The sequence below is a fragment of the Arachis stenosperma genome, chromosome 3 (assembly GCF_014773155.1).
Source record: "Arachis stenosperma cultivar V10309 chromosome 3, arast.V10309.gnm1.PFL2, whole genome shotgun sequence".
Classification (NCBI taxonomy): domain Eukaryota; kingdom Viridiplantae; phylum Streptophyta; class Magnoliopsida; order Fabales; family Fabaceae; genus Arachis; species Arachis stenosperma.
In genome coordinates this window covers 7,044,086-7,105,033 of record NC_080379.1, presented here as the reverse complement: position 1 = coordinate 7,105,033, position 60,948 = coordinate 7,044,086, and the positions used below count along the sequence as shown (strand labels likewise).

The window sequence follows — 60,948 nt, the reverse complement described above, 5'->3', positions numbered from 1 at the left end:
ATTCTAAACTTTCTAAATAATTCATAACTAAGAGATTAGGATAAAGGCGTACCTTTCTGGAGAAAAACTTCTTTTATTTAGAATATTTTACATAAGATGTTTTTTATCTCCAGAGGGGAGATTGTAGATACTAACTCCAGAGGGGAGTTTAGAATTGGTTTTTCCTAAGGGAATTCTTCTTCAAACTATAGAATCGCCTCGGCAGCTTCCTCCTTGCTCTCCTAGCATATGAGTACTCTTAGCCTCCTGCTTTCTATGGTTTGATGATCTCTACAATTGCCTAAGCAACCTATTTATAATGGTTGGGTCTGATGGACAATTCCCATCCTTACCCTTCTTATGACGTCATTGTTTATTATCTTGCACCAGCTACATTGTTGGTGCTCTATGACCTAAGCGCTTACGTCATTATGCAATAATGTTGAGAGATGCTTCAGATGTGCTGTCCTCCTCTTTCATTTTGTGGCCTTCAGATGCGTTGTCTCCTTCCTTTATCGTGTGGGTTGATTCCGTTTCCTTATTGCTTTCTTCAGATAACTCTGAGACACATAGCTGGCACTTGTGGTCTTCTCTGTCTTTTATCAAATAGCAGAGATTCCTCTTTATCCCTTCGGGAAGATTTTCTAAGAGCCCAGATAAGTTGTAGAATGCTGATTCAAATTCCACTAAGAGTCTCATCTCTCTTTCTTCAATTTCATTCCTTTTACTGGATACAACCAAAGTATTTCTGCTTTTATAATTGATTCTTGTGTGAGATTCCCTTGTTATCCTTTGAGTTCTTTCGAAGACCCTTGCTAGTGTGCTGGCTAGTCTTCCTTCATGACTGTAGATTGTTAAATCTTGAACTTGATCAATTGGTTGAAAATTTTCTGGGAAGACGGACATGAAGATTACTTGATGTGCTGGAACCAATCATTCTTCTTCTTCATTAAAAATAGGTTGACTATTCGTAAATTTTAGGGATATATCCCTTGGATTTACGTTGTCAATCATATTTTTAAATCTCTTTACTGCATCAACGAATCCTGCAGGAAACTCACTAATAATTTTTAAATCATTAAAAATTAAAATTGTATCAATTAATCCATACTGGAAAAACTGATAGGTGTCAGATGGAGAAGCATCTGGAAATATAACCAGCTTTGTTAGCTGTTCTTTGGCAATAGGATAATATCCCAAGATTGCCCTTTTTTCTTCAGTCCAATTTAGGACTATGTTAAGGGTTTCTCTGAGATTTGATCTACAGACCCTTTTCTTTTCCTTGATTTCAACCCTTGTAGGAATGTTTCTTATTATCCCTGTTCTCTGGGTTTGAATTGGAGCTTTATCTACTCTTTTTAGGGTTTACTCTGGATGAAGAGCTTCATATTCCCTGAAGGATTCTTTTGCTTCTTCCAGTGTTAAAAACCCTCCTTTATGAATTATCCTTGATTGATGTGTAAATGGTGCTGCTTTTTCCCAGGCATCATATACTCCTTTCATGGGGCCATTATAAATTACATAATATTTTTTATCTTGGGTGGATTTTTTGATAATTTCAGCAATTGTTTTGTTTTCTGGAATTTTTTCTTCACCTGATTTGTCCACCACGCTTAGCTGGCTGAACTCTGATGGTTTTGGTTGTTGTGTTGATTTCATTGCTTCGATGGCCTTCTTGAGGGATTGGATCTGTATCCTTATTTGCTGACAATGCTTGCATTTTTCGAGTTCTTGTTCGTATTTTTGAATTTCTTGATCTAATGCGTTGTAGACGAACTCCATTCTCTTGTTAATGTATCTGCAATAACATTTTTGTCACCCTTAATATATTCAATTTTTATTGGATATTTTAACAAAAATAATTGCCATCTTACCAATCGTCCATGATTATAATCAACTTTTAAATTATATCGTATAAAACCTGTTAGGTAACTTGAATCTGTCCTTAATGTAAATTCTTTGGGTAGTAAATCGATTTTCCATTTCTTAAGAGATTTAATTGCTGCCAGAGTTTCCTTTTCATGAGTGGTATATCTCTGTTCTGTTGGAGTAAAAGTTCCTGAAATATACCTGCAAAGTAATTCCTTTGGGGGATATTTAGAATCTAGTGATTCTTTTTCTTGTTCTAAGCTTTTATAGCTTTCTTAGCTTTTAGACATCCTGACCAGGTTATGTCTGAGGTATCTGTTTCTACTATTAAGTAGTCATTTTCTTCTGGAATATAAAGTTCTGGAAGTTTTTCACATAATTCTTTAATTCTTTGAATTTGCATACTATCTTTTTCATCCCATTTCCATTCTTTTTTAGTACTTATTTTTGGAAATAAGCTTTTAGTGTATTCTGTTATATTCTTTAAAAATCCTTGATCAGAAATATAATTTATACACCCTAAAAATCTTTGTAATTGTTTTCTATCTTCTATTTTATTAGGAAATAAATTTACTTTTTCTAGAACATTTGGTTGTAGTTTTAGCTTTCCTTCAGTGGATAGAATTAATCCAAGAAACTCTATTTCTTGTTTTGCTATTCTTGCTTTCTTTTTGCTAAGAACTAATCCTTTTTCTTTACATCTTTCTAAAACTATTAATAATTTTTGAAGATGATCTTCTTTATCCTGTTTTGTAAAAATTAGTATATCATCAATGTACACTAAAACAAATTCATTTAACTCCTTTAGATTTTCTTCCATAAATCTTTGATAAATACCTGGGGCTTGTTTTAATCCGAATGGTAATACATTCCATTCATAGAGCAACACACTTGTTGATTCTTTTGTTGGGCAAGTAAAAGCAGTTAATTTCTTTATTTCTTCGTCTAAATGAAGTTGCCAATATCCTGATTTTGCATCAAGAGATGAAAACCAAGTTGCTCCTTTGATTTTTTCTAAAATAGAATCTTTTCTTGGAAGTTTATGAGCATCACCAATAGTTGCTTCATTCATTTTCTTATAGTTTATTACCATTCTTCGTTTTCCCCTTTTAATTTCATTATTGTTTTCAACGTAAAAAGCTGGAGCCGCATGAGGACTTTTACTTAATCTTATAATTCCTTTTTCCAAAAGATCTTTACATTCTAGTGAGAACTCTTCTCTATCTCTTGCGGAATAAGGAATTTTATTTGGAACATTTATCTCTTTTGTGGGATCTTTTAATTTAATGCTTACTAATTCGTTATTTGTATTTTTAATATCTAAAGGATTTTCAGCACAAATTTCATTCAAAAGTTCTTCTATCTTTATTTCAAGATTATTTTTTGGAATATTTATCTGAAAGTATAGATTTAAATAACATGTTTCTAATATGGAAAATATTTTAAATTTTAAGATCTTATCTATAGTAGTAGTTGGTATTTTTATACGTTTTGATTTTTGATTTATTGAAGAATCGTGTGGAGCTTTTAAACTATATATGTTAATTCTTGAATGAATGGATGATATAGCTTTAAAAAGTTATTTCCCATGATAAAATCCATTCCAGAATCTAACATATATATAGATGGAACAATGAATCTATAATTTTGAATAAAAATTTCAACCATCTCTGCTTTTTGGTCAATTTTATGTATTGATTTGTCAGCTATTCTAACTCTTAATGGTTTCTTTAATTTTTTCCAATCAAGTTTTATATTTGAACTAGCAAAGCATTGTGTTGCTCCAGAATCTATGAAAGCATTTATAAATTTTTCTGTTATTTTTATAGTAATAAATGTAGCATTATTACTCAGTCTCTGAGTCTGTTTCTGAGACATATTCAAAAATATAGTCTAAGTTATCATCAGATTCTTCTAATGGTTCCATGAAACAAGACTTAGCAATTTCTATTTGTTTAGTAAGATCCTTTTTATCCTTCTTTTTGGGCATTCATTTGCGTAGTGTCCTTCTTCTTGGCAATACCAACATTTACAATTTTCTTTTTTATTCGGGCAATAGTTATTTCTTTGTCTTTTATTTTTATTGTTATTTTCTTTCCTAAAATATCTCTTTTTTCTCCAGTTTGGATAGTATTTTCTTCTTCTAAATTGATATTTTATTTTTCTTTGAAAATTTTTATTAAGACCATATTTTTGAGGTATCTCTTCATTATCCTGACAGCAAATTCTAATTATATTTGCAAATCTTTTTTGAGTTGCTTCTTGCATACAACGTTCTTTTATTTCCTCTCTTATTGCAGAGGTTGCTCCACCAAAATTATTTTCAATTGTTCTTCTATTTATTTCTCTTATAAATCTTCCCATTATAAATTCATTAGCAGGATATGGAAGTTTTGTTATATACATACTGAGATAATAATTTTTATCTTCTTCTTTTAATTTGTAATAATGTATTCTATATTCACATATATAAGACTCCACATTACATAAATCATATATCTGAATATTAGCTAAATGGTTTTTTGCTTCTTGATATTCTTTATTATAGACTTCTTGTCTATGATCTATAATATTTTTTCCAAAAAATTCTTTATATAGAATCATCATTATATATAATATCTTATCATAAGCTGTTGTTTTTGTTTCTAGTTCTTCTATTATTTGGTTTTCTATTGATGTCATATAATCTCTTATAGTTCCTTTAGTATGAAATCCTATGTAATTCCAAATGTCTCTTCGAGACAATTCACTAAGTTTTGGATTAGTAAAGGCTTATAATAAGAAGAAATTCAACTAGTTTTCGAAAATTTCTTTTTCGTTCTTTTTGCAGTCTAAATTGAGCATTCTTTCTCCTTTCATTTCCTGGATTTTAGGAACGTATTTTGATGGTATTTTTGTATATTTTGAATCTTTATTTATAAATCCTTTTTTAAAAGCATAATTATCAAAACCTGTTTCCCATTTAAATTGAGAGTGATTATCCTTAGATGTTCCAGCTTCATTTTTTACTTGTATTGGAATTGCTGGTTCTTCGTCACTTGAATAGTCTAGAATGTGTTTTTCATTTTCTATATTTTCATCATTTACTAATTCTTCTTCTATTTGAAAACCATGTTCCATAATATTATTTTCTTGAGCCATTTTTAATTATTTAAAAAGCATTGTAACTTCTTCTAATTTTTCTTCAATATTCATAATCTCAATGGTGGTTTTACTTTTAAGTCTGTTATGTTGATTATATTTTGAAATTTTTCTTCTTTGGGATTCTCTTTTTTCTTATTTCTTTGAAATTTTATAGATACTAATATTTCTTCAAGCATATCTACTATAGAATTTAATTGTGGGTTAAAAGTATGATGAAGATGTGGGGAATCATTTCCATGGTAGCATTTTTTAGAAATTTCATGTGAAAAATAAGTTTTTTCAGGTTTTTGAAGTCCCTCAATAAAACTTATAGTAAAATAAAGATTTTGAGAAAAATCATTTTGTATTGATTTTAAGAATTCAGTGTCATTACAATTAACATTGGTTAAAATCATTAATTTTTGATCTATTAGTTTTGATAATTTAATTATTTCTTCTCTTAAATCTTCTAATTTACTTTTTTCCATTAGGTGACGCTTTTCTTTGTGAAGGATTACGGTTTTAAGTTAAAAGTGTGGTTTTAGAATGTGTAGTTTAAATTTTGCCACATAAGCACATCTTTAAAACAACATCTTTACCATATATTTCACCTCACAAAAAATCAAGTAATCTTTTCTCCTGTCCCTAAAATATTTGGTTATTGACTAATGGTTTTTTTAGGTGTATTGTTATTAACTAATGGTTGTTTACAATGCTTAATCATGAAGTGACCATTACTTGCAACCTATCAACACATAAATTTATTATCACATTTTTTATTGTTGTTTATATCATAAAATTTGTTTATAACAAAAAAAATGAGAAAAATTAACGAAAAATTAATAATACTTTCTTTACTTTTAATAATATTATATTTTATATAAATTTTTATTATATATTATAAATTTATAAAAAAGTAAAATTATCAAAATAAAAATAATATTATTATTTCTCAAATTAATAATCTTGATTCTTGAGGAATGTCATGATGCATCTTTCCGTGTTTATTTTGGGCCCTATTCACAATGTAAGTGCTTAGCAAGAAATAGGAATGATGTGAGACTCTCATTGAGTTGTTTTGTGTCACTTCAATTGAGTAAATAGCTTCTGTCAGAAAGAAAATCAAAAGGAGAGATTTCGTACTTAAAAGTTAAAACTGATTCTTTTTCGGCACTTTTGGAACCATTCATAGGCTAAAAAAGTTTTTTTTTTTTTATGATTAGGCTAAAAAAAAATCAGAATTAATTTATAAATGGATAAAAAAATGGTGAAACAATGAAAAATAGATGCCTAACGTATTATGCATAAATGTGAAGCTGCTATGATCAGAAATCACAAAATGTAACCTACATTTTGGGTGGGATGAAAACCAAGAAAGTGAAGCATGGTGCAAAACGCAGCATGCAATAGGGCAAGGCAACCAAGTTTCAAAACGTATTCCGTTGTCCTCTGCATGTAGACATGAACAGTTGTTGATCAGTATTGAGTTCGCCAAAACACAGGTTGTGTTTGTCAGGGTTGCAGGGTAAGTCGTAGGTTGTGATTGACAGCCTTCCTAGCTGCATGCGCGATACATATTGTGGAGGGTAGTAAAGCCGGTTTATAAAAGCCAAAACGCAAGTAGAAAGAAGCATGAGTGAAAACAAGTAGAGTGAGGAAGCAAGAGTGAAAACCGTTAATGAAAAAACAAGAGTGAAGAAGCAAGTGTGGGAGAAGAAGAAGTAGACGATGGATTAGGGTTTGAGGGAGGAAAAAAAATGGTTCTTGATTTTATTAAATCGGAAGAACACATTATTGAATATCTGGATCATTTTCAATGGGTAAGTAATTTTTTTTTTAATTTTATGATTAATAAATAAATATATTTATTTGTATTTTATGTATTTGTGTTTTAACTAGTAATTTTATTGTTATTATTATTATTATTATTAGTGACATTGTTATTGTTATTAGTATTAAGATTAAGTCTCGAAAAAAAATATTATGATAATTAGTATATTGTTAATTTTGTAAAATAGTGTAGAGTTCTAGAGGACAATAATAATAAATTATTAGTTTTATTTTCTAATAATAAATAATACTCTTTAATAATTTTTGTATTATTTTTTAATAATTTATCATTAATTTTATGATAATAATAGTATTGTGTAATAAATTATAATAAATAATATTGTATAAATTTTTTTTATTATTTTTTAATAATTTATTATTAATTTTTATGTGATTAACAATTTTGTGTAATAAATTAAAATAAGGAATACTGTTTAACAATTTTTTATTAGTTCTTAATAATTTATTATTAACTGTTATGATAATAACAATACTGTATAGTGTATAGGTAATTAAAATAAAGAAGAGTGTTTAATAATTTTTTATTATTATTATTATTGTTATTAGGCTCATCCTTAAATGCTCCTTGCTAAGTATGGAGTACTGCACACCTTGTGAATTCGTTAAATCTAAACTCTTCATTTATTATATTTTATTTGAATGGTCTGAATTTAAAAAGGTAACCTGTTAATTAGGTTAATTATTTTTTTTACAAATTTTAAATTTTTTTGGCAAGTCTCAGATATTGGGATGAAGTTCAAAATAAAAAATTAGTATATAAATATTAAAAACAATATGTCTGTAGAAAAAAAAGTTATTGGATTTTAGAATTAAAATAAATAATACATAAAAAATAAGTTAAAAATTCATGTACTAAATCCAAAAAAAGATATATTAGAATCTTAAAAAAAATAATATTAAATATATATTATGTATATAATATTAAAATTTAAATAAATTTTGTTTTGTGTGAAATAAAATATAATATTAAATATAAACATAATGATAAAAAAAATTTGTGTTATATATATAATATTAAAATTTAAATAAATTTTGTTTTATGTGAAATAAAATTATAATATTAAATATAAATACAATGATAAAAAATTTTGTATTATATATATATATATATATATATATATATATATATATATATATACACAATTTTATTTTGTGTGAAACAAAATTAAAACATTAAACATGAACAGAATGATAAAAGATTTAGTATTATATAAATTTAATTAAAAAAATATTTATACAACGTAAAAAGCAAACAAATATATAATAATTTTACTTTGTGCGAAACAAAAATTCATGTAAAAAAAATATTTATATAAGTTTTTATTAACAATTTTTTTATTGAAATATGTTATTTTACTATATTTATAATATATTATTTGGAATAATTATATTATTTTAGTTAATATATATTATTTAAAAAATATTTAAAATTTATTATTTTGCATTAAGAATATTATTAAAAGTATATTATTATTTTTTCTTAAAATAACATTTTCTTTTTTTTCGTTCAAATACTATGACAATAAAATATTTTGTGTAATTGCTTCTATTCAATAAATATTATATTCATTTATTTTTATATCGCATGTAAAATAAATAATTAATGTTTAAAAAAGTTAATAAAGGAAAGAAGTATTTTTTTTTACCAATTCTTAGGTGAATATAAAGAGATTATGTCATTTGAACTATAATTCGTTGGCAAAAAAAGAAATACTCTTAATTATATATTAAATAGAATAATTATTTATTAGGCTCATTTTTATACAAATAAAATTTTTCTTAGTTTTATATCTGTAATATTTTATACAAATTAGCTTCAGAATTTAATTATTTTTTGAATAAATTAATAAAAAAATAATACAAATAATTGTTTAAATATAATTGTATTTTAATTTTTCATTCTATTACGTACACGTTGAGGTTAATTTGAAATAAAAGATAATGGACTTGTTGTAACTGCCATGTATTTTGTGCTTTGACTGCGTCGTCATCTGAGAATCATGCGCCTTCATCGAAACCGGAGTTCTTCTACAGAATCCGTTTTGCGTTTGGAGTTAGCTAACCAGCAGTGGCGACAGACATGCATCTTCCTTTTCTATGGCAGCAATTTTTCGGACTTTGATGGTCATTTATGGTAGAAGTGGAATAGGGTGGGTTCAAGAACGTCAAAATCTATAGCTAGCTAAAACGATAGTGGAAGCATCTGCCAGCAAACAAAACAGTGAAAATATTTGAAGACATCACATCGACAATAACAGAGTAACAGAGGAATTAGTTTTTTTGTTAGTGCTGGTTTGTTTGTTCAACCCATGATAAAAAGAATAATAACAATAATAAATAAATTAAAGTTACTTGATAACTTTTGATAGTAGGTTAATTTTTAAGGAGTGCTGCACTCCCTACTTTATCTGAAGTGCACTAGCTTTCGCCTTGTTATTATCATGAGTAATGTTATTGTTATTGTTGTTGTTGTTGTTGACTTCTTGTTGTTGTTGTTATTGTTAGTAACCTTATTATTATTTGTAGGCTATCAGGAATTTATTATCCAGAAAATTAGATCCGCCAGAGATTTTTAACGAGATAGTTGCAGTGTGAATAGTACTTACTTGGTTTCAACACGTTTCGCGAGTAGACAAAATGAGAGGCCATTCTGCACTCCTGAGTGCCTTGGTGGAACGATAGAAGCCGGAAACCCACACATTTCAATATTTCATCTTCCAGTCGGTGAAGTGACGGTAACGCTAGAAGATGTAACATATATTCTTGGCCTCCTGGTTAATATAGGGAGCTTGTTACGGGTAGATCAGACAGCAGTCACCAGTTTTTGGTGGAGAACTGTATCGCGTGTTTCGGTCGGGAGCCCGGTCCGCAAGATCACGTCTTGGGTAAGGTTAATCTTACATGGGTCCGACGGTGCAGATACATCGAGTCGTGTGACACGCAGGAGTTTGTTGAACGGTACGTACGGGCTCACATTTTCTACATGCTCGAAACAGTTGTGTTTCCGGATAAGTCGACCACTTCACTGAACTCGAAGTTTCTGCCTCTATTTCGGGATTTTCACCGGATTTCAGTATATAGTTAGGGGACAGCCATTCTGGCACATTTATACAGATCGTTGTGTTGTACATCACGATTCAACTGTAAAGAGATAGATGGGCCACTTATACTACTTTTTGTTTGGGCGTGGGAGCGTATGACGTTCATTAGCTCGTCGATGTTGGGGTTCCACTTGCGCAACGATATTCTTTTTAATTGTTATTATCATTATTATTATTATTGTTATTGTTATTGTTATTAATATTTTTACTGTTCTAATTTTGTTTAGGTGGTCCCAACAAGCTTTTTTTCAAATCAAGTTAGCTTGGATAAGCCAATCGCACCCAGCACCATAATCCTTGCATTTCGCATAAAATGTTTACGACTCAGACTCATACACAGTGTAATCAACTCCTCTAGAAATAGTTTAGCTTTTGACTGCAGATATCTCTGACTTTTTAGAGCCAAATTCCATTCCGACACTAAATTCACCATCTTCCGCCGCAACGTTACCTTCACCTACGACATGCGCACCACCATCAGTCAAACAAGGCAAATAAAATACACACTAGTGGTTGCTTGAATTAATAATCATAACATACCCATATTCGCATACTCAACAAATTCCGGGGCATGCATGACTTCGAGATCCAGAGTCCGCATAAAAGACAGAACACCATAAGGGTGCCGGCTTACAATCGCATCCGCTTCATTTTGCACTGCCGGATTGCCTGCCAAGTCTCCGTCATCGTTTTCGTCATCAACTTCATAGTTAGCTTCGAACTCCCTTTCACTATCGTTGTTATCTTCTTCCCAATCTATATCCCCGAACTCGTCAACATTGACCTATTTGCCAACTACGTCCAACCCAGAATGCTGTTCGATCTCAACGTACAAATCTACCATTGGCACGTGAAATTGGGATTGTTGATAAATACAAAACATCTGCTGTATACTTGCGTCGTCAATGATGGACATTATTTGAAACTGTATCAGCCCACCAAATACTTGTACAAGATTTCTATATAAAATTTTGCTCACCCTTTTCGAAATGTGACTCTGTATGTTATCATAAAGACCATTTTGCAACTCTATAAAACTCATGGTGCATGGAATAGCAAATGACAACGGACATTCACAAACAAAAGTCACTCCTTCGTGTGTGTTTGATATAATCTCACCGTTATAATACACTCGCAAGTTGGTAATACCTTCCATAATTTCAACTTCACCTAACTCAACTTTTTTTGACACAACTAACTGCAAAAAAAAAAAAAAAAAATAGAACTATGACATACGTGCAAGAAACAAGAATAGGAGAAGTAAAAATGGAGTGAGGCATTCGAATGAATCCTGCTTCGTATTTATAGGTAAGACCCTTAATTAAAATATTTTTTTAAACAAAACGCAACCTGCGTTTTCAGCTTTCAAAAAAAATCTAACATTTTAAAAACGCAACCTGCATTTTGTTTATTCAAAAAAAAAAGTTGGCACAAAACCAAAAACACAAGCTGCATTTTATTATTTTACAAAAATTAAAATATTTCTCTTCACTAAACGTAGGCTGCGTCTGGGCTAAAACGAAATAAAAAAATAAAAAACTTTAAAAGACTAAAACGCAGGTTGCGTTTATATAATTTGTCCATAAAAAAAAAAAAAAGTAAAACACAAGTTACGTTTTGAGCTGATACTATAGTAATAAAAAATTTTTTGTTTATGTCCATTTCACTGCACTATACTAACTTTTTTTCATAAAAAAAAATGAGCCTAAAAAAGTTTAATAGATAAAAATATGTGTGTTTTTAATATCAAAAGATTTTTGTTAGTGTGATACAGTGTAATTGAAATACTAGAAAGGATTAATTATATTTATTTTTACTTTATTTATTAATTTTAATAATTACAACATAAAATAAATTAATAATATTAAAACAGAAAAAAATAATTACACAAAATTCAAATTTTTTATTCTTAATATTTATATTATTTATTAGTTTTAATAGTTACAAATTAAAATAAAATAAAAATAATATTAACACTAAAACAAAAATATAATTATATATTATTCGATAGCAAATTACATTTTTATAATACAAGTAATTATTAATTTTAATAAATACCAAAAAGAATAAATTAATAACATGCTGCAATAGAAAATAAAATAAATAATAATTACATAAAATTTGAATTTTTTATTATTCATATTTATATTATTTATTAGTTTTAGTAAGTACATGATTTTAATAATTACAAGATAAAATAAAATAAAAATAATATTAAAACAGGAAATAAAATATAATTATATATTATTTAATAACAAAGTATATTTTTATAATTATATTGATTATTAATTTTAATAAATACCAATTAGAATAAAATAATAATATTGTAACAAAAAATAAAATAAATAATAATTATAAAAAATTCGAATTTTTAATTATTCATATTTATATTATTTAATAATTAAATTAAATAACATAATAATATTATAACAAAAAATAAAAAAATAATATTATATTATAACAAAAATATAAAATATCATATTATAATAATTAACAGAAATATCATATGTATATTATTTATTAATTTTAATAATTAATAAAAATATAAAATATTATATTATAATAAAAAATAAAAAATAAAATAATACTATTTTCAGAAAATAAATAAATATTATTAATTATATTATTTATTTATATTAACAGAAATAACAATACAACTAAACTATATAAATCAAATAAATAATAACAAATTACTAAACTCATATTAACTAAATAAATACTAACAAATTAACTAAAAATAATAAACTTACATAATTAGTATTCTCCAAATAATTGATAATATAATATTTGTAATGTATAATTACGTACCAGTTTGAACATAATAATCTCACTCACAATTAAAACTAATTTACTCATTTTTAACTAAACTATAAATCCTATCTTCTTCATATATAGAATGAAGCCACAATGAACAAAATGAAGCACCCTTACCTCTCCTTTTATGCACCTGATGCCATTAATAAAGTCACTTTTTGAAGTAAACCTTGTCTCCTGTATAGAGACATTGACCAAAAGTGGTCAACATATAAAATACGTGTTGTTCGGGTGATGCCATGTGGCATTTTCGTACTTGAAAATAGTGATCAAGGCATCTTAAAAATGTGCACCGAATATCTGCAAAAGGTAATACACAGGATGTGTGTTGTCCTAGAGCTGTCACGTGCTGAATTTCTGTTAGAAATTTATGATAAAGTTGCTTCAAAATTCTGCCAGGAATTCCTGCTAAAGTAACCCGCGAGGTGTTTGTAGTTCTGGAGCTACCACAGTGAATTTTTATTGAGAATCTTTGATAATGTTGTCTCGAAACTCTGCAAAGAATCCTTGCTAAAGTAACACGTAGGGTGCGTGTTGTCCTGCAACTGTTACATGGCGAATCTTTGCTGAAAATTTCTGATAAAGTTGCCTCAAAATTCTGCGAGAAATTCTTGATAAAGTAACATGCAGGGTGCGTGTTGTATCAGAAGATGATACATGATGAATATCTGATAAAGTTGCCTCGAAATTATGTAAAAAATAACATGCACCATGTGTGTTGTGTTAGTATTTTTTGAATATCTATATTTCTGCAAAATACTCAAAACATTCATATTCAACAAGAATACTGTTTTTTTTTTATATATAAAATAATTTCTATCATTTATATAACTTTTTTTTATTAGTTTCAGACATTAAAAAGGAGAAATCTATTAAAAAAATTAACAATAAAAACCACTGATAAAAGATAATTAAAAAGAGATACTAAGTATGTTAAAATTATTAATAAAGACCATAATAAATTTTAGAAAAAATATAGGAAGTCAATGACCTAAACTTATAATGTGTACAATATGAGAGGATATTAAATAACAACAAACTAACAAATAATAATTTTGATTTTTTTTTGAATTTTAATACTACTTTTTACCAAATATAATAGTAATATAAAAAATGCATGGGTACGTTTTCGAATAGAATCTATTTTTTATATATTGATTAATATAAAATATTTATATAATTATTTAATTTTTTAAATAATTATTTATATAATTAATATAAAAATATTTTTTTATATTCACGATGTATTAAAATTAAACTTTTTAAGTAAATAAAAAGATTGTAATATTGTATTGTTAGTTTGTTACCTACTGTTGTGGGGTCAGATATTAGTATTCAACTTTATTAAAATTAAAATGAGTTACTTTAATTTTATGGGAGTTTATATACAAAAATAAGTTGATATATAAAATTATAAATCACCATTAACCGCTGTTATTTACCGTTCTCCGGCCAAAACCGTCACCTTTACCCAGTTCCGCCGCCGAAACATCCTGCCACATGTTCGCAGCCACCCCGTTCAACGCCACATCCGCAGCGCATAAATCTCTATCGTTTTCTTCTCGAAGGTATTTAAGTGTATGAAGGTGAGGAAATAGCTTGTCCTGCTCAATTTCCATGGAGTTGAACCCTCATTGAAAGTTAAAGTTTAATCTCTTGGAGTTTATTATTTTGATGAGATGAATTCTCGGTATTCGTCAAAATGAAATCTTGCACTCACCAACTTATCGGGTCTCTGTTAAATTAGATGCTTAGCTAAGTTAGTTATTTAGTTATTTTTCTGTTATGATTATTGGTTGTGTAGTTCGTGTCCTTGTGTGCATGGAAGTGTGAATTGGAATAATAGGAAATTATTCCAAAATTCAATGATTCGAGACACAAACTAAACATGTGATGAATTGAAGTACTGTTGATATAATTTTTAAGGGTTTTTTTTTGTGACGGAAATAAATTAAACAAAGAAAAACAAAACAAACAAAACAAGGAACTGCTTAAATAGAGGGCAGTCCCGTTTAAGATTACTCTGAAACTCTTTCCCAAGATGAAAGAAGCTCCACATGCGAAAGTTGTAACTTTATCGCCATCTTTGCCATAGTATCTGCCACCGTGTTTGCATCTCTCATAATCAAACGAAAGTCAACACGCCAATTCTAATGCATGGTATCTCTTATTTTGAGACCAATGGATCAATAAACCCAAAACCATCTTGAGTAACAAGATTAAATGCTTCCACACAATCCGTCTCACAAATAACATCTTGTTGACCCACATCCCAAGCTAAGAGATATCCTCTCCAAATAGCAAACAATTCTCCTTGAAGAATACTATTACTCTCAATCATTCCCAAACACTCCCTTTGCCAACTCCCATTAAAATCTCTAATAACACAAGCAAAACCAACACTATCATCCGAACCAAAATAACTAGCATCACAATTAATCTTAAAAGTACCAATGGATGGGGTTAATTGCAATAGCTTCTAACATACAAAAGAGTGCAGGTAACATTTTATAATATCTAAGAGGTTTATAGCAGGGAGGTAAATTGTTTTACATCTGTTATCTCTTATCTGTGTAAGCAAAGAATAATGGCCACGGTTTAAAACAGGAAGAAAGAGGTTGCTTTTAGTGATTAGATGCTTTAAACGGGGCATTAAACCTTCCTTGTGATACTAATCAAGAATTGGTGCTAAACCAAAGGACACAGACTTCTATGTTATTTTAACATTCATGATTAATGAGAGCTTCTTAATCCTACGAAAAACATTATTAATCACTAGCTAGCTAATTAATCCGCACATGCATGAGTAGATATAGAGTGCATATATTGCTGTGAGAAAAAGAGAGAATCAAAGGGGGAAATGGCTGAGAGTGAGAGAGAATCAATAAAAGAACAAATCTCTATGTTTGATGAGAAAATGATAAGTGCTCAAAGGGCTGCTAGGAGGGAAAACTGGAGGGAATTCAAGAAATTTTTTGAAGAAGATAGGATGCGATTACTTGAACCGCTTGACTTATTTGGGAACACTGCCATCCACATTGCGACTCACTCCAATAGTCCAAATCTCTTGAAGGAACTTCTGGAGATGCTTCCTCGACAAGAAAGGTGGCGCGCGATGAGGATGGGGAATTGCGTCAATAACACCCTTCTGCATGAGATTATCTTTTGCACAATGGTCGAAATGGCTGGTGTTGTGTTCAAGTTGGAGAAGGAGCTGCAGCAAGAAGAACCATATGAGCCCCTTGTAGAGGTAAGAAATGATTCTGGTGAATCCCCTCTGTTCAGGGCTGCCAAGCTTGGAAAGCTGAAGATGCTCAAGTATATGGCAAAACATGTGGTTGGTGACATAAGAAGTCATTTTGTAAGATTTGATAGATGTTCCATTCTTCATGCTTGCATTCTTGGTCAATTCTTTGGTAGGTCTCTCCCTAATTTCATAGTTGTCATTGAATAGTATGCTTATGGTAATAAGTATGATATATAGTATAGTAATTTGTCCATTCCATAATATCTATCACTCTATAAGTTTGGCATATTCATAACTTAATGTATCTCTATACTATAATAAAACGAAGAGTGTCACTTTATGGTGCAGATGTTGCTATTTGGTTATTGAAATTGGATGGAAATTTGGCTCAACACAAGGATATGGATGGGTTGACATGTCTTCAACTTCTTGCCAACATGCCTCTTGTTTTTCGGAGCCAAACCCCCTCAATTGGAGCAGTGAAGAACCTTATGTATTATTGTACATTCCTATTTCCCATTTCTACATTCAATTTTCCAACATTGGCATAATTGTTTACCTTTATTATAATTTGGTTGACGCAGTGCTTCCAGACGAAGGATATGAAATTGATGATGATTATGATGAGAAGGGAGAGGAGGAGGAAGAGAGTGTTGTGTTCAGACAGAAAACAGATCTAGAAAGTGGTCCACTGGATGAGGCAAAGCAACCCGGTACTCCCCCGGACAGCAGCATTCTTTTGTTTTTTTGTTTACATTACTAAGCACATGGATTTCCTAACGAAATTGTTTTCCGGCCCTTTTCATGTGAGTAAAGTTCATCAATTTGCTGCTTTTTCAAGGATCAGCTATTCTATATGGAAAATTCTGGCTAAAGGTATATACCATACAAGTTAAAATATAAACAAAGCTTTCTTAGCAACAGATTATCTTTTATCTTCAGGCATCTGATTTAATGTTAGTAACTCTATGTTATCCTTAGAAAATAGTTGAATTACTAATTGAACTAACTAGATTTTGTTGTAGGATTGCTTTCTTTTTGATCAATTTTATGGTTGATCATGTGCAGAGTTCAATGGGATTGGACATATTTGGCAAAAGAAGAAACAACACAAGTTAGCAGAGTGTCTGGCTGAGTTGTTAGTGCAGAAGGACTTCTCATGGCAGATTTCTTTTCATTCAAATTTTCAACCATTGATTGTGTTGCCAATTCTTTCCTCCAAACTAGACAGAATTAAAGAAATTCAGCTGATGAAGGAGAAACGCCAGTTAGTTGAAATAGCTCATTCTAGAATCAGCAAACCTTTGCTCAAGGAATCCATTTCCGAAGCATCCCATTTTAAAAACTACACACCTCTTCTCATGGCAGCCGGCTCAGGAATCATAGAAATTGTTGAAAAAATCATTGACATGAATCCTGAGGCTATTAGTCATGTTAGTCAGGATGAACACAATGTTCTACACATGGCTGTGAAGCACCGGCAGCTTAAAATCTTCAATCTGATAAAGAGAAATTCTGCATTCAAATCATTGATACACAGGATAACCGGGGAAGGTCGCACTCTCTTGCACCAAGTTGCTAGAATGGAGTTTTACAAGGAGCAACGGCTCCCTGGCGTGGCGTTCCAACTGCAAGACGAGTTGCGTTGGTACGAAGTAAGCAGCTCTATGACCCTTTCTGAATTGTGATTTGCTTTTGTCCTATATTCAAATTGATTAAAATTAACTGGTTCATTACAAATTATTGGTACAGAGAGTGAGAAGGATTGTTCCTCCTCACTACTTAATGCATTGTGACAAAGATGGCCTAACTGCGAAAGATGTTTTGGAAATGGAGCATCAGGATATGCACAAAGAGGCAAAGTCCTGGATAAAGGAGACAGCTCAATCATGCTCCACCGTAGCAGTTCTTGTTGCCACAGTTGTCTTTGCGGCGGCCTACACAATCCCAGGTGGGAGCCAAAATGGCACGCCAGTGTTCTTCGGCTCACGAGTGTTCCTCTTCTTCACTATCACTGATGTTGTGGCCCTTGTGAGCTCACTTGCCTCAGTGGTGATGTTCCTTTCAATCCTGACATCACCGTTCGAGCTATGGGATTTCTACAAGTCCCTCCCAAGAAAGCTCAGCCTGGGATTTGCATTGCTGTTCTTCTCATTGGTGTGCACAATGCTGGCATTCAGCGCAACCGTTTTGCTGACGATTCGGTTGGATAACAAGGAATGGACTTCTATTTTGTTCTATTGTGCTGGATTCCTTCTTGTGGCTATATTTGCATGGATGCAATTCCCACTCTATAAGACTCTTCAAAAGTTAGTTAGGAGGCTTTGCAACGGTGTTAAGCAGTTGGTGCCAACTACATTGATCAACTGTTTCAAAAGACACAAAAGATATTAATTAATTCACCAATGGCTAGATGATGGCGTTTTTCCTGATATAAACTAACATTACTTGTAAGGTGTAAATACTGTGACAGCATATATATACATTTGGGGGATCTTTCTGTAAGCTTCTTGATCACTGAAACACACACACTTTTCATGTATTTAAATGAGTCAAAAAGAATATTTCAAGCCTTTTATTAGACTTTAGGAAAGCTGAGATTTTAGAGTATATTGTTATGAACTTCACAATTACCATATCATAAGATCCTACCTTCCTACGCTTATTTTATAGTTTTTTTCATTCTTATTCTTAATACCTTTTAATGTGTCTTCTGTATTACTTTTATTTACTTTACTTTTAGAAATAAATAATTTTGTGTCCTTTTAACTTATGATTTATTTATTTATCCTTACAAATATTTCCTAAATATAATGTTAGTTTCTATAATATTACAACTTAACATTAAATTCAAATGATAGAGACAAAAGACTTAGGGCCATTTGAGAAGATTTAAAAGTAATTTTTTTTAAACTTTTGACTTATGAAAAGTAATAGTATTAATGTCTAGTGTAATTTTCAAAACCAAATTGCAGCTTTTTAAAAAGCTATTCAGGAGTTTATAGAAAAGTTAAAAAAATAACTTCTCTCATAATACTACTACTTTTTATCACATTTTTATAAAATAAGCACTTTTAAAACTAAAAATTCAAACACAAATTAACTTTTAAACTACTTTTAATATAGTCATTTATTATTTAAGCTATTTTTTCAAAAGTAGATTAATTAAGCTATTTTTTTAAACCGGGCTTAATAATAAAAACTCTCTTGCCCCCGAGTCATGGTAGCGTTTCAATTTTTTGGGAACCCTTTAGAATAGGGCCTACTTTTTCATATGGGCCCAACGCTATAAGCCCAATGACGAATAGCCGATATTACCCTATGTTCTACCCTCTTACACTCCGAATCCAATGCCTACTTCCGGGTCTGAGTAGCGCTTAGCTGCTTGCCTACTTCGCTACTTAGCTTCCTAATTTCTACAAACAAAAAATGCAAGCGTTTCGAAGAATCGCAACCTCTATCTCACTATCAAAACCCAAGCAATTAAACGCACCGTCCTTCACCGTTGCCGCCAAACCCTATCTCAAAATTTCCGACGAACTTCCCGCGGCGAGGTTCTGGTCGTCGGGGCGCCATTCCGGCAACGGCGAAGATGAATGGAACGAGGCGTGGGAGTCAGCGTGGCTTCCGGAGGATCTCACGCCCAAGTCTCGGGCGCCATGGGAGACCGACGTTAACTTTGGTTCCCCCTCCACGTCCTTGCGGCAGTCTTCCTCCACCGCCATTTCCGCCGGCGTTGCGGTGGCGGAAACCGAAGCTCATGCTGACGCGGAGACGAAGGCGTTCGTGGAGGAGATGAACGAGAATTGGGAGGTTAGGAGAAAGAAGGGATCGAAGGAGAAAGAGAAGGTGCAAAATGGTGCCGTTTATAGCGTGGAGAATATGAAGAAGGATTACCGGTTGAGGAAGCAAAGGGTGCACGCTGGGCTGTGGGTTAAGGAGATTGAGAAGCTCGAGGAGGCTAAGTTGGGGGATTCCAATGGCAGCAGCGGCGGCGATGACATTCAGAGATTGCTTGATAGCTGCTCGGAGTATGCCTCTCTCTCTTGTAATTTCGGTGTTGAAAATTGGAACTGCATTTCTATTTTTACTTTTATTTTATTATTTTCAAATAAGAATAAAGGGACAATTAGGTCCCGAAGATTTTGACTTCGGACTATTTAGTCCTAAAGAAAAAAAAAAAAAGAAAAAAAAAGTATCAATTTGGTTCTTCAGATATCAAATGGTGGATACATTATGTCCTCCTATTAATTTATCAACTAAAATTTAATAGTGATATCTATATGTATTGGTAATTATCTGAAGTATCCATTTATGACAGTTAGGCATATAGATAACAACTTTTGAAGTGAAATTTAACTTGTTTGTTTTGATAGGATTTGTGATAAATAAAGATATAAAGAATATATAAAAACTCAAAAGATAATAATGTTTCATTATTCAAAACTATATCGTTTTTATGTTTATGTGATGTGATAGTAACGAGACATGTACTACCATAAATAACGAAATACATGGACAATTTTGTTTTGTTTCGCACTATTCATTGATAGAAGGAAATACATTTCCACCGTTTGCTATCTCGGAGAACTTAATTAGTATATTTTTTTCTTCAAGGACTAATTAATCCAAGTTTAACATCTTCAAAGATCTAATTGTTACTTTTCTCTTCAAATAATGAAGGTTTTGTAATATTAATGCATGGTGTGGATGGTCCCTTAATTGGATTGAGTAAGTATTCAGAGTTGGTCAGTTGAAGTTGCCTCATACTGATGAGTGAGGAGAATTTTAGATGTGATTGGACCACGTTAGTGAAGTTTAGGGTTCCTAGTTTTATGAGATAAACATAAATTTTATGTTGCAGGGAAGAGCTGTCTTAGTGTAGAGCTTTGAGATCAATGAGGTACTTACTATAATTTACATTTTGAGAAATGTGAGAGGCCAACACTTTTTATCAATATTAGGTAACACTTTATTTTTATACTATTAAGATTTAGGGTGTAGGGTTTTGAATTTAGTATAAAAATATTTTTATTGGCCAAGTGTTGGTAAAATATGATAAATTTGTTGGTCATATAGTATTGCTCTTACATTTTTATAATAATCCATAAATGAGAAATCTCAAGAATTGAACTCAAGTCGGCTTTGTGAGGCACTGAGGCCTTAATGTCTTTATGTTATTGGTGACTGCACACCATCTTATGAGGCATTATAGCTATTTTAATAGAGTAGGGCATGTCAAATTTGTGTTGAATGTGGTCTCGTCAATGGGAATGTTAATGTATATGTTGCTTTGACAAGTTGCCATTCAACATGGTTGTCTATCTAAAACAAAATTAATAAATTATAAAACGATAGTTTCTCATGTTAAATATAAACATGGCACCATGTATAATTTTTGAAAACTCTTAGCAAGGATTCAGGAGTGTTTGATAATATCTCATTTTATCAATTAATCCTAGTTTATTCCATTTTCTAGTGTTAATAATGACCAGCTCTCCTGATAACTTAATCTTTTTGCTAATGCCCGTGATTCATTTCTAATTATTCTATGACACACCCCATGTTATAAATAGATAATTAGGCTTGAAGTTTGGACAAAGTATAGCTCAGTGTAGTGCTTTTCTATGTGATGAAATTCCATTTTTTATTTAGCTAAATGGTGTTGTAATCCTCCTCCTTTCCTAATTTATGTTTGCTACAGCAACTTCAATAATTTCAATTACATATACAATAGTGCTATACTATTTCTGTGTGTTGCACTTAATGCTCTAAACACTTGTAGCATCTTCGACTCCGGCAACAATGATCTGAACAACACGGAAGTTCCAACTTCTGAGTTCAAAAACATGCCTGATGGATGGGAAACAATATCTAAATCTCAAGATGGAAACATATGGGAGATGTCCCAGAGAGAAGAGGATATACTTCTCCAGGAATTTGAGCGTCGAATTGCTTATAGCAAGTTTCAGGTTTGTCTACAAATATATTCAAATTATGCATTTCGAGTGCCAAAACAAGGCACTAACACCATTTTCACAAACAATGAAGTTCATGGATACATTCTGGTTTTCTATAATGTCAGTCAGTTATATCTTCAAATTTCTTCCGCAGTCCTTATTTGCAGCACTTATTATTCACAATCTTGTGAATCTGGAATGCAGATCGCTAGTTTTATCAAGACTCATATATTTAGTCGGAGGAGACCAATCGATGGGTGGAAATATATGATAGAGGTGGTGGGACCAAATGCTAAGAAAGGGAAGGGTAGTGTCTCTAGGGTTCCCAGTCTAGCTGATCCCTCTACTCAACCGTTCAAGGAGAAGACCCTTGTTAACAAGAGTTACATTCCCCTTGAGAGAAGGTAGTATCATGTATTCTCTTTCACTTTCTATAGGTATTATCATTTAAATTTTGGCAGATAAGAGGACAGTTATAGCAACTTATCTATGCTGACAACAGATATGCTTCATGAGTACATGGTTAAATGCTCAAAACCCTTCATGAAGTTATGCATTTTCGGTGTAAGTTACCCTACTCTGCGGATTATTTGTAATGCATCCAATCTATTGCATGTTTGTCTGGCAATGTTTGCGTCCTATCCTTGTGTTGGTAAAGTTAGCTTATTATCCGTCAGTAGATAAATGTTTAATATAATAAGTTAATAAACTTGCAAGGAAAAAGTTTGTTTGTTTTAGAAAATGGTTTGCAGATTAAGGTATTTGAATTGAATAAGATATTTATAAACTACCAAATGGGATTTATGGAGTGATATTCATGAGAAATGGCATATTACTGCTGTTTTTTGAGATGGGAATCGACAAAAGAAAGGGTTTTCAAGTAAGTAGTTGTAGATATGCTTTGTGAGAATCATTGATACTAGTAAAAACGATAAAAAGTATATGGGTAACAGAGAAGTGAAAAAAGAAGGAAAGGAATAGTGATTAGAGAACTGCACTTACAAGCAGTTAAAATTTTTAAAGTGACACGATTTACAGACGAATTTACGTAGCAATCACCATTTAAGCAAAAGTGAGTAATCATCCATATTGAAACCTTGAATGCATATAAAATAATAATTCCAATTTACTAGACATTTATCTTTTAGTGATGAACTTGACATGGGTATCTGACTGCTTTATCTACATTTTCCGTTTGAAAAATTTAATATTGCATGTTAAGATTGAAAATCATGAACAGTAACCAGCAAAATAAAAAACGGCAGAGTGGCAGAGTGGCAGAAACAATTTGTACATCGCTACTCAGTACTCACGGTTGGCAAAATCATTGAATGGAATCTTGAGGCTATTTCAAATGTAAATGCATGTTCTATCATCTATGTGGCATCGACCACTCAGCAAATGAGTAAAGACCCAGATATTTACTCTTTCAACAAAATATGCAGACGCAGAAGCTTTCAAAAGAAATTTAGGATCTTGAATTTCACACTTGGGAGCCTATAACAGTTGAGACTTGAGAGTTGATATGCATAACATATTGTTCATTGCCCAGAACGTGTTGTTCATTGCCCAGAACGTGATGATGACTGGTGATTGTTCCGTGATCCCAAAAGCACCAGCACATGTAAAATAATCCAAAATACTAATTCAACACCCGGAGAATGAGATCGATAGCCACAACTATGCTCAAATAGTAAGAAATATGTAGAGTATAAAATATGGGAAACGTGTCAGGTGAAGTAATGTAACTTTCGTGGCATTTTAGTACGCCATGGTTTGTAACCATTAAGATTTAAATTAAAATATTTTAATGGTTAAGATGATGTGGAGTTTTTATGCTGTGAACACAAGTTATTTAAGGTATAGTTATCAAAATTGAATCGGACTGACGAAAAACTGATGAACCATAAAAAATATTATTCAACGGCCATTTTTCTTTAATATCTACACATGACATAGGAGTTAATTAATAATTTTTTTGTCTTTTTAGTAAGGAAGTAGTATCATAATGTTAACGAATTATAACTTAAATGACATGGTCTTTTTTTTTTCAAATAGCGGTCTCAAATTTGAGTCTTATTTCTAACTTAAAAAAAATATTTTTTTGAATTTGTTAAATTTTTGTATAGGTTTTATTTTTTTGTTTGATTTATGTTATATTTTTTATATATTATGTTATAAAATCACTCATTTGAAACTGATAGGAGGAGGTAAGAAGTACATGTATTCTTTATTTCTTTTCATTGAGCAAAGCTCCTTAGCTCCAGAAACCAATTATTAAAGTCAAGAAAGCTAGAAATACACGTTAAAATAAAATGTAAAAAAAGAAGACTAAAATGTAAGTCAAAGTTCATGCTTCTTGTGTGAGTGAATCATTCTCCTTCTGCAAATATTGGTTCATTTTTCATGATAGTACTGTGTTTGAGTTTTATGCTATTGAAGTGATGGCAAGAACAGTAGCAGCTTCTGAAACAAAGACTAATAAAAACTATGAAGTTTTCTTGAGTTTCAGGGGTAAAGACACGCGTGAAACATTCACAGGGTATCTCTATGAAGCTCTGTGCCGCGAGGGAATCATCACCTTCATGGATGATGAATATCTAACAGAAGGAGAAACAATTCGACCACAACTCTTAAAAGCCATTGAAGACTCAAAGGTTTCAATCGTTGTTTTCTCCGAAAATTATGCAACCTCAGCATGGTGTCTTGATGAGCTTGTCAAGATCCTCCAATGTCACAAGGAGAAGAACCAGCTCGTTTTTCCGATCTTCTACAAAGTAGATCCCTCTGATGTAAGGCATCAGAATAATAGTTACAAGCAAGCCATGGATGCTCATGAAATTAGGTATTGTTATGAGTCTCAGAAGGTTCAGAAGTGGAAGGAAGCTTTGGCTGAAATCTCCAACATGAAAGGGTTTCATTTGAAACAAGGGTGAGTAAATTAACTAATACTACTTACTTTGATCCTGATCCTTTTGGTACTAACAAGTCATTTTGGTTTCCAAGTATGAATGATACAAATCTACGAAGATAAAAATGGCTAACAATGCATATATTTTGTAGCTCTTAAAATGGTAACAAATTCAGGGTACTAACTATATGGTATATGCAGGAATACCTTTTTCTTTGTTTATATAATTGAAATGAAACAATTTAGAGCTGTAGAAATGTTAGTTGCTAAATGACAATTCTAGTCTATTGTTTTGAAGAAATAATTCCCTACTACTGAAAAAAATTGCATTAAACCATTTCATTTCTACATTTGCAGCTATGAATTTGAGTTTATTCAAGATATTGTGAACAAGATCAGTACTAAAGTATCTGCTAAGCAACTGCCCATTGAGGAGCATGTAGTTGGATTGCAGTACCAAGTTGCAAGACTGAAGTCCATTCTAGATATTGAGTCTAATGACAACACATTCATGTTAGGGATTCTTGGAATCGGCGGAATTGGCAAAACAACGCTTGCAAAAGCTTTGTATAACTCTCTCTGCAATCAGTTTGAAGGTGCTTGTTTTCTTTTCAATGTGAGAGAAACTTCAAGTCAAGAAAAGGGTAAAGTATGCCTACAACAAATGCTACTGTCAAAAATTCTTCAGAAGGGAAAAGTCAAGTTGGGCAGTGTTGATGAAGGAATCTCCACATTAAAAGAGAGACTTTGCACAAAAAGAGTTCTTATAGTTCTTGATGATGTTGATAAAATTGAACAGTTACAAGCACTAGCAGGAGGATGTGCTTGGTTTGGTTCTGGAAGTAGGATTATCATAACGACAAGGGATAAATATTTGCTAGCAGTTCATCAGGTCAAAAGGATTTATGATATGCCAATGCTGAATGAACATGATTCTCTCCAGCTGTTTTGTCAGAATGCATTCAAAACGAGTAGCCCGCCCACAAACTATGAAGACATGTGCAATCGAGCAATTCGATATGCCAAAGGCCTTGCATTAGCTTTAAAAGTTATAGGCTCGAATTTGATTGACAAAGATTTGAAAGAGGGGAAGTCTGCACTGAACAAATATGAAAAGAATCCTCATATAGATATTCAAAGTATTCTTAGAATAAGCTATGACAGTCTGCAGCACAATGAAAAGGAGATTTTCCTTGACATAGCATGCTTCTTTAATGGAATGAGATCGGATTATGTTAAAAGAATACTAGATGGGTGTGGATTCTACTCAGAAGATGGCATCAGAATATTAATTGATAAATCTCTCATAGCTATTGAACATGGTTACTTGAGGATGCATGACTTAATAAAGGACATGGGTAGAGACATTGTTAAGCAGGAGGCACCAAAAGAAGCTGGCGAACGAAGCAGATTATGGTTTCGAGAAGATGTTCTTGAAGTACTAACAAAAAATACAGTAAGTACACCAATAAATTGCTATCTTTAATCAAAATATTGAATCCCCTTCTCACTAGGAATTAATGCCATGTAAATAACTTTTGATGTTTTTTTACTCGTGTTAAAGGGAAGTGCTAAAATTGAAGGTATAAAACTTGATTTGCCAGAAGGGGTTAATTGGAGTGATACTCTCTTTAAGAAGATGAAGAAACTTAGGATTCTCATCGTTCGGAACACGAGTTTCCGATCTTGGCCTATTTATCTGCCGAATCAATTAAAGCTGCTTGATTGGAAGGGATATCCTTCAAAATCCCTTCCACCTGGCTTTTATCCCGAGCAAATTGCTGCCTTCAATTTATGCTTTAGTCTTCTTGTATTGAAAAGGCCATTTCAGGTACAATTGATTCTCTTCTTCTCATTCCTCTAATGGGAAAGTTAGATATGCTGATGGTTCCTTTCTTCTCAAAATTGGCATAATGTTGTTATTAACTAACTGATCATTGTTTTTCAGAAATTTGAGCATTTGACTTGCATGAATTTCTCTTGCTGTCAGTCCATCACTAAATTCCCTGACGTGTCTGGAGCAAAAAGTTTAAGAGAATTGATACTTGATCGATGTAAGAAACTGGTTAAGGTTGATGACTCACTTGGTTTTCTTCCTAACCTTGTTTATTTGAGTGCTTCAGAATGCACTCAACTGAGGAGTTTTCTGCCGCAAATCTCTTTGCCATCTCTTGAATATCTTAGCTTTGACTTGTGTAGTAGACTTGCACATTTCCCAGATATACTGGGAAAGAATGATAAGCCATTAAAAATTTCTGAGACATACTGCTTTAAGAGAGCTTTCAGATTCTTTTGCTGAACTTAGTGGACTTGGCTATTTAGATATGACAGGTTGTAAGGAACTAAAATATCTACCAAGTAGCTTATTTATGTTGCCAAATTTTGTCACCTTGAAAATTGGAGGATGTTCCCAACTTCGAGAATTATTAACAAGTTCCAAAGGAAGGCTTTCTGAAGCAGAGCACCGGCCAAAGTTAGAGACCTTGGATTTTAGCAATGCATGTTTGTCAAATGAAGATCTTCATGTAATTATGCAGAGTTTTCCAAACTTGAAAGACTTAAACGTATTGTCAAACTATTTTGTGTCATGCCCAGAAAGCATTAAAGAGTCTATTTGCTTGAGAAGTCTTGATGTGAGCTACTGCCTTAAGCTTCAAGAAATTCCAGAACTTCCTTCTAATGTTCAAAAATTAAATGCAAGACATTGCAATTCCTTGACAGCAGATACGTCAAGCATGCTATGGTCACAGGTTTAATCTTATTTCTTTCCATTTGAGCATGCATAAAAGAATTGATGAAAGAAGAATGAAAATCAGCACTAAGCAAGTTTATTATGTATTATTGGATGTAACAGGTGTGTAAAGAGATAAACAAATTACAAGTTTTGATGCCACAGACAGATATTCCAGATTGGTTCCACTATCATGATCAAGGCGGAATTCCAATCTTCTGGGCACGTTGCAAGTTCCCTGCTGTGGCTCTAGCATTCATGTTTGGCAAAATGAACTACCAAGCAGTTGAGCTTCACTTGTTTATCGACAGCGAGCATGTAAATGTCCAGCGCCAACACAAGCATACTTTAAATATTGCAGAAAATCATGTGCTTCTGTGTGACCTTCGAGCTTTCTTCAATGACGAGGAATGGGAGAGGCTTGATGCACGCATTGGACATGATAATAACTGGAAGCAAGTTCAGGTGGTGTGTGAACCAGACACAAGCCTAAGAGAATGGGGAGTGTATGTGTACAAAAAAGAAACAAACATGAATGATATCCAATTCACATGTCCATATCCTGAGTCCTCAAGGCTACAATCCTTGCTAGTTATTACAAATACTAAAACCATATCAAGAGAGGATGATATGGAAATAGAAAGTGCAAGGGCTTCTTCATGCTCAGTTGAAGAGACATCAGCTAGTATTGTACAAGCTTTAGAAGCATCATACTCAAAACATGGTGTGCTACATGTTAATTCAAATAGTTGTGCTCAAACTTGTAGACTCTGCTGCTCAGCATTACTTTCAAGTTACAGGAGACTGCTTTGCTGTACCTGCAGATGTAGGATTGATGATGATGAGCCTTGTGGAGAAGCACGGATGACAAAGGCACAGCCAGCGCGATTCATGCTAGATGATAATTTAAATTGTTGTGCTCAATCCTGTAGCCTCTGCTTCTCAGCATTACTTTCAAGTTTCAGGAGACTGCTTTGCAGAATCTGTAGACGCAGACTTGATAATGATGAGCCTTATGGAGAAGTAAAGATGACAAAGGCAGGGTCAGGGTCAATGATTTCAAGACCACAAGAAGAATCAAGTGAAAATGTTGATGAGGAGCATGTTCCTTCTTCCTTCTCACAAAGCCTACAAACTGTGGTGGAAAACTTGAAGAGGCTTACAGCTCCAAGAGAAGACAAAGGTTGGAGTCATGGAGAAGACTGTTACAACTCAGAATTGAGTGATGTTGATTATGAGGAGGACCACGGGGAAGGAGACTTGGACACGGAAGCATAGGACTGTAGGAGATCTTTAGGGGGAGTGTGAATTGTAAGTTCATGATGAAGCCAAGTGGTTGAAGGATAATGATTGTGTACAAGTTTGGTACTCGAGAACACACATCATGTCTAATCTCCTCACATGTGGCACGTCCGTTAACCGTCAAGAGAATTAGATGAAAACGACTTGATCAAAAGGGAGTCTTACACTATTATCTTATCTTCTTTTTTTTTTGGACGTGGCCATGGGCCAGAAGACTGACCCGGACCAGAACCCGGAACCCGAACTCGCCCAGACCCAGAAACCACAACCCGAACTCGCCCTGCTCTCCATACCCCCAAAGCCCGACCTTAATCTATCGTGTCCTCTTCTTCGTCGAGCTTAAGGCGTCGCCGCTCCGCCATTTTCAACGGACCTCCGTGCAAAGCTCAGAAGACTTATGCATGTCGCTGATCCTGTTGTGGGTCTTCCTGAGCTGTGTCACCGACCTGTCGTTCCCTGTAGGTGTGCCGTAATCAACCGGCGCGGCATCCCTCCCTCGATGAATCTCCCAGTGGTGCCCTTGAGCTCGTCCTGAACTTGCTAAACTCACAGCCGTGATATGTCCACTGCTACCCCTCTGCCGAGCGAGATTCTGCCCAGGAGTGAATCTGACAGCGTCCCCTCCGCTAAGCATATTACTTATGTTGATAGTGTCCCTGCTGGAGTCTTTCATCGGCCAAGGCACAGCCGTGTGTTGAAGCCGGCGTTCCCCCTGAGATGTATGGCTGTTCCAGGTTTCCGTTTCCACCCGCCCAGGTAATCCTTCGTCGCTTTGACCTCCGTGAAGGTTGGTTGAAACTGAAACCTGATTGTCTTGAGTTGGATTGCCTTGATTGTTCTGAAGATTTGTGAATCCTGCTTCTGTTCTTATTATGTTCCTGACCTGTATAGGCAGAATAACTGTCCACTGCCTCTGTAGCTGATTTCCTGCTGCCATCGCTGCCATCGCTGCCAGTTGGTGAGCTAAGATGTTACCTTCTCGTGGAGTCCAAGTAGTTCCCACATCCGGAGCCTCTTCCAGCAGTTGCTTAATGTCCCTGATGATTGCGTCTGCTTCAGCTAAGGGCATTCTTGCCTTGATCGCTTGAATCAGAGGTAAACAATCTGATTCAATTATACAGTTCCTTATCTGTAGATTTTTAGTGAGTATAAGAGCTTCTCTGTATGCCTGTGCTTCAGCTGCTAAAGCTGATGTGGTCTTGAATTTTGATGATGTTCCAGTAATGATTTTTCCTTGCCAGTCCCTGATCACTTCTGCTGATGCTGCCATTCCTGTTTCCCTGTGAAAGGCCGCATCTAAGTTTACTTTCACCTTGTTGCGAGGAGGAGGCCTCCAGGTGATTCTCCTACTCTCTCCATTCCTGCCTGCTATAGCTTTGTTATCTCTGTTTAAGTCCTTTGTTGCATTCTGATATTTTGCTGCAAGCTGTTCTGAATGTATTATTGTATTTTGTGGATTGAGTTTTATTTGCTGGAAAATGTGCTGGTTTCTAGCTTTCCAAATGCACCAACAAACACATCCTAAATTCCACAAAACTTTGTCTTGTTCATTTCCTTCCAGACTCTTGATCTTGTCAATTGTGTTCATCAACCATTTTTCAAAAGATCCCACATTATAAGTCGTAGGCACGATTTGAAGACTAGATCCAAACCACACCTCTCTAGTCCACAGGCATAATAGTAACACATGTTCTATTGTCTCATTTTGTTCCTGGCATATACTGCACTTGGGTGTAGGGGCACTTTTTCGCTGATATAAATTCGCGTTCACTGGCAGAATTCCATGCCCTGCTTTCCATAAAAACACTTTAACCTTTTGCGGTACTGGTAATCTCCAAATCTTCTCCCATACCTCCTTCGAATTCTGACTTGTCGAAGCTTTGCCGAGCATTGTCTCTTCCCTTGAATCTTTCTCTTCCTTCGCTGCCTGGTATCCGGATCTGACTGAATACTGTCCGTCATTCCTATACAGCCAAACAAAATGATCCTTCTTATTAATCAAACTAATGGGCGTTCTTGTTATCAGCTCAAGCACGTTACCATGAAAAATATCCCGAATTTTGTCTAAGTCCCAGCCCTCGCCCTCTCTTACTAGCTCGCTCACTCTTCTATGTTGATTTTCTCCGACTCTCCCCAACTTATCTATTCCTACCACCCAATTATCTTCCCAAATATCTATCCCTGCTCCACTTCCTACACTCCACCTTCCCTTCCTTCTGAGGAAATCTCTATCCTCCAACATGCTCCTCCATATCCATGATGCGTTACCTCCTCTTCCCGCTTCCCATAGGCTGCAATTTGGATAGTAAATGGCCTTTAGAATCCGAGCCCATATTGCATCTTCCTCCTTTAGCAGTCTCCAAGCTTGCTTAGCCAAGAGTGCTGTGTTTTGGCATTCAAAATCCTTAAACCCGAAGCCTCCGTTTAATTTGCTCTTAGTCATTTTTGTCCAGCTCTTCCAATGAATGCTTCTTTCCTTACCATTGTTAGTCCACCAGAATCTCGCAATTGCTGATTCAATTTTCCTGCAAAAAGACTTGGGGAATTTGATGATGTTCATGGCATAGACTGGAATCGCCTGTATAACATCCTTTATCAAAACCTCCTTTCCAGCTTGATTTAAAAGTTTCTCTTTCCATCCTTGCATTTTGTCTAGAATCTTCTCTTGTAAAAATTGATGTAACTTAAATTTACAAACTCAGCAAAGAAAAATTTGACAGGAAAATCAGATACATGCAAAGCCCAGTAACAGTTTTTTTTTTTGGTAAGCTATCCGGGCCACAACTGGCCCAGACCCACAGCAGAAAACCCGAATCCCAACCTGATCCGCTTCATGACCCCAAATTCAAAATCACGATTCCCCCAAATTCAAAACCACGACCCGCTTCATATCCCCTTTTGCGCTCCACCGCCACCTCATCTGCTTGGACGATCTTCTACAAGGCTCCTGCACCTTCCATTGGATCCTTGCTGCTCGGCGATGATGAAATCGAAGCAAGGACGCCACCGTCCCTCTCCTCGTCTGCCTTGCCGGCGACTCCTATTGATGCAACTTTGACCTCGGGTTTCGGAGCAGAATCACCCCTTGGACCTCACTGTTATAATAACAGAGAACGTCATCACCAAAAGCCGCCGGATAGAAGTTGCCGGAGAAAAGTTTGCCGCTGGAAATTTTGCCACAACTCTGCTTCACCGTCGCTGCCCCTCATACAGCTATTGCTTCCATGACAATGGTGGCCATGCCTCTGTCGCGTCAGTACAACCGTCCTGTTTGTGAGTTAGTTGATGAAGTAGGAATTTTAGGAAATGATGGTTGGAGCTTCTCAGGTTGGTGATCCAATTGATAGGCCTTCACTCCTCTGTAGCTTGCTTTTACTGTTCTTAACATTAGATCTTCTCCTTGGTTTCACAGGCTACCCCTCTGATTTGGTAAGGGAGCAGCACAACCAAGTTTGTTTTGGTATGGCAGGCTCACTCAACATGCTCTGACTCTGGCTTCGCTTCTCACAATGCTTGCAATTTCCGGTGGGGGATGACCTGACTGCGATCTCATGAGCTAGTCTGTTTCTCTCTCTCGGCATCCAGGTGAACCCTGTATCCTGCAAATCATTCGAAAGCATGAGAATATCTTTGAGGATTGCATCAATTTCCCAAATTTTTCCTTTTGATTTTACTGCTTGAACAAGAATTAGGCTATCTGATTCTATAATAGTCTTTCCAAGCATTAAGTTTTTTGCCATAATGATAGCTTCCCTGAGTGCAGTGGCCTCGGCTATTAGGCTTGATTTGGCTTTGAAACTTGATGTCGATCCTGTAATGATGCTTCCCATGTTTTGTGATGTTTATTTTGGAATTTCACAAGAAAGGGTTAAAGGAATTAGGCTTACCAATGGTGTGTGATTGCGGGAGTATTTGCATTGGCAGTGTTTTTGTAAAATGAACATTGAATTTTTTGGGTTAGACCTTTTTTAGCCTTCATAACATATTATGCGACATCTATTAATTTGCCAAAGGAGAGTATGGCTTTAAATCACAGTAAGAATGTCTCTAGAAGTGCTATCTCAAATGATCTTCAAGTTTGAAGATGGATATGGAACCAAGTCCATTAGTAAATTATACTGTGAATGAGGGAAATTATTGAGAGATTAATATTATACATACACATAATAAGTGGCTGAAGCATGTGATATAATGACAAAGGTGTTTATCTCAGACTAAGCCACACACCAGGTTTAAATCCTAGCAGTGATAGCTAGGTTAGTGTGTGTGTGTGTGTATTTGTACGGTAAAAGAAAAAAAACATAATAGGAACATTGTGTAAAAAGTTGGAATCAATTGTCTAAGAAAATTCTAAGAAAGTTGTTCAAACTACTACAAGCAAATAGAAGTTATTTGTTATTTTAAGAAAATTCCACCTTTATAATGTACTTATTTATTGGATTCGAATCAGTTTACTTGTTGTTAGTTTAATCTATTAGATTTTATTTCAACTCAGTACATAAGATATTATTATTATTATTATAACTAATGCTAAGTTCAATCCATTAGTTTAATTTCTTTCTGTATTATATATGTTCTCTATGAACATACCAAAGAATATTCAACGCTACTTCTTGTGTAGCATATTACTATAAAATCTTATATTTTCTTATAATCTTCTTATCACTATATTTTTTTACTAAAAAAAACAATATAAAGACATATTTTTTTAATTTACTGTGTACTTATTATTCTTATTAAATAGATCATGGATAGAGGAAAATAAGTTGTACAAATATTTTTTACCTAAAATATTAAAAAACCTTATTAGTATAACATGAAATAAAATACATTAGAATAAAATTGCAATTTTCATTTTTTCTTTTTTTATGCCATGATAAAATAGCCTAATTTCTGCACAATACAACAGGAAGTGATGCTCAACATGCCCAAATAAACCAGGAAGTGATTGATGACTAATAACTCTTCCATCTCCATAGCATTTTCTAAATTTCCACATGCATAAATATCCCCACAGCATATATACAAACTTGACAAGTCATGCTACTAATTAATAGTCTCCATATTTTATATATTATTATGATATGATTATTATTATTTCTTAAGTGTCATATATATATACTTGGGAGAAGGTTATGCTGCTGTTTCAGTAGTTGATGGCTTGAGAAGTGAAGAAGAAGAACCAAGAGGCTCATGCACTACAGAGTTGGAAGAAACTGATATGGGATTTCCCTCAGATCTCTGCCCTTCTACAGTGTCCCACAAAAAGCTGAATTCACAGCAGTTCATCAATGATATTGTCAGATCCAGGTGTCATTCACACACACTCTACACGTTTGGTTCTACACCTCCAGATATTTTTTTGGATCCATACCTTAGAAAATTCCTTTTTAATATGCTTTCTCTTCACAAGTTGCTGCAATCACAACTTGTAGTGGTGGATAGGTTTGTAAATTGTTGTATATATTACTAAGTACTAACAATTAGGACTATTACAAGGCATGTAAAATTGTACAGTGTTCTTCTTTATTGAATTGAATTTAATTTTGTTAATATGCATTCTCGATTGTGTTTATCCTACTATTAATTGTTTTTGGAAGGAATTATTGATTATTAAAGGAATTGATTGGCTTCTTCGGTGTTACACCCAAAAAAAACCTATTTAATTGCTGACATGAATTCTTGCAAAGCTTATCTATTTAATAGCATTTTGCCTTAATATAATGCTTTTCGATGGACTAAAGACAAGATTCATCAGAAAATTAGTCAGTTTTTTTGTTAGAGGCTGAACATCATATTCAAGATGTTGATTAATGGAGTGCAAACAAATCAATGTCACATAAAAAACTAAAAAATGTAAGGCATGTTCAAATCTTAGCAATTGCAGTTTGCGAGGAATTTGGTCAGGTGAAGCTATCAAGTCCTATCTTAGTATCTTTTCTGTATAACTATATACCCAAGATATAATCTCCAAATCTAGTGCAAGGTCTTTGACTGAATTGGATAAATAGCTATAATTAATATATCTATTATCTTAAATAAGGTATGGTTTTCTTCACATGATGATATGTGCCGCCTTGTTGAAAAGATTATAGAATCTCATCTCAACTCTCAAATGATTTGGAGATGTGAGGAGAGGATTGACATAACATCAAATTAGGAAGGTGGATGAGATGGAAGACACACATGAAATAAAAAGTAGAAGAAGACTTAAAAAGATCATATATGAAGTGGTCAAAGATAAAAGATATGATACATAATAAGATTCAATGACGTTGTTTCATCCATGTAGCCAATTCTATCTAGTGGAAAAAAGTTGTTGTTGATGATGATGATGAGTTATATATGCCTCTTAAGTATCTTGAGAAGCCATGATGATAACACTGGTTACTTCATTCAGTTCATTGCTTGGATACTTACTTAGATCCAAGAATTTGGCTTTGTTCACTGAATAAATCAGGACTAACATATTTCGTATATCCAGAAACAGATATGAAATATTTAACAATATCACTATTGCAAGACCTTACTTTATCTTTTGTACTAATATGAGGGCTCTTTTAGTAAATGACCTATGTCTTATCCTTTGATGGAATAACTATGTTGAATTCATCTAAAATTTTTGTTGAAAATAATATAAGAAATTCATATCTAAGAAAACTACAAACCATATCTTGTTGTCTGTGGCTAGTGACAAATATTATTCCAAGCAAGGAGAACCTATCCATGTCATAGACATTGACGAGTCTGTTGTGCATGGATTACGTTGCTATAAGAATTTTGGCAGAAAACTATGGATCTGTCTTAGACATTCACGCAGCAAATTTACCGAATGCATACAAGAATTAGATTTGTTCTGAGCGAAAAAGGTTAAAGAGAAGCTAAACTCTGTTAAATGGCACCAAGCCACCAAGTGACCAAACATTCTCATTATATATATTTGCATAAGAACACATAAACTAGATATCATGTGCTTCTACTTTAAGTTCAGAGAGTTGTTCCTTTTAAAAATCCAGGACTAATGGCAAGTTCTACTGTTCAGACTGACAAGGTTAACACTTTGGATACCAACAAGTCTTCAAAGTCTAATTTATTTAATAGCAACAAGTCTTCTACTATGGAATTGTGTTTAATAGCAACAACTTCATTTGAGTCCAAGCAGCCCATTATTGAGCCTGTTTGCATAAACATTAACATGCAGTTGAGAACTAGCTCTCTCAGCGCTGCCACCCATGCCTGGAACAAGAAGAAAATAAAATAAAATGTCATCCTTTGTTATATTAATCTTAGAGACAGTAATACAGTATAATTTTTTATTAAAAAAATGACAAAAGCCCTTTTAAAAAAGCATGTTGATATCCCAAAACAATTGTTGCAGACACATAAAAAGGGATTTGGAACTAGAAAACAAAGAGCCATGTTTGTTGGGACGCAAATACATATGCTATAACTAATAATGAGTAGAAGCTAAGATGAACAAATACATATGTTATATATATAATGACAACAACAAGAAGAAGGTATTCAATTACCAGTGGCATGAAAATCTCATGTGCTCCAATGAAAGAAAGAAAATTAGACTTTGAAGACTTGTTGGTATCCAAAGTGTTAACCTTGTCAGTCTGAACAGTAGAAATTGCCATCAGTCCTGGATTTTTAAAAGAAACAACTTTCTGAACTTAAATTAGAAGCAAATGATATTTCTGTGATCATTTCTGTGTTCCTATGTTCCTTTCAACTAATTCATGCATATAAAAAACACTATGAATAAGAGTTATAATCAGAAGGGGATAGAGTATTGTGTGTATGTTTTATCGAATAAGAATTATAACGAAGGATCCTATTTATAGGGTTCAAATGCTGAAAGATACACACATGTTTCTCTCACATGTATTGGATCCTAAATTGTAGATTAAAATATTTTTAATTTTTTTTAGAGACACGTGAAATAAGTTGGTTATTCATTTGTTTTTATAAAAAAATTGAAAAGCATAGTAAATGCAAAGTAATTAACGAATCAATTTAAAAATTTAAAAGAATAGTGAATTTTTTAAAAAATAAAATTAAAAGAATATATATATATATATATTAAATTTAAAAATAAAAATAATTTATATTAATAAATTGATTGACAGCTAAAATTATGCAGATATCATGAATAGAAATTGGTTACATGTCTATTTTAAACAAATCTATATAAATCGAATTAGCCAAACTCAATTTAGGTTACTATGCACAGCATTTACATATTAAATATGTATGAATTAAAATAAAAATTTTATTATAATAATTTATAATAGTAAAATTTTTATTTTTATTCCTACATCAAAAAATTTTAATGTATTTATTAAAATAATTTTTTTAAATACTTTGATTTTAATACATAATAATAAATATATTAAAATATAAAATTTAAATTTTTTATATAAAACAAAAATTTTTTATTTTTAATACTAAAAATAAAAAATATACGAACAAAAATAATACTTATAGTTTTTTTCTAATAAATATACAAAAATAAATTTTTATTGAAATAAATTTTATGTTGATGATTTGTGCAGGTAAATAGTATTCAGACCAAAAATAATTTATTTTTATAAAAAAAGTTGTGATAAATCAGTCTAACAAATCTCGTAGAGTTTTTTGTTAAGCATCATTGTAATTTATTTATCGTCGCTCCACCATCAATCTTCCACACTCCAACAACAAAGTAACATCTAACATGTATCTCCTCCTTCTTTAGTATCCCAATCTTTTAATATTGACAACATTTTTACAACTATTACACTTATTATTATTATTATTATTATTATTATTATTATTATTATTATTATTATTATTATTATAGTTTCTGTTTAAATTTAAAAGGTTAAGTGTTTAAAGTTTAGAATTATGGACTAGAATTTATAAATAAGTTGAGAGGTTTAAGGTTTAATGTTTAAAAGTTATTTATTTAGTATTTTTTATCTAGTATTAAGTGTTTAGAGTTTGTAGTTTAGAATTTATAGTTTAGATTATGATGGAGGCATTTTGGATTTGTGGTTAGAGTTTATGATATGTTATAATGGTTTATGATTGAGAAGTTATGCGTTAGGATTTAGAATTTTGAATCTTAAGGTTGTGATTTAGAATTTAGAATTTATGTTTAAGGGTTTAGGGTTTAGTGATATGTATTTGGTTTTTTAAAAAAATTAGTTTATAAATTCTAAATTAGTGAATATTAATTTAAGGTCGGCAAAAATTTAGTATAAATTAAATTATTTTATTTTTTTTATTATTTTAAATTAGTAGGTATTTTTTATTTTAAAATTTCTCTTTTTTTACTATTTGACAATGATTTGAATTTAGAAAAACAAAAATAACAATATTGTCAGAATATAAAAGATTGTGGTCTTTTTAAAATTTTGTAATATTTTAAAGTGTTAATAAATATTGTATATTTACTAGAAAGCATTATAAGTGTCATCTATTTGGTGCAAGTTATTCAAATAAATTGATTAGACTTTAAATTTATCAAATTACAACTTTTTAATACAGTTATACAACTTTTTTGTATATACATAAGCCGCTATAGGTGTAGCGGTTTTCAAATTGAACGCAATCTGCTATAGGATAACGTGAATTAACTGGAGAAACGAGCTTAACAAAAATAGTTAGAGGTATAGCAGTTTTAGAAGAATTTGTAGGTTACATAAACTACTGTTGAGTATAGCGGTTTATGTAAAATAAAAATTATCTCTATTTCTGTAATAATTATGTATGAAATGAAATGAATATACCCTTTATCGTGTGACATGTATTCATGTTGTTAGATCTGACAAAAAATATATTAAAATTTTAAATTTTATATACTTTTTAATAAATAAAAATTTAAAATTTTTACTATCATTCAATTCAACTTATCCATTCTTTTACAATATTACATAATAATAGTTGTAAACTTCTTTTATATTCACAGAACATAAAAGTTACATTCTTTCTTTAAACACTCTCAAAAGGTAATAAAAATAATTTTTAATATTTTTAAAAAATAATTTTAAATATGTTTTTCTATACATATTCATTGTTGCTTCTAGAATAACAATAAAAATTTTAAATTTGACCACAATAATTTTTTGTAAGAATAAATTTTTGGGATAAATTAAATTTTAAATTTTTAAAATAACATATTTTTAAAGATAATTTTCAAAAATAAATTAATTTTTTTTAAAACAAACGGTTGAATATTGTATTCTTATTATTATTTAGAACAAAAAAAATATTGTATTCTTTATTTTTTAAGCAAATAAAAGTAATTGTTATTGTACTTAAAAAATAGTATCTAATTTGTTAAAAAGAATTAAAATTAATATTTAATTTAAAAATTATAAAAATAAATAAATTTTTAAAATTTATTATGAAAAATAATAAAAAAATATTACCAAGGAATCATAAAAAAAGACTGAAAATTGGGGCTATCTAAAATGACTAATACAGGAAGAAGTTGCCAAAAATTTAAAATTTCCACACATTTTTTTATGTCAACAATCAATATTTGTTGGATTCCAAAAAATATCATACTAAATATTTGTTGGACTTCCAAAAACAGACTAACAACATAATCATCATTATTAACAAAATCAAATAAAATCTAATTAAGAATTCTTCTTCATCACTCTATGGCCACGCTGCAAGAGTTGTCGGTTATCATCAAAGCAACCTACATGCGTAACTCTTTCATTGTGCCACCTATTTTCAGATTATGTAAGAAAAAATATATGAAATTTTTTATTTTGAAAAGTGAAGTTAAATATAAAATGAAGATTTTAACAAAAGTTTTTAGAAGAATATGTATTACACATCATGTATTTATTTAATTTTTTATTATAAAAAAATCTTTATTTAGAAAAATATTTTTTATTATAATCAATAAGACCTGTAATTTAGTACCATAATCTTATATAAGGGTTCAAAGGCCTTCTACTATCAGGATGAAAATTTGAAAAGGCTAAAATTTACGAAAATATTTGATAACTAAAAAAAATTAGTCCAAAATAATTATAATTTATCTTATTTAATATTTATTTATTGTTGTTATAATTAATAAATGTTAAATAAAATAAATTTTGATTTTTTTTTGTCTTTTTAGTATTACCAAAAAAAATTTAGAAGATGTTTTTTCTCGTTATAATTAATAATTACTACTATTTCAGTTTCTAGGTACACAAATTTGAATATTTCGTAGACATTTGCTATTGGGATGATTATGATGATCCATCTTTTCATTATAATTTTTTTTGGATACCTATATATATGATATATTTATAAGATAGTAGAGTTCTATCAATTGTAGAAATAAAATTATCACGTTTTACTCATTTCTAGCGAATTATTCTATAGAAGTGGCGATCACTTTTCAAAGAATCTAAACTTGTTTTATACTATTTATAGTCTAAAATAAATTTGTTAAGTAGCTGAAGACTCCTACTATGAACGACATTTATTTAAGATAAGCTCAAGTTAAAGTACGTGAATAGTTAAATGTAATTTTTATTTTTGATTCTAAAACTGGTGGATAAGTCAATTTGATTTAAAAATGGTTAAGATCTCTACTTTAAAATAATGCGACTCATGTTAGTATTTAAGTGAATTTTAGGTGAATTTTTGTCTCACAACTTTTAGTATAGTGATAATTAAATATTACCATATAACAAAAATGTTTGATAATAAAAACAATTAGCTAAGATTTATATAAATTTTTTTTTCTCTTTTTAATATTACCGTATTATAATAGCCAATTGACATAGTCAATATAGTTTTTGAAATTAATTTTATAATTTAATTAGTGTGAACTTAAAAATAATTAATGCGCTCTTAGCTTTATATATTATTTACTGATGAATATTGATGATCTTTACATTATTGAAGACCTAAATATTTGAATACAACCTTAGCCTAAGTCACATGTTATCATATTCTTTGTTATGTCGTCTAGTTTTGGTGGATATAAAGTATCAAATCTACATGTTGGTGACCGATCCAATGTAGACACAATTCAATAGTTGCATGCATTATTATTATTATTATTATTATTATTATTATTATTATTATTATTATCACGTGTGTGTTGTCAATTCGCTGTTCACATTATTGTAGAAGTGATCAAATTATTGTCCTTGAGCAATGAATTGTTTTTTGTCACATATATGATGTCCTAGCTTTGAAATATTAAACATGTGTCCCTCATTTTATTCTAATCTCGTACAAGTAGAGTTGATTTAAAAATAATCTATTAACATCTCTCATTTTCTTTAAAAATAAATCACCAAATTTAATATTAGAGCAACTCATTAATCTTGTTGATGAGATCTAAGTAAGTAGTTTAGAAGTGTTGTCATTAATAATTGAAAGATTGATAAAGTATGACAATATGGGGATAGAATAGGATATGATGGGCTACAGTTATTGGTTGTATTATTTGACTCTCACACGGTTCATTATGTTCAACATGATTTTGGTTTTTCTTTCCTAGCCATAAACATTATTATTTAATGTGGGTAAAGTGGTAAACAACTAAACATCACTTTGTTGTTAATGTGTTTCTTTTTCCAAGTAAGAAAAAGTAAATAAAGACTAAAGAGAACAACATGCAACATCATCTTCATGCTATACGATTTAATAAAGCATAAAATTGATCAAATAATAACTATATTTTCTAACATATTATAATGGCCAATTCATATGGAGAAAGAGATAGAGAAAGAAAAAAGGAATGCGAGAAGGAGACAAACATTAAAATGAATGCTACCTATATTGCTACCGATATCTAATCAAAGGACGTTTTGATACCAATATAGATACAGTAGAATTTGGAGGGTAAACAAGGAACCTGGAAGCATGTGATGAGTAAGCTTATGATATGAACGGCAATAATTTCATAGTTGCAGTGACACTAATAAGAAGCTATATATTAAGGTGAGTAAGTTTATGATATGATTAAGATTCATATAAGCTAAGCTTGTTATATGTTGGGTATTGTATATCTTCTAAGCTAGGTCACTGACGATGAATTTAAGAACATCACATTGTTTCTGACTATATTACACAGAAAAAGAAAAAGACATTATTAAGGTACATGTGTAGCAGTTTTCCTCTCAAAGCAAATGGCATTACCTTTCAGTGAATTCTTAAAATGAGAGACACATGTTTAATATTTTAAAGCTAGAACATTATATATGTGGTAAAAAATTGACAGGTCAAGCACCATTATTGATTTGAGATTTGTTTTAAATAATGTGTCATTATATTATTATCTTTTAGTCAAAATATAGTGATAAAAAGATTATACGGAAATATAAGATTTTATAGTAACATGCTACTCAAAATCTTATAATATTAAATATTTGTCTCTCATTTTACTCTAATCTAGTACAATTAGCATTGAATATCCTTTGGTATGTTCATAGAGAATATATATAATACAGAAAGAAACCAGCATTAGTTATTTACTATATAATAATAATAATATCTTATATACTGAGTTGAAACAAATTCTAATAGATTAAGGCTTTCTTGTACTGTTTCACAAGTGAAAAATTTTATAATGTTGGAATAATAACTAAAAATACTAAAAATTGGTGATATTAAAGATTTTTTTTTTAAATATGCATGTCAATATATATTTTTTCTTCTTATCAAAGATTGAAATTAATTAATTATATAAACTCATTGATTTATTACATAAAAATGTAGCTCACCAAGAAGCACTGAAAAGGGAGATAGAAGACTAAGGCAAGTGTATCACCAACTAAACGTGAAGAAGAATATGAAAATTGCTTCGGCCACAGTGTCACCTTCAATATCTCCATCTTCAACTAGACCACGTTGTGATACTCAGAATAATGAAAAGGAACAGCTTATCAATGTTTGAATAAAAAAAAAATAATAATAAAAAGGTGAAAAGAAAACCCTACCCAATACAAGTCTCTCACCCTATTATTAGTACTACATTGATCAAGGGTAGCTAGGTATAGCTATAGGCATATAGTGTGAGTGATTCTTTGTTTCTTTCTTTCTTTTATTTTATTCAAAGAGGAAGGAATAATAGTACCAAAAAAGAAAGAAAAAATGAGGTGAAATTGTTAAAATTTAAAGGGGAAAAAAAGTGAAAAAATTGTGACCTATTGTGATGTAATTGAATTGAATAGTATCAGTACTGTTGGGTAGTGAGGGTGGTGAGAATTTTTATTAGGGTAACTGAATTGATGAGAAAGAAAGAAAGAAAAATGAGAGAATAGAGAAAGGGTCACATTATATATCATATAACATAATTATGATGATTTATAATTCGGGTGCTAAGATTCTGTTTTGTTTTCAAGCATATCCCAGATGTTCAGTAGTCGATCTTCATTTCTTTACATATCTCGAGTGTTCTCTAAATATGACTCCGCATCACACTGTTATAGAACGGAATCTGAGATACCGAGATGTGCTCGTATTTGGAAACCTTCTTGAATACTCGAGATGTATTCTATTATGTAATTCATAAATACTCAAGTGTTTATGTATTTTTGTAAATAAAATATTTATTTTATTTAAATTAAAAAAAAAAACTTTTATGAGTGGTGAGGCCATGTTGGTGATGGTGGTGGTAAGCTTTTGCTATCAAAGCTGAGGAGTCACGTCATGTGTTTTACTTTTAAAAGAAAAATAAAAAAATAAAATAAAATAAAAAACTGGACCACTCAAAGATGCATGATTGGAATAAAGGGAATCACATGTGCACTAGTCACTAGTGGCATCAAACAGAGAGAAATATGTCGGAGATTCTCAGTTTTTTTTTTACTTGTTTTTAAATGTATTTGTTATTGTCTTTGATTTAATTTTTATTTTATTTTATTTTAGGTAATTTAATTATTTTTGGTGTTTTTCAATTTCAAGTTGGAAAACAGAGAGTAGTGGTGGTGGGTTTGAGTTGGGATGGATGAAAGGAGGGTATGTCAGTGAAGTGTTGTTGGCTCCTCTTGGAGTTTTTTTTGTACATTATTATAATTACTGTTTTGCATGGTTATGTAATTATCTTAATTTGACAATACACTGATTGGAAAGATTTAAAAGAAAAAATGGAAGTGTAAATATTCAGTTGAATCAATTATTGTTGTTGTACATGGTGAAGTTTTTAACCGACGTTCCAAAGTGCCTATTTACATTGTTTCAAGTTAACATATTCTGACCAAAGGTGAATACTCCCATCAAGACGTTCCAAATGTCTTTTCCTAAAAGATGACAGATGTGTCACATATTAATTGGTTTATTTATAAAACCGATTAATTTATTATTTAAGTTTGATTCGATCCGGTCGGTTTATATAATTTAGACCGGGTAAATTTTCTTTTTTTTTTTTTTTACTTTGATAAACAACATCAAAACCCTACCCATCACCTCTCACCCCCACCATCTCCTCCCTCAAAGTTACTTTCTCGCTGAAGTTGAGCTCTCTCATCTCTATCACCGTGGCTCAGTTACTAAGCTCTCTCCCTCTCTCGCCTCCAGTATCCCACTCAAGCTCGTCGTCCCTCTTTGTATTGTCACTCATCACCATCTCGCACTCAGTCGCGCTCACGCACCTTTCCTGTCCTCGTTGTCGTTGGCGGCAGAAGCAGCGGGTCCGGAACTGGTCGTCGTCGTCGCTCCCTGTCTCGTCACCGTCTCACACTCAATCCAACGCCTTTGTTGCCATTGTTGTGCTCGTCGCCGCCGCCGGCAGAAGCAGCTGGTTCTGGGGCTGATCGTCGTTGTCGTCTTCTTGCTTCGACTTTCGCCATCAGCTTCCTCTTCACCGTCAGCTTCCTTCACACAACCAAAAGCTGGTCTCCAATTTGGTTAGTTCCAACAAATTTTCCTGTTCTTTCTTTTTCAATTTTGTTGCTGTAATTCATCATTGCACTTTGATTTTGCTGCTGAAATTTGTTGCTGAGAATATCATTGAACTAGATTTTCTATTTCTGAAAATCATCACTGAACAATAATTTGTTATTGAGCTGGAATTTTCTATTTACATTGTGTTTGGATTGAACTTAATCAGTTGTGACCATATGTATACTTCAATCTAGAAGTTGGATTAATAGTTTATTTAGATAGATATGTCTTGGGGATGTTGAACAGTACTTGTAAAAGTTGTTGCTGCAAGCATAAAATTTAATATTAATTTATTACTCGTTTATATTCTTATATAAAAAATTACAATGGTAGAATTAGCATTGTGTGAGCATACTATGTATTGTGAGATATTTTGGTGATTAGCTAACATATTATTTGGAGTCTATCTAAAGGTAGACGAGGCAGAATAATTGTTTTTGAAACTTTATCCATGCATGTTCTTTGATTGTTGACATGATGACATTAGAGTTCTGTCCATTAAGCTCTAATGGATTTTCATTTTTAATGGTTTATTATTTTGGTACACAATTAATTTTAACATTATGTCAACATTTTCAAGAAATCAAATTGCCTTTATCTTAAATAATGTGTTCTTCTTTTGTTATCCTGAATACACTAAGGGACAGTACAAAGGCAACAGAGTATAGGAGTGCATTCAACAAATACAATATAAGGGATCTGTCTCGATGCCTGAATTGGTTGAATTTGTTATTGATTATCGTCACTAAACCTTGAATTTGTTGCTGTTTTACTCAAATAATTACTTAGGTAAATCTTTTTGTTGCTGAAAGTCATCATGAATTGAATTTGTTAGTGATTGAACTTTAAATTTGTGGTTGTTTTGCTGAATAATCACTGAGTTAATTTTTTTTGTTGTTAAAAATCATCTGAGTTGAGTTTATTATTGTCTTATTGATTATCATGACTGGACTTTGAATTTGTTGCTGTCTTTGTTCAAATAATCACCTAGCTCCTTTAAACTTTTACAGCATGACTTTGCAGTAATGTATTTTGTACTGTGTTCCTTCATCATTGTAGCTTGTGTCTTTGAATCAAATGAAAAGATTTGTCAACAAAATCTCCCTGCAAAAGTGAAGGTGGCAGAAGCTCCAAACAGATTGAAGATCACTCACGTCCATTGCTGCAACACAGGCAAGCAGCTTTGAATAGAGTGAAAGGCTCACTTGACTACTCTCAATTGGAGATTAACTGACATTTAGATCCATCGTGATTCCACCATTCAATATATTTCAATGAATTAATAACAAAAGATTGAAAAAATTAGCGAAACATAGGCCAAATATTTAATATCAACTGTACTACAGGCATTGATTCATTGTTTTAGTAGAAGTTACCTATAATGTATTATCTTGAGGAAGCTTATCCTCTTATAGCAAATATTAAATTCATACATATAATCAAAGTATGATCTTTGTTAAATATATTTGAACTTTTCCATCAAGTTTCGTTAGTTTTAAACTTTTAATCAAAACTCTAGTATATAAATTGATTCATTTGCAAAATATAAAACAGAATCATATGAAGCATGTAACATTATTAGTTCAATTCAAAATGATACATGATTCTCGTTCATATTGTTAGCTTGTCATTTAGTTGAGAAAGAAGTGAAGAACTATAAAAACTCTTTTTTGTTCCGAGGTTCCAACAATGCTCATCATCAAATAGAAACTTAGAATAAATTATATTAAAAATTAGGATAATATATATTCTCTTCTCTTTATCAATTTTTGGTGACTTAAAAGAAAATAAACAAAAACTAAGAACGAGAAAAAACCAACTAAAAAATATTAGTACTAGTCTTTTCTAAAAAAACCAACTAAAAAAAGAAAATATAACATAATCAAAATAAATATATTAAAATGAGTCAAGGCAACACCAAATCATATGAATTACTGTAAGTTCTTTTTTAATATCTACATTGCATATACAAAACTTCAAGATACAAATATGCATAACAATAATAAATTCAAATTCTAACAATGTCCCAAGATTAGTTATTTACACATAAATTCACTAATTTTGTACTTTAAATTCAACAATGGCACAAGAGATACACCCACCCACTGAGCCATTTTGTTCAATCATCCGTAACTCTGAAAACAACACCCACAATCATCTCATCATCATCATTATTAATCACTAAAACTAATCAACACCTTAACAACATTCTTGTTATAATAATGGTTCCAATATTTTTCATCAGCATTCCTTTGTCTTCAAGTACCACAATCCATCAAGATCAAAAGACACACACTAAATAAAATCACAGAAGACTTACCGGAAAGAAGAGCGGCGAATGGCGAAGAGGCGCACGGACGAGCTGCGACGAAGACCGGCGAAAATGCTGCTGCAATGGCGATGAAAACTGGGCTGGAGGTGGCGACGTTTAGGCTTCAATGAGGGAAGGCGATGATTCTGCCTCATCCCTCAGGCGGAGACATCGACTTTGCGATGAGGCCGTGAGAGTGAGAGACTGCAGCGGTAAGAGGGGAGGACCAGCAAGAGGAAAAATCCAAAATGAACCATTTATGACCACAAATAAAAAAGAAGGGTAAAGTATACTTTTTGTCCCTGAAGTTTAGTAAAAGTTTCAAAATTACCCCTAAGTTTGAATTTGATTCAATTTTATCCCAGAAGTTTTCGATTTGCATCAATGTTATCCTTTAAGTTGACGCCGTTTAAATTAGTCACAGACGTTAGTGATATGGCAAAGTATGGTGTGTGAGGTGGCAAGAAACGTGAAACCCCCAAAATACCCTAGGTGAGTAACCCAAGTATACCAATTAGCTTCCTTTTTCAAACATAACCTGTTTGCCTTCCCTTTGGAACGAAGCAACATAGCCAGAGAAACAGAGTCAGAGGAGGAAGCTTGGTGGGTGGTCATACTTGGCAGCGTTGTCTTCAGGCCGCCGTGGCGATGTGCAGGACGGCGCATGTTGCGACACCGTGGAAACTGAGGGAGGAGTTTGGGATAGCATTCAGTCATCAACGATTCATTCTAGGGTAGTGCGATTCTGATCAACGTTTCTGACGAGGTAGGCCACCATTCTGATCAATTTTGCTACTGCATGTTAGAGTGGTTAGGATTTAGAGTTTTTTTTGTCACTCTTGATTACTGTTAGGGTGTTATTGCATTTAGGGGTTTAGAAATTTCTGTTCTGTTTTGGTGCTTAGCCCCTTTCAATCCAAACACACGCCTTTAACTCTCCGCCGATGACCCTCACACACTTTTTGAGTTGATCTGATCGCTTCATACCTCTTCCTTCTCATATCTCCCCAGACACAATTCCCATTTTCCAATTCAGGCTTTCCACTTCTCCACAGATTCTAACATCATACTCTGGTACTGTTTTAAATTTTTCTTGTTTTCTTTATGCAAATTTGTGCTTATAACAACATCTTTTACTTGCTATGATTACATTTGTTTGTTCTGATTGGTCACTAAATATAATTCTTACGTTGTATATACATTTGAATGATTAGTTACTCTGTTCTTTGGTCTGAAAATATTTTCATAACGGCAGGATGGATGATTTCAGTATTAGAGTTCATCACAGGGGTAGGTTTTGTAGTGATAAGGATAAAACTGAGTATATTGATGGTGAGGTGACAACGGTTGACTGGTGTGACAAAGATAGATGGAGTGTTATAGAGACTTATGATGTGGTTGGAAAACTTGGATACATTGCTGACAACATTGGGGTACTGTGGTATAAAGATACTGAATTAGGATTAGAAGGGTTGAAGTTGTTGAAAGGTGATGAAGAAGCAATGGAAATGACAAATATAGGAGTTGAAAAAAAGGTGGTTGATTTGTATGTGGTGCATAAGGCTTCTGTCCCTGATGATTTTTGTGAGGACATTAGTTATTTAGATGTTGGGGATGGCAGCAAAGTTTTTGAGGAAGAGTGTGTGAATGCTGATAGTGGGCCAAGTGATATTAGATAGGCCCAAAATATTGAAGTAGAAGCCCAAGGTGGAGGGGCAGATATGGAGGCCCAAATGCAGGGATTAGTTGATGTCCATTTAAATGCTGAAGAAGTGGTACAAAATGTTGGTGATGGGGACAATAGTGAAGAAGAGGATGACACTGATGACCCAGATTATGAGGCTGATTCAGATCTTCATTTTAGTGATAGTGAAGATGATTATTGTGGTGATGATGGGCTATTTGATGTTGATATAACTCTTGGGGAGATGCACCAAGATATAAGAAAGTCTAAGAAAAGTAAGAGTGCTGTCGAGAAGTTAAAGAAAACTCAAAAGGTGGCTGTTGGAAAGAGAAAGAGCTCTCGTTTAAGTGATGATGAAGGATTGAACAGTGATGAGTTAGAGGAGGTATCGAGTGACGATGATGAAGCCAGCAAGAAGAAATTTCCCGTTCACAAGGAGTTGAAGGATATGTGCAAGTATAAGTGGGAGGCTGGAGCTCTCTATGCAACGAGAGAGGAGTTCAAGGAAGCTGTGACATCATATGCTGTTCATACTGGGAGAAACATAAAATTTCCAGTGGTGGACAATTTCCGAGTGAGGGCTAAGTGTGGAGATGGGTGTGAATGGTTTGCATATGCAGTGAAGATGGCCAATGAAGATAGTTGGCAGCTAAGAACTGTTAATGATCGACATTCTTGTAACATTGTATTTGACATAAAAGTGATGAAGTCGAAGTGGCTGGCGAAGGTCTTCAGGAGGAAAGTAGAAGAGAATCCGAAGTTGAAGCTGGGCACCATACAAAGTAGGACTCTTAGGAAGTGGAATGTGCAGATTTCAAGAGCAAAGGCATTTCAGGCCAAGTAGATTGCACTGGTGGAACTTTTAGGGAGCAGTATAGAAGACTTTACGACTATTGCCATGAGTTGCTCCGCACCAATCCTGGTTCATCTGTCAAGCTGCAAGTCCAATTACCCCCAGCAGCCCAAACTGAGAACCCCGATACATCAGTCGACTTAAGTCCACGATTTCATAGGATTTATATTTGTTTAAAGGCTTGCAAGGAGAGTTTCATGAAGTGTAGGCCTATGATAGGGCTTGATGGTTGCTTTTTGAAGACACCATATGGAGGATGGCTATTGGTTGCTATGGGGTGGGATCCGAATGACCAGATGCTACCGATCGCATATGCAGTCGTAGAGGCTGAAACAAAAGATTCATGGACGTGGTTCCTCTCAAACCTGATTGATGATATAGGAGCGGATAAATTATTACGTAGCACGTTCATGTCTGACCAACAAAAGGTAATCTAGTAACCTGTATTTTAGTGTAATTAATATTCTGCACTACATATTAATGTATAGTTGGAAACTCTTGTGAATTACTTCATCATTTGGCTTCTGCACTATTGATAGGATTTTTTAAATAGTCTTGACCACTATATTTAAATGATGGTATTTACTGTTGTATTAAACTGTATTGATAGGATTTTTTAACCACTATTTGATCATTATATTAAAATTGTACACTTTGCACCAACAGGGCTTGGTACTAACTTTTGATGAATTACTTCCAGGTGTTGATCACAGATTTTGTGTGAGACACCTTTATGCCAACTTCAAAAAAAAAAATTTCCAAGGCTGAATCTTAAGAAAAGGATGTGGAGGGCTGCAAAATGCACATATCTAGCAGCATGAGAAAATGAGTTGGCCGAGATCCGAGCCATTAGTGAGGGTGCCTATCGACACTTGATAGGAATTCGTCCAAAGTATTGGACTAAATCAAGGTTTGAATTCTATCCTAAATGTGATGCTCTTGTTAATAATATGTGTGAAAGCTTCAACTCTGCAATTGTTGAATCAAGGGAAAAACCAATAGTGACAATGCTAGAAGACATTAGAGTTTATTTGATGAAGAGATGGGCTGAAAACAGGGTACTTATTGAGAAGTATAAGGATGATATTCTTTCTAGGATTAAGCTTAAGTTACAACAGGAAATAGATGCTTCTAGGTGGTGGTTTCCGGTTGCTGCCGGCATTTCAAAATTTGAAGTAATTAGAGGTAGGGACAAATTTGTAGTAAATCTTCTAAAGAAAGAATGTACTTGTAGAAAGTTTCAAATGACAGGTTTACCTTGTCCACATGCAGTTAGTGCAATTAATTGTGCTAAAGATGATATTCGAAAATATGTTGCAAGCTGTTACACTAAAGCTGCTTATGTGGCTTGTTATACCCCAATGATTAACCCTTGTAATGGACATACAATGTGGGAGAGAACTGCTCATCCAGATGTGATGCCTCCACCACACAGAGTGCCAATTGGGAGGCCTAAGAAGAAAAGAGCTAGAGGAGAGGGTGAAGAACCACAGGGCCCAAGCACATCTAGGCTGGGGTTACAACAAAAATGCTCTCGTTGTCTAAAATTGGGTCACAACAAGCGAGGCTGCCCTCTTAGAAGGCCAAGCATGAGTACTTGTCTATTAAATATGGTTCCTTACATAACACTGTTTCTTATGCTGTTTACCTATTTATGATGGTAACTTGTTGCTGTTTTTTGTTCATGTCCATCATAGGAAACAACTGCTGCCACATCGTCAGCATCGCCAGCCCAAAACAATAATGCTGGAACTGCTACAGCATCACCAGCCAAGCACAACACTACTAGGAAAGTTGGATCTACTGGCTCAGTTCATAAGAGGACCAGGTTGGCCAATCCTCCGGCAAGGCCTAATACCCAACCAAGTGCACACAAAAAATTCCAACCACCAAGACCAACTACAATCCTTAGGAGCAACTCCACTTCAACTGCAAAGGGACAACCCTAATCACAAGGGAGTCAAACTCAGAGTGCTCTCACAGGGTCTTAGTTGTGTCACATCTTGTGTTTGGTATTTGTTTTGGAAGATTGAAAAATGTTGGCATTTTGTATTATGACTTATGACTTATGACTCCAACTCTTTTTTTGTTGCTGAATTACTTTGCTTATGACTTATGTAATTAAGTTTTTACTTTGGTTCAGACTTATGTTAATTACATAATATATTGATTAACAACTTATGTTATTTTGACAATGACTAATGTGATGGATACATTCATGCAACTTTATTTGCCACAACAGGTTCTTAATGCCAATTTTAGTGTCAAACTATTTTAATCCTTTAAGGGATATTTTTGAAACATAATTTAAATTTCAGGGAAAACTACATTAACAAGTTTTTGAGTTGAGTACATTTCTGTAACTGAATACAAAAAGCGACCCTATTCTTACTTCTGCTAATTTCAGCTGTCCCAAACGCATTAATACCCTAATCTCAAATGGGTTCCATTCTTCACCCACAAATAAACCATTAAAATCACCATAAACCAACCCAACACACCAAAAATAACAGCTACCAACAGTTTGCATTTAGTATAAACTAATTTAGCCTTCAAGGTGGAAATCTTCATCTTCAACCTTGCAACCTCAGCCTCTTCTGTCTCTGCACATCCATCTGCCCAGGAAAAAAATGTGCACCCCTTCCCAATCTGCAACAAAAACAAGAAATAAGAACTTGAAAAAACTCATGAAGACATCAAAATTAAAATCAGTCAAACTTACATCAAAGTGTACACAGCCCCAAAATCTCCGGTCGGGATTTTCTGGTGTCTTCGACCATCTCAGTACTGGGGGTTCACCACAGTTGCATGTCAACGTTCGTCGTCGCCGACTACTTTTTTGTGATGACACAGAGCCTTGGGAAGCCATTCTTTAAGGTTTCTTATTCTTACCGATAGGGAAGAAGATGAAGATGTAGACGTACATGAAGAAGTTAACTTTAGGGTTTGAGGTTGGAATTTTTATTTTTGTAATATAAATTTTTAAATCAAAAATTGTTTAAAAAACGTTTTAGAAATGACTCACACACATAATTGCTACATAGAACTCCTTTATTGCCACGTCACTAACGTCTGTTAGTGATTTCAACGCTGTTAACGTTCAGGGGCAAAATTGATGCAAATCGATAACTTTTGGGATAAAATTGAAGCAAATTCAAACTTAGGGGTAATTTTGAAACTTTTAATAAACTTCAGGGACAAAAAATATACTTTACCCAAAAAAGAAAAAAACCGTTAAAGATGAACCAAATTTTGGTTTGATCAATACTAGTGTTGAACATTAATTGGTAGAAATAATGTGTCTTTAAAAAAAAGATATTTTTTTGTATCTTTATTTGAGTGGCGTCTATGACAAAATAGAATGGTTATTTCTATATAACTCTATTTTTAGATAATTTCTGAAAGTTGTCAATGTAAAAAGTGTTTCGACATAAATATTCTAAAAAAAAACTAATAAAATAGATATTATTTGTCATAATTTTATTTAAAATGGCTCAGGAAATAAGAGAAACATTCATTTTTTTAACTGGAAAAGGTTTGTATATTCAAAAAAAGCATTTAAATTTTCATCATTCTAGAGCCATGAATAATGCATTCCTGCTGAAGTTAGTTTGACATTTAGACATTTAGTTATAGATAAGATTACATTTAGTTATAGATAAGAAATCTTTGTATGTCTGAATCATAAAATATAAGTGTCGGAATAAAAATCTCATTTTTACCGTTAAATGCTTGGCAAAGAATTTATTAAAATTGGAAGAAATTATATCAAAACCCGATTTAGAGGATTAGAGATGGTCACTGGATTTTTTCTTTGAAATAATCAGTAGATACCTTACGTAAAGAACCTATTAAATTTTGTGGACACTGAATCTAATAGTAGCTGATGTCTCTACTACAGTTGGAGTTGGAACTAGGAGTTTCTAAGCCAAATCTTCTCCCAAATATCTTGAATCTTATTTAGTCTTTGAAAGCTCCTCAATTTAAATTTGTCCATTGCATTGTTTGTCTCAGAAAATTATTTCTAATTATAATTTTTCTACTAATTATGGACCAAATTATACATGTTTTATCCATAAACTTCAATAATAAAACTCAAACTTGTAAAAGCTTATTTGTAGAATCATAAATTTCATCGATTTTAAATCTAAATTTGTAAATTTGAAAGTTTTTATAACTTCTATATTAGATTACGTCTATTAACAAATTTTATAGACATCAATAGAGACAAGAAGTTTTGTACAATAAAAAATAGTTATTTATATAGTCTTTAAAATTATCTTTACTAAGTTATGTTTCCAAAATTAAAATCTTTTATATTTATATTATCAACTATTTTAATAAATATAAATAAATTATATTTTTTATTGAATATGATTAAAACATAAATATTAAAATAAAATAAAACAACATTGAATAACTACCTTGAATCAATTTAAAAGTAATTCTATGTCAGACAGAGCTTTGCCAAGGCGCATTTTTTTACGTGTGATTGGGCCGAAGTGAAACAAGGGATCAAAGCGTCGAGGTGCAAGCTTTCTTGATTATCTACGAACAGGGCTTGAGCTTAAGAGGAGCGGAGCCTTTGAATCAAATCCTAGTTAACGGGGCTAGGGCAAACAACCACAAAAGTCTTGAATAAGGGAAGGGCAGCACAGGAGCGAACCATCTCAATAAAAGAAGAACCTGAACATCTTCCTTTATTGAGATGGTTCGCTCGACGCTATTTTAGGATCTGTCATTTCATTTCGGACGGGTGGAGTGAACCAAAGACGTTGACGATCGATTCCTTCTTTTGCAAAGACAAAACATAATTTATAATTTTATCTAACATTATTATAGTTATTATTTGTGTATTTTATAGTACTATTAAAGTAAATACAAAAAGTATTGAATTATTAGGCATAAAGTTGATTAATGTGATAGTCTAAAATTAAGAATTACCAATAATATTTCTTTTTCAGTAAAACAAATTATATAAAAGTAACTTCATGTCTTTGAACAAATTATATAAAAGTAACTTCATATCTTTGAACTATAGTATAAACTTTTCATTGTCATAGATTGTGTTGTAGGGCTATGTTGTTGAATTCCCTCTCCAATTTGCACTTTTTCATCTGTGAAGTGTATGTGAAGTGTCGTGCTTAGAAGTAGGGGTGGCAATGAGTAGAGTAGGATAGTGTTTGAAGTCAACTCTAACCCTATCCGCCCGCGGGTTGAGATTTTTATATAAACTCAATCCTATTGGGTTGAAAATATCCCAATCCTAATTCTATCCGTTCTCAATCCGCGGGTTATAAAAAAGATGCAAAATTATTATATAACTTTATGATAGTTTAAAATAGAACTGATTTTTATATAAAAAAATTAAATTATCAACTAATAATCTTCTTTTAATTGCTAAAGATCTTTTATATTTACTTATTTAGTGAGAGATTTTGGTTCAATATCCACTTGAAATATATTTTTATATAAATATATAATATATACATATATAAGGTGCGAGTTGATCGAATAGGATTAAGGCTTAATCTGTACCTTGTACAACCTACACTCTATTTTATTCGTTGCGGATTAAGTTGACAATCCTATCCAATCAAATGGAATCAGATTGAATACCTGCAGATACGGTATATGTTACCAGTCTGCCACCTCTACCTAGAAGACACTGAGGTAAATATGGAAGCATAGAAGACAGTTAGATCATATTATGATTTAAGGTAAAGGTTGAAATGGAATTTAATATGAATATATATGTTGGATTCCTACAACAAAAAGTGTGACAAAATCTATATAATTTTAAAATGTCTTGAATTTGATAAAGTTTAGGATATGGGTCACGTGTGAAGAAGAAGTCATATTCTTAATTGGATGAAAAAACGATCGAAGAGGATATATTCTCATAACAAAATGCTCTCTTCTTTATTAATAATAATTTAAATAGACGGGTTACATGCATAGATTAAACGAACCAATATGAATACGAGACACTGAGAAGCAAATGTAGATTCATTTCATCTTATTTGGAATTGAAATCTCGAACGTTGATGGTGCAAAGAAGAAAGCTGGCATGCTCTGGTTACTATTTTCTGCCAGCTAATTGTTATGACAAGAATACAAGAGGTGACCAATTCTCTTTAGCCACCACGCCACCAAATAATTTTTAGATTTCTTCAAAACTTTGTTCGTACTTTTTGAGTTTTTGATTGGTTCGTTGGATTAGTTGCATTTATTAACGAAGAAAAGTTGCCTTTCTTTTATTTATTTCTCTCTTAGCGTTCAATACGTGTTGGTTTATACTTTATAATTTGCTCCGTTTGATTAATCAATATCTCTTACAGAGACATAATATATTTTTTATTTTTTTATTATTTTTATTATTTTTTTTATTTTTGAATAAAAAAATAAATTAAATTTTTATAATTTATTTTAATTTATTATTAAATAAAATATAAAAACATTAATTTTATATTTTTATTTTTTATATTTTATTTTTTATATCTTATTTTATTTTATTCTCAAAATCAAACGTAATTTAAACGGTGTTTTTGACTTTTTTTTTTCTTATATATTTTATCATCATCATCCTATTAACAACAGTGCACTTATCTTTGCAAATTGAAATTGCATTTACGTTCGTGGTTTAACTAAATTTACCAAAAGAAATTTCGGAATGGTTAATAATACTTCCTCAATTTGAAGTTGGATTCGAACTAGTATAGGGCAGCCAGCAAGTATATGATAGATTCATAGTTGATGTGTTTGACCAGTCTATTATATTTTTCTGATAATATAGCCAAAGCCAAGGAATAATTACTTTTATATATAGACTTCCAATATTTTATTGTTCCAGCCGAAAATTTGCATGGTGTGCTAATCATTTTTGCTTATTATTGTCTCGCCGAATATTCTGAAAGGGATATATAGTCATAGCCATTACTCATTTCAACACGAGAACTAACTAACTAAATTATGTAAATTAAATTGAGATAATTTCATCACTTGTTTATATTTCATATACGAAACAATCACACATTTTAGACATGATACTATAATTGTTCAACATCTGTATCTTTCGTATTTAGTTATATCTTGATGAAAAAACAAAAATCTTTTTACACACTTGAATACAATCATATATGTCCAACTTATTATTAATACAAGAAATTATTCAAAATACTTTATATAAAGATACTACAAATATAAACCAATTTAAATTGGTTTAGTAGTTAACTCATTAATCTACTTAAGTAAGTATTAAGGATTTAAATTTCGTCTTGTATATACAACAATCAAAATCAAATTGAGAGGAAATCTTGAGGCATTAGAATTCTTTAATTTGTAGTTGATAATTTGATCTTATTTTATAAACTTATTATGTTAACCGCCAATTAAGATTAGGTGGAAACTCAGGTGCAGTTGACTTCACATGAAGTTGATATTTGAGAACCGTTAGATCAAAATTTAATCAAATCAGTCAAATCATCTAATGGCTTTCAGATATCAACTTCACATGAAGTCGACTTTACCTGAATTTTCACCTTAAGACTATTAGGTATGTGTTGTGATATCACTTAAAAATAAAAAAAGACTAATATGATTAATTTAAAATCTTTAAAAAAAATTATTAAAAAAATCTATCGGTAACTAATTTAAAAAATAGATAATTTTTTAGGGACTAATTTAATAATTTATTCTTTATAAATATGTAAACTAATTAAATAATATACTCTATTAGTTTAGTTAATTAGGTTCAGTCTTTTTGGCTCATTTTTTGAATCCTATAATTTCCTATGAAAATTAAGCCAAATCAGAACCTAGGCCATGAATCCACATACGTGTTGTGGGAGCATTTTTTATTTCAAAATGCTCCTAGCTTCTGCTGCATGCGCGTTAATATAGTCAGGAATCAATTTTGACTCTCACGTGCATTATTTTTTTATTTTTTATTTTACAACAATGTACATTAATAAATAAAAATTAACTATTAATTAGTTATTGATATAAAAATATATATTTAATATTTTATAATTTTTATTATATTATTATAAATAAATTTAATTATTTATTTATTATAAATTTAATTATTCTATTATATCAAATTTAATTATTTAATAACTAATTATTTAACTAGAAAAATATGTAAAACAATATGCATGTATACACACAATATATAACGACTAATTTAGTATTTGTTTTTAGTATATATGGAATATTTTTTTTATTTGTTTATTAAGATAAATAAATAAAAGAAATATCTTTATTGATAAAGTCTTCCTCATGATATTAATTAATGAAGGCATAAAGTGGCATTTAGAGATTTAGTTGCCATTTGGAAAGAAAAGAAATTTCTCAACTCGCCTTTAAGGAACCTTTGCTACGCGTTTTAGCGGACATTAGTGACTAACTGACCATGACAAATTCTCACATAACCAAAGTATGTAACTATAAATACATCACCACTTACACCCACTCCTCCATCATCTCTTCATTCTCATCACTAATCATTATTCTACATCTTGTTACACATTTTTCATTCGTTAATTTCTCAATTGTTTTAACTATATTCATCATCTTCAATTATTTGTTAGAAAATAAAAATTATGGGCGGCAGAATTCAAAGTGTGACTACTACTTTTGCTATCATATTGGTTCTCTTAGGCACAGCATGTGATGCACAGTTATCTTCAACATTTTATGATACAACATGCCCCAATGCCCTTTCCACCATTCGAACCACCATTCGCACGGCGGTTTCTAAGGAGCGCCGCATGGCGGCTTCTCTTGTTCGCCTTCATTTCCATGATTGCTTTGTTCAGGTATATTTAATTACATTAGTCTTCATTATTGACAGTATTAGAGATATAATCATTAATATTGTATTCTCCTATTAGTTTAAACTTTTGAAATAGGTGATTTTATGACATGATATCAGAACTCTATATTTAAAAAATTTAAAATTCAATTCTTGGTGAACTTTAAAAAAAAATAGTATAAAGCAAATAAAAAAGAGAAAAAGGCCTGTGCAAAAAATAAAACAAACCTAAAAGAGACTCTTGTTTGAAGGAGAGTGTTAGAGATATTATCTTCTTTCATTAGCTTAAACTTTTAGGATGGATAATTTCATTTTTCATGACATACTATAAATAATGTTAATAGAATCTTAAACATTTAAATGTTTATTGATATGCAGGGTTGTGATGCATCAATTTTGCTAGATGATAGCCCCCCCACAATTGTGAGTGAGAAAGGTGCATTACCTAATAATAACTCAGTTAGAGGATTTGAAGTCATAGATCAAGCTAAAGCTGCTGTAGAGAAAGTATGCCCTGGAGTCGTTTCATGCGCAGACATTGTTGCTGTAGCTGCTCGTGATGCATCATTCGCTGTAAGTATATTATGAAATCACTTCTCCTAAAAGTTTAAGTTAATCTATAAGATAATGCACATAAATAATTATATTTTTAATACGTCTCTTTTAAATTTTAGAAATTTTGATACTATATTATAGTGAGACTCAAATTAAAGGATGCAATTTTTTGTTCTTTCTCTAACAAATTCTTGATCAGGTGGGTGGTCCATCATGGGTTGTGAAGCTTGGACGCAGAGATTCTACTACAGCAAGTATAACTTTGGCTAATGCTGACCTTCCACTTGCCTCAGATGATCTTAACACTCTCATCTCTCGTTTCAGTAACAAAGGATTTAGTGCAAAAGAAATGGTCACTTTATCTGGTAATTCAATATTCATTGCTAATAATATGTAACATACTCGTCACGCTAAATTTAATATAGAGATAAAATGTTAATTACAAATTATATGACAATCATTAATAAATCTAATTTTTAATTTGTAGGTGCTCATACAATTGGCCAAGCTCGATGTGTCACATTCAGAAATAGAATATATGGTAACACAAGTGACATTGATGCTGGTTTTGCTAGCACTCGCCAACGTGGTTGTCCATCTTTGATTAACAACGACAACAATAAAAAGTTGTCGCCATTGGACTTGGTCACACCCAATTCTTTTGATAACAACTATTTCAAGAACTTGATTCAGAAGAAGGGTCTTCTTCAATCGGATCAAGTTTTGTTTAGTGGAGGATCTACAGATTCATTTGTTTCTGAGTATAGTAAGAATCCTACAACTTTTAAATCGGATTTTGCAGCTGCTATGATAAAAATGGGAGATATTTCTCCTTTGACTGGATCAGCTGGAATCATAAGAAAAATTTGCAGTGCTATCAACTAATGGCTCCTGAATCTTGGCTTCAATTTGTACTCATATTGTTTTGTTTTATACATGTTTCATAAATTCTTATTGTTCTTGTCCTTACTAAGGTGTTCTCTAAATTCATATTGATTCATTTAATTGTAATTTGTAACTATCTTTCTTTATTCAATGATAAAAGAAATTGTAAGTTTGGTTTTCTTTATCTAAATTTATTTTTTTGGTGACTTTTATCTAAATTTATTTGTTTAAAAGCAGTGTCATACTATCCAAATATCAATTTATTTGGTGATTATTTAATTGTTCGAGTATTTTACTAATATGAATCTATGATACACTTTTGTTAATTTTGAGAAAGGAATGATTTATTTGAAATTTAAAAAGATCAATTTAATTTACAGTAAATTTAAGTAATCAATAAATTATGCATTTATTTGTTAAAAACATATATACAATAATTTATTAGTTAATCATAAATTTTTTATTGAAACTATAATTTACGACAGATTTATTTTTGAAGCCTTGGATTAAAAAATATAGTAAAAAAAATTAAAAATTACACTATATTAATCATTATATATTTTTATATTAATATATGTATTATTTTTTTAATATATATTTTATATTTTAATATATATTATTTTATATAAATAATTAATTTTATATTTTAATACATATTTTGTACTTTTATTACACTTAGCATGTTTGTTACAGGAACAAGGATACCGTTAGACACTTACTTTATAAAGGGGCCAAAAATTGTAGATTGTAACAAAAAATTAGGGGGGGCTTAGATCCAACTTTAATTTTATTTGTAAATTGAAATTTTTATATAAATTCAACCTATTTTATTTGTAGATCGAAAATATTTCAATTCTAATATCATTTATTTTTAACTCACGGATATCTGATTTTATCGGTGAGTTATAAAAAAATGTAACATTATAATATAAGTATATAACTTGATGATAATTTAAAATAGAACTGATTTTTATGTAAAAAAAATATATTAAATTATTAATTAATGATCTTCTCTTAATAATTAAGAATCTTTTGTATTTAACAAGAAATTCTTGGTATA

General features: G+C 31.9%; 5 protein-coding genes across 15 annotated transcripts; 4 read left to right on the top strand and 1 right to left on the bottom strand.

Moving 5' to 3' along the window:
* Positions 1-15,597: 15,597 nt before the first annotated feature.
* LOC130965415 (ankyrin repeat-containing protein ITN1-like) lies at positions 15,598-18,378 on the top strand. Its single transcript, XM_057890180.1, has 5 exons — positions 15,598-16,153; positions 16,333-16,485; positions 16,569-16,697; positions 17,053-17,639; positions 17,737-18,378. Exons 1-5 carry the CDS (start codon positions 15,598-15,600, stop codon positions 18,376-18,378), a joined length of 2,067 nt encoding a protein of 688 aa, XP_057746163.1.
* Positions 18,379-19,347: 969 nt separating this feature from the next.
* Positions 19,348-23,877, top strand: LOC130968508 (protein GAMETE CELL DEFECTIVE 1, mitochondrial-like). 7 transcript variants are annotated; one of them, XR_009081683.1, is made up of 6 exons: positions 19,348-20,015; positions 21,770-21,956; positions 22,149-22,348; positions 22,447-22,508; positions 23,185-23,300; positions 23,390-23,872. XR_009081683.1 is itself a non-coding variant. In XM_057893813.1 (5 exons), the coding sequence occupies exons 1-4, from the start codon at positions 19,414-19,416 to the stop codon at positions 22,457-22,459; spliced, it is 1,002 nt and encodes a 333-aa protein (XP_057749796.1). In that variant the 5' UTR covers positions 19,348-19,413; the 3' UTR covers positions 22,460-22,508; positions 23,167-23,872. The 7 variants fall into 7 exon arrangements, 5 of the variants coding, with proteins under 5 accessions (XP_057749796.1, XP_057749794.1, XP_057749795.1 ...); XR_009081682.1 differs by having other exon boundaries at positions 22,447-23,300; positions 23,390-23,877; XM_057893813.1 differs by having other exon boundaries at positions 23,167-23,872.
* Positions 23,878-24,254: 377 nt separating this feature from the next.
* LOC130968507 (TMV resistance protein N-like) lies at positions 24,255-34,441 on the top strand. 5 transcript variants are annotated; one of them, XM_057893810.1, is made up of 9 exons: positions 24,255-24,876; positions 25,213-26,311; positions 26,420-26,686; positions 26,804-27,605; positions 27,710-29,644; positions 29,780-29,983; positions 30,110-30,225; positions 32,301-32,473; positions 34,021-34,441. In XM_057893810.1, exons 1-4 carry the CDS (start codon positions 24,389-24,391, stop codon positions 27,152-27,154), a joined length of 2,205 nt encoding a protein of 734 aa, XP_057749793.1. In that variant the 5' UTR covers positions 24,255-24,388; the 3' UTR covers positions 27,155-27,605; positions 27,710-29,644; positions 29,780-29,983; positions 30,110-30,225; positions 32,301-32,473; positions 34,021-34,441. The 5 variants fall into 5 exon arrangements, with proteins under 5 accessions (XP_057749793.1, XP_057749790.1, XP_057749789.1 ...); XM_057893807.1 differs by having other exon boundaries at positions 30,130-30,225; positions 32,301-34,441; XM_057893806.1 differs by having other exon boundaries at positions 32,301-34,441.
* Positions 34,442-35,769: 1,328 nt separating this feature from the next.
* LOC130970753 (uncharacterized) lies at positions 35,770-36,686 on the bottom strand. The gene is made up of 2 exons (XM_057896928.1): positions 36,421-36,686; positions 35,770-36,124 (listed from the first exon to the last, which is right to left on the bottom strand). Exons 1-2 carry the CDS (start codon positions 36,529-36,531, stop codon positions 35,927-35,929), a joined length of 309 nt encoding a protein of 102 aa, XP_057752911.1. The 5' UTR covers positions 36,532-36,686; the 3' UTR covers positions 35,770-35,926.
* A 21,439-nt stretch (positions 36,687-58,125) lies between these two features.
* On the top strand, positions 58,126-60,001 carry LOC130967828 (lignin-forming anionic peroxidase-like). The gene is made up of 4 exons (XM_057892856.1): positions 58,126-58,452; positions 58,827-59,021; positions 59,203-59,368; positions 59,491-60,001. Exons 1-4 carry the CDS (start codon positions 58,237-58,239, stop codon positions 59,886-59,888), a joined length of 975 nt encoding a protein of 324 aa, XP_057748839.1. The 5' UTR covers positions 58,126-58,236; the 3' UTR covers positions 59,889-60,001.
* Positions 60,002-60,948: the final 947 nt, after the last annotated feature.

What these genes read in the sequence shown, in the direction of transcription:
- LOC130965415 (XM_057890180.1), top strand. Translation starts at nt 15,598, where the DNA reads ATGGCTGAGAGTGAGAGAGAATCAATAAAAGAACAAATCTCTATGTTT. An exon ending in GGATGAGGCAAAGCAACCCG is followed by an intron (nt 16,698 to 17,052) that starts GTACTCCCCCGG and finishes GATCATGTGCAG; the next exon opens with AGTTCAATGGGATTGGACAT. An exon ending in ACGAGTTGCGTTGGTACGAA is followed by an intron (nt 17,640 to 17,736) that starts GTAAGCAGCTCT and finishes TTATTGGTACAG; the next exon opens with AGAGTGAGAAGGATTGTTCC.
- LOC130968508 (XM_057893813.1), top strand. Translation starts at nt 19,414, where the DNA reads ATGCAAGCGTTTCGAAGAATCGCAACCTCTATCTCACTATCAAAACCC. An exon ending in TTGCTTGATAGCTGCTCGGA is followed by an intron (nt 20,016 to 21,769) that starts GTATGCCTCTCT and finishes AAACACTTGTAG; the next exon opens with CATCTTCGACTCCGGCAACA. An exon ending in TTGCTTATAGCAAGTTTCAG is followed by an intron (nt 21,957 to 22,148) that starts GTTTGTCTACAA and finishes TCTGGAATGCAG; the next exon opens with ATCGCTAGTTTTATCAAGAC.
- LOC130968507 (XM_057893807.1), top strand. Translation starts at nt 24,389, where the DNA reads ATGGCAAGAACAGTAGCAGCTTCTGAAACAAAGACTAATAAAAACTAT. An exon ending in GGGTTTCATTTGAAACAAGG is followed by an intron (nt 24,877 to 25,212) that starts GTGAGTAAATTA and finishes CTACATTTGCAG; the next exon opens with CTATGAATTTGAGTTTATTC. An exon ending in TATTGAAAAGGCCATTTCAG is followed by an intron (nt 26,687 to 26,803) that starts GTACAATTGATT and finishes ATTGTTTTTCAG; the next exon opens with AAATTTGAGCATTTGACTTG.
- LOC130970753 (XM_057896928.1), bottom strand. Translation starts at nt 36,531, where the DNA reads ATGGCAATTTCTACTGTTCAGACTGACAAGGTTAACACTTTGGATACC. An exon ending in ATGAGATTTTCATGCCACTG is followed by an intron (nt 36,125 to 36,420) that starts GTAATTGAATAC and finishes TTCTTGTTCCAG; the next exon opens with GCATGGGTGGCAGCGCTGAG.
- LOC130967828 (XM_057892856.1), top strand. Translation starts at nt 58,237, where the DNA reads ATGGGCGGCAGAATTCAAAGTGTGACTACTACTTTTGCTATCATATTG. An exon ending in TCCATGATTGCTTTGTTCAG is followed by an intron (nt 58,453 to 58,826) that starts GTATATTTAATT and finishes ATTGATATGCAG; the next exon opens with GGTTGTGATGCATCAATTTT. An exon ending in CTCGTGATGCATCATTCGCT is followed by an intron (nt 59,022 to 59,202) that starts GTAAGTATATTA and finishes ATTCTTGATCAG; the next exon opens with GTGGGTGGTCCATCATGGGT.